We start from the raw sequence: 72,089 nt of genomic DNA, 5'->3' as shown, positions 1-72,089 counted from the left end.
CATTAAAATAATTGATTAGTCTCTCATTAGGTATTACTTAAAGAAATTTATAACTTAGGACCTTAATTATAACTCTTTTACGTGCAAGAGAAACCTACCTGCTGGATGTCGGACTCTCTCAGATGCTGTGCCTCTGCAGTAGCTGCCTCTGCCATCTGTAATGCAGCTCTGAGGCGGTCAATCTCCGCTCTCGCCTCCTCTACCAACTCCTGAGTGAGCCTCTCAGTGGTAGGTGTGGGAACCTACGTGACACAATCAACCATGCTGCTCATGTAAAAATATAGAAAAGTATATATAAACATGTAGATAAATGACCAAAAAAACTTAAGACGTAATATATATGTAAATACCTCGACATCTGTCGTCATCGGTATAGATCGTGAGAACAGGCGCACCACGTGCTGGATGCTCTCCGTGGTACTCCGTATGTCAATGCCGACCTGGGTGCCAAGAGCCTCTACTGTCGACAATGGCACAAATGAAGGATCTGTGGTAGGTGCTACACGAAGGGCTGGTGGAGGCCGCCTACCCTGGTCCTGGAGACGGCCTCGGCCAGCACCACCACCCGGACTGGTGTAATCCACCTCCTCCCCTAAACTCCGCATATAACTGCTTTGCAAAGTATATGGGAATCTGGCGGTTGTTCGGCATCCTCCCATATGCGGCAACATATCGACTATAGATATGTGCCGCCATACGAGGATGCGAACACCGCGAAATAGTAAGGGGCTTGCCCGCCCCAGGCCTCATCCCACGACTATCGAGGAAAAGATCTAGGTAGGCTCCATCTCTAATAGGAGCAAGATCACAGACCTGACGATATGTCAGGCCATGTGACACAGGAGCAGTGCGATGGTGGGCTATCCACTCATCTACATAAACAATATCGTGAAGGCTACGAAGGGATGCAAGCATCGCCTCCAAGTCTGCCACGATATGTAATGTAGACGGTGTGTCTCTAGCACTCCTACGGATAGCCGCTAACTCGCGGTCTATCTCCGCGATGAGGTCCGCAATAGATGAGCGGCCCTCCTCGTGGCCCTCCTCGTGTGACTCCATGCTAAAACCTAAGCCAAATGTGAAGGGTCCAATGTGAAGGGTCTAATGTGAAGGGTCTAATGCTTAGTGCTAAGTAGCACTAATGAAGCTATAAAACAATGCTAATGGGCTCACTAATGCTAATCCAAATCAAGAGAGCAAGGAGAGTGAAAACGACTTGTGACAATGAGGCAAAAAAAAAAGTTTTCCGATTTTATAACCTCGATCGAGGTTCGGTAACATCATGCAATTTAGGGTTTGCAAGATTAACGCTCTGGATATTAGGGTTAGTGCAACATACGGCCAAGATACACACCTAATTTTAGGGTTGGGGAAGGATCGACGGTTGAGATTTGATATTACTATCTCGTTCGAGGTACATGGACGGCCACGATTTAAAGGCATTACCACGACAAGGTATCTTGACGGTCAAGATTCATTATATACCTCGATCGAGATATTTAAACGGCCGAGATCGCATCTTCCAACGTACGTGAATGGACGGTATAGATTGCATTTACGTATCTCGATCGAGATAATTGGACGGTGGATATTGCATCTACGTATCTCGATCGAGATATTTGGACGGTGCAGATTGTATCTCTGTATCTCGATCGAGATATTTGGACGGCTGAGATTTGATCTCAGTATCTCGATCGAGATATGGGGACGGTGGAGATTGTATCCCATTACCTCGAACAATGAATGGTCGCGATTTGATGTTAATTTCTCATTCGAGATACGTGGACGATGGAGATGTGCTAGTCAAATATGCCTAGGGGGATACAGCGTGGCCCTGATGTGGATCCGAGTGGCATAGATATCTCGATTGAGATAAAGTGGTGGCGGTGACATGTATTGGTGACATGGATGACGCCTGGAAACCCGGACCTGCTAGCGTGGCATTAGTTGGCATCTCGATCGAGATATGTCGATTTAGGCTCGGGAGGCACATGTCGTCTTTTAATTCGCGGCACTATCACGATCGAGGTACTCCGCCCGAGATGCATGGATGTCCCAATTTTAGAGAGAGTGAACGAAAGTGAGTACCCTCATCTTGCAACCACCCAGGTAGTCATGATTGTGTATTTCCCTACATGTAAGCACATGCACATATAAAATGGGGAATTTGCTTTCCCATTGATAGAATCCGTGCCTAATACACATGATAATTTCCAATTTTATGACTTCCACTAAAATTTAAACCCATGCAAAGTTGTGTACCGATGCAGCACTTGGACATGTGAAAGTCAGCAACCATTGCATGTTTTTCCTGTCCATATGCATGCGTGTGTAGAAAGTAGGCAACTTTTCTTGGCCACTCACAGAATTGGTGTTAAATACAAATGAAATCTTTTGTAATCCTATGCAAGTCACTTAAACTAATGTCCAATGTCATACCAATGTGACATTTGGACATGTGGAAATTGACCACCCTTGCACATTTTTTTTTCTATGTGTACACACATGCACATAGGGAAACGAGCATATTGTTTTGCCCATACACACAATCAATGTCATATAGACATGAAACTTTGCAAGGACATGCAATTGGCTCAATTTGAGGCCCATATAAATTTTGATTTTAATCCAACACAAACACATGGAATTGAATCACCGAATACAATCTACTATATGTGTATTTTCTTGCATGTATATGTCATAAAAATGAAAGAAAACTTAAATACACACGCCCATCCACATAAATGAGAGGAAAATTTTTGTTACTAGGTGATTTACTCAAGTCAAGATTTGTGAAAGTATGATGGCTAACTAATCATTGTGATAATAATCTACTTAAATGAAAATATGTCAATCCACAATACAATGATTTAAAGTAGAAAGTGGACTTAGAAAAGAAAAAGCAATGCTCAGATCAGTTGAATGATTCCAATCATTACATGGGAGAGGGATTCACCCAAGTCCCCTTAATTAGTAACTGGCCACATGCCCTAGGCACTTACACATGTGGAATTCCATCATCATTGCATGTTTTTGCCATGCATATGCACATTCCCGTGCATAAATGGAGGGATTTTCTTGCTCGCATGCATAATTGGTGTCTAATAAACATAAAGTTTTTCAATAGCATGCAATTAACCAAATTAAGGACCTTGCAAAACCTTGCTTGAATCCTACACATGGATATATGGAAGTCATTCATCATTGCATACTTTTTCTACACATACAAACATGCATGGAAAGAAATGGGGGACTTTGACTTGTCCACACCACAATTGTTGTCTAATACACATGAAACTTTTAAAGGTCAAGGCCTCATTGTCCTATCTTGACTCAAATGGGTTTTTTTCCTAAGCCAGCCTAGTGGTTATATTTTGAATCATGTGCTATCTTTTGTAATAATTTGGTGCACTTCCCATGGTGCTACTTTAGGTCAAATAGTAGTTAAGGTGATTGTCCTAAACCAACTGGCTGGAACAACATTATATTTTGCACTCACGTGCTATGTTTTGTAATAGTTTAGTGCATCATTTCCCATTTCATTGGTTTAGGTCAAATACTAGTGATACTAGTGGAAGACTCACCCACCCATCGTTTGCTTCTCTAAACATGAACTCTTGCATTTATGAGAGTAGGGAAGACTGGGCCAATGCATGGGACTTTCACCACAGCTAGAGTGGCTATGATGGAGGACTCTGCAACCTGACCCTAATGGAGCCATGTATGTTGACCTAGGACATGAAGGGGCTTGCTGTAGACAACTCTCATGTCAATTCAGAAGATACGTTGAGCAAGTGAGATGGTGCTATGCTTGCAAGGCCTTTTTGCATTTCATCCTAGCCCTTGATGGTGTCTCGCAATACACAAGTTTTGTATGTTGCCTTCTTGTAGAGAAGGCAACACTTTTTGTAATCCATTTGATCATAAAGAAACTGTAATTTTTGTAACCCCACTTAAAGAAAAAACGTTTCTACATGTTTGTCTTCAAGAAAAAGCAATTGTGAAATGCAACTGAACCACCCTCACTTCGTGCACCTGCACCTCAACCTCTTTCACTCTTGTTTACTGCCTCAAGCGTATACCCCCCCCAACCTAGAATGTAAAAATGTAACACACAGACATGAAAATGTTAATAATTTATGCTCCCCTTGAAACACACGGGCCGAAAACGAACGAGTACAATGGAATATGATTCAAGGAAAGGTACATATGTGCGACGGAATAGTCATCAAGGAAAATGATGCACGAGAGTGCAAATGCAAAATTGCCAAACCACTATTGACTAAACATTCATGTCTTCCTTGGATGCCAATAGTATATAAGACGTGAATGCAAAGTGCCCCTTTGTCTCTGTCTCTTTTGCATAGCTAGTCGCATCGTAAAGATCGGGATTGAAAAAAGAAATGTAAATTGCTCTCAATGTGCAACTTCTCAAGATGTGTTGTAGATCATAACCTTGGATTTACCCAAGTTGACCTTTAAATCATGTATTTCATAAAACGCTTGAAGTGCATCCAAGTGGCATTGAAAGCCCTCTGTTGAAGAGGAGACAAATACCACATCATTGTTAACCCAATAAAATAGGGTTAAGAATGGTATTGTGGGCCTCACTACACTTTTGACCTTTTCTTTGTATATATGGCAATAGCACATTATCTTTGTAAATAGAGGAATCCATTTAATTAAAGAGAAAGGAAAGTATAGAGCCTTGTATTTTGTTCTTGATACCATTATGAAGAGGTTTCAACCATCAAAGGATCTATAATGGTCGTTTGAACATAATTAGATTGCGTGGTGGAATTATGTTTTATCATTAGCCCGAAAAATGTTATGCATAAAAGCCAAAGTCTTTTGACTTTGGTCTCAGTCTCAGCTACAAGGAGTACAAGCTCTCCATTTCCCTCCAATATCTTATCTTGGAAGTATGATTGCTTGCTTTCCTTCCTAAGAGATGACTATTCTATGTGTAAAATTGTTGACATTAACATTTCTACGTGCAGAGCTAGTCTATGCGTAGAATTGTTGACATTAACGTTTCTTTGTGAGAATTGTTAATTCCACGCGTAGAATTGTATTCTATCATTACTGGTCATCACCTACCCACCTACTCCCAATCAATTGTCAACAATCAATTGTCAAACATAGTCAAATTTTGGACCTAGTTTTCCAAACAATTCAACTCACAACAATTCTACACATTTCCATGTAGAGTTTTAGCCAATTCTATGCATAGAATTGCACAACACCATATGGTAAAAAATGTTTAAATTTTTAATGTCCCTCTCCTTAATTCCATGTATCCAGTATAGAACATATTTTCAAGAAAAATCTAATTCTATTCGTAGAATTGCTGACATACAAACTGGGCACAACTGGAATTTTTATTGCTAACTACAAACTATCATTGCATTCGAAGCCCCATCTGGACAATGTCTTACATGCACTTGAGATCCGAATTGGTACTAGGAATAAACATAGCTTCCGAAGAGTGTGTATCCAACATCATTGCTTCCATCCACACACCCAACTTTATATCACATGCACTTGAGATCCGAATTGGTACTAGGAATAAACATAGCTTCCGAAGAGTGTGTATCCAACATCATTGCTTCCATCCACACACCCAACTTTATATCACATAGGAGCTCGAGTCCTACTTAGGGCATTGCATATTGCATAGTAGCATGAGTCCCACTTAGGGCACTGGCCCTTCAACATCAACAACTCTCATATAGAAGAATCCACAAGCATTGAAACAAGTGACATGGAGGCCCAAGAGCCTATGAGGACTCTAGTGGCTCCATTTTCACCTACTATGTTAGCCAGTGGTGTCCTTGGCCGAGTGACCAACATATTTGGCATAGGTTCAACTCTAGGGCTACGGCATTGTACCCCATAGAGATTACACAATCCCCAAACATCCAACTTGAGGAGTTAGAAAAATAGTGGGTCAAGGAAAGACTCCTAGAAGCTCAAATTTGAGCATCAGGTCAATAATGCGATCCTTAGAACCTTTAAGGCCATGCCTCAGGAGTAGGTCCCCCAAGGTTCTACCTGTGCAAAGAGCATGGGGATTTCAAAAACCATGGTCAAGGAACCTGGAAAGTCAAATTTGAGCATCAAGTCAATGATCCGATCCTTAGAACCGTTAGGATCATGCCTCAAGAGTGGGCCCCCCAAGGTTCTACTACCACCACAACCCTTGTATGATGGAATGGTATGGGAGAAACCATTTAGTTGAAACCTTGAGATATCCATGGCTCAAGTGAATTTCATGGTTCTCTTGTCTAATCCATGGATGATGCACCTGACTCCAATAATGCATCGATTTGAGAGCTCATATGTCACAACATGGTGCCCAATGCCTAATGTTTCAATGATGACAACCTTGGAGATGGTCTAGGAATGAAGTGCCTGACTCATACTCTTACCTCCATGACCTCCTCCAGAAGATATACTAGCCTATTCAATGGAGGGATATCAACTCAATCACCCCCTTCATCTAATCCATCTTAGGGGTGAGAGATCCCGTCCAATCACCACCCATTATCTCGAATGCTCAACGGGTGTAGACACCCTCTGTGGTGCATGTGCCCACTACAACATAAGCACAATTTGGCTACACCAATAAACCCATCAATGGGACCTATGGTCCCACTACCACTACCCAAGAATCCTAATGTGTCATCTCCATGACCATTGCATGCATGATTACCCACCTATTTCAAGACCAACTAGAGGTCAAGGACCTTCATAGATACATTGATTCGAGGCCATACTATGCCCCATTCTAAAGTAGGTCAATGGTTTAGAGCAATGGTTTAGGCCATACTATGCCCCATTCTAAAGTAGGTCAATGGTTTAGAGCAATGGGTCTTGTGGAATGGTCACCTTTACTAGCTTGTGAAAGGATTTTGTACTAGGATTTTGCCCCTAGTGGTCACACATGGAGTCCCATTACTAGGGTGTATAATGTTGGCCAAAACAAGGGAGAGAGCATGCACTTGAATTCTCATTGCAAACCATGGACTTGAATTCTCATTGCAAACCATACGAGAGGTTGAGCAACACACAGTTGTTGCCGTGATTTATATTGGGGGTATCAAGAGCAAGAAGCTGCATGACAACTTGTTCCTGAGTACGTGAGCTATGTTGTAGCCTAGCCATCCATTTAAGTGATTACATAAAGTATAAAGATCTAAGTGAGACATCATCCACAATCACCCCCGCATTCTATACCGTATATGATACTACATCCCAACCAAAAAACCCAAGAGGGGCTAAGAACTCAGTCACAGTGATGGAGCATAATCTACCTCATAAACACCCAACACCCAAAAGATAGCCACACCTCACAAACCACAATCCTTATTGCTACAAAAAGAGAAAACCGCTTGCCAAAAGACTCACCAAACACCTTACTACCTTGTTCTTATTACAACTTATATGAAAAGGTTTTCCACAACATTGAACTCATAATCAAGGGTAATCTTCATACAAAAGACCAAGAGGGCTGAACCATCTCTCTCATAAAAGACCAAGGAAACAAGATACAATGATCCAATAGCAATTTCCCAAATGAAGAGAATAAGGGAAAGAGGTGAACATGGAATCCAATCAAGGCCCTTGCTTGAAGCAACACAACCACATCAAGAGGAAAACCAATTTACAATAGTTTCTCGAGGGATTCCATTCACCAAACAAAGAACAATATGGTTGAAAGAGGAGACTTATCTCCAATCAAGAGATGAACATAATCTTCTTCTACACAAACGTCATCAAGAACATCCTCAATAAGTCTATAACCAAACCAACATAATCTTGTTCCAAGCAATGAGGTCTCTCTCCTCTAAATGTAGACATCTTCTTATATAGCTTGAAGAGAAGATTGAATACTAAGGTGAAGAAAGAAAGATAAGATCCACAACTCCATGCTACCACTGCTTTGTGTAGATCTGAATCATACACAAGGTAAACTGCTTCTTTTCCAAATATGCAAACAACCAAATCCATAGCTTTCATGAAGAACTCACCACCAGATCTTGAAAAGAGAAGAGGAAGAAGACCATGTGTGCATGCTCCAAGCTTTCATGGCTAAGATGAATCTTCTTTCTGCATGCTCGAAGAGGTTTACAAGATCAAGAAAAGGAGGAGGAGGAGAGGAGGAGATAGGTGTCCAAGATCTTCAAGGCCATGCATCCACACAAGATTTGGGGCTGATCCATCACTCTTGCATGAAGAATATGCTTAGAGATAAAAAGGAGAGCTGAGATTTTTGACATTTCTCCTTGCCTTTTGTTTTTGATTAAAAAAATCACAAATTCATGAAGCAAATTCGTGGCTTTTGCTTTCCTCCTCCACTTTTGGCTTAAAATCATGCAAAAAAAGCTTGCTTGTGGCCCAAGCAACCTCTCATTTAATGCTAGTGTACCCTCTTTGGTCCCCCTTGAACCTATCCTTGCACAAACACGTCCATAGTCTTCTAATTGACTCTCATTCTTGCACCCTATTTCCTCTTATTTAATCACAAAAATTCAACATCATATAGTCCTCCCTCAAGTCTGGAACATAGAGTGTGAACAAACCATATAGGGAAAGCCAAAAAACCAAAATAGCACCTGTATTGGTGTCATCCAAAGGGATGCAGAAATTTGTCCACCAAGACACAACATCAAAAATCTGATTATATCTTTTCACCCTTAGGTCGGATTGAAAAACTGAAAAAACAAATTTTTAGCCCACATTCTAAGATTAAGGAGTTTTGAACAACTCAAAGCCAAATTATGCATTTTGAAAGCTAACACATTTGAGTTTGGATGACTACCAAACTTGGTATAGAACTTTAATACATATAAAAGAGTACCTATTACATGCTAAAGCCTAACAATACATGATGTTCAATATCATTTTTACAAAATTACTCAAATGGAGCTCTACTTTCCATCTTATTGGAGACTATATTATGTACAACCGCCAAGATCCAACACAACAAAAAAAGGACTTGCCCAAATGGAAAGTGTTACATCATTCTTACCCATTCATCCTTGAAGAATGAATAGTACCATCAAGATCGGCAAACAAGTATGTGCCATTGTGATATTTTTCCTTCACAAGAAAGGGGCCTTCCCATCGAACTCAGAACTTAGTTTGGAATGTGTTATCCAAACTAGTATCATATCTTAGGACCAACGATTCCCTCTTAATATTCTTGTCTTTGAGTTGGGCATCGAACCATTTGAGTTGATATCTTCTCATAGCATCGAATTGCTTCCTCTGTTGAGAGATCAAGCAAAGGCAAGCGCAAAGTCATAGCAGCCTCCTACTGCAAGTTAGGAGCATCCACATGCTTTTGAAAGAATTGAAAAGAATACATCATTACCTCAAGAGGTAACATGGCTTCCTTACCATAAACCAACTGACAGGGAGAAAATTCTGTGCTTTTTTCTGCCAACTTGCAAGCCCACAAAGCCTTGTCTAGATACTCATCCCAATCCTTTGGATGCACATCCACAAGCTTAAACAAAATCTTTTGACAAGTACCATTAAGTGATTCCACCAACTCGCTACATCTAGGGTAATATGGTGTAACGTACTTATGCTTCACATCCAATAAAGTCTCCAAGTCTCTTAAGAGGTTCTTTTGGAATCCAAGACCTTGATCTGTCACAATTTCAAATGGTACTCCAAAACAACAACACAAATCATTCATAAAAAACCTAGCAACCTCCACTCCCTTTGCACTCTGTGTGGCTATTGCTTCCAGCCACCTCATCTTATAATCTACACCAAAAAGGATGTATTTCTTACCCCTTCATGTGGGAGGAAGAGGCCCAATGAAATCCAAATTCCACTTCTCAAAGGGAGCAAATGCCATGATAGTCTTGGCTAGTTCTGACATCAAGATTCTCTTTCCATATGCTTGACATTGAGGGACAACTTCTATACTAATGTGCCACATCTCTATGCATACTAGGCCATATAAGCCCAGCAAGTAAGATCTTCCTCTTCACTCGATCAGTCCCAAAGTGGCCTCCACAGCCCTCCTCATGAGATGCTGCCAAACAAGCACCAATATTTTCATACTTCAACACCTTCCTCATCACATCATCTGAACACCTCATATACAAATCACCATTAGACATACAAAATCTCTTTGCTTAACTCTCCACTTACCACTGGAGTGATAACCACTGGTGACACCCACTCAGAATCATACATTGGATAAATGAAACCAGCCTCCAAAAGCTTCATAAATTTTGCCTTAAGGACATCCTCTTGAAGAGAACTCATCCTTCTAAAATTTTGAATGATCGGCTTAGCATCAAGATTGAGATCAATATGATGCACAATGCTCTTTGTACCTCTCAAGTAATGGTATTTTATATCAAATAATTTAGGATACTTTTGAAATACCTGAAGATACTATTGCTTCTCTTCTTCACTTAGAGTTGGTCTTCTGAAGCTCAGAAAGAGCAACATTGTGCTAATTGCCCTCTTCGCCATGTGTGAAGGGCTGATCCCCTTCTTGTTCCATTGCTTAAAGGACAATCCAAACAAATCAGCATCTCTTCCAGGAGGTTGGCCTCCCACTCTATATCACCATCATCTACGGTTGATTTTGATGAAGAGGTATATGATTCTTCTTCACTAATTGCTTCTTCTCCTGTTGCACCTTGTATCACCTCACCAGTCTTCATGTTGAAGATCACCCTCTCCTTGGGCAGTCAATATATATAGAGCTCTAGAAGGCCGTTATGCCAATCTTGACTTGTCTTCATACCAATGAGTCAAGGTCAGTCCAATATATTTGGATAGGCTCCAAATTTGGTAGCCATCACATGGAAATCCATTGTTGCTTTTTGTCCACCTACATTCACTTCAAGATCCTCAATGCAACCAAGACTATGTACCTAAGAACTATTGGCCATCATCACCCACAGATAGGATGCCGAATTCATCTTCAAATTAAGTTGCCGCATGGTGTCCTCTATAAGAACACATACCTATGCACCAGCTTGCTTAACAGGACATCCTTGCAACCATACTTCTAAAACAAGGGGTATATCATGTGCATGAGCGATATGGACCGTACCTACGACTACCCTCTTTGGCCGCCTTAGACTCACCACTCCATGCCACTATTGTCGAAGAGAGGAATAGAGTTGAAGTAGCTAGACATATGTCATGTCCACCTTCTTTTGCTTGAGGTTTTCCAAGAGACTGTATGCTGGATAATTTTGACCCAAAGCACAATCTCCCATCTAGATCTTTCTTCTCACGCTCTTTTGTCGCATACTTGATTCAGCCTCCTCTTGTGGTTGACTCTCCATAGGTTCAGGAGCAAATCAATCTTGCTTTCCCCATTTGGCTCGCGTTTGTTGCTCCTCTTATGACTCATGCATCCTCTTGTTGGCTAGAATTTTAGCCTCATCCTCAAAAGTACTTACCCTAATCAATGTAATATTACTTGCCTCAGCAGGCTGCCTATCAAGCTTGTGCCTTGCTGGTTTGACCTCCCTTCGAACTTTGGCTTCCCTTCCTTAAACTTTGCAATCCAGTTGTTGGGGACAAAGTATTGGATACATTTCGCCTCTTCTTCTAGGATGCGGACAATCAGGTGCGATGTGGCCACGCTCATAACAATTGAAACAAGTAGCAACCGCTTGCCATTGGTTTCTTTGTCTTCCTCCACCTCTTGGATAAGGAGTAGGCTCATGCTGCTCCAACATGGCCAAAGACATATTGGTGATACCTTGTGCCAAAGTTCAAATATCCTCCTCAAAAAGACCTTTTGCCGCGCTACTGGTTGCACAGGGCCATTGGGGATAGGAAGAGGCTGATTGAGATGAGGATCCATAGGTGCTGGCAAAGGTTTGGCTGGAATCTCTCTTGGAAAAATAGTTAGGGGTTGATGTTCCATATGCATATTTTGATACTTTTCTTTAGCTATCCGCATGGTTGCCGCATATGTATCAAGGTCTTTCAGCTCCACTTTCTCCTTGAGGGTTGGAGTGAGGAAAGAAATAAATTTATCCTTCTTGAAGAAATTGCGTGGCACTTGACCATCTTGTTCTTGCATCCTCCTCTCCACTGCAATACACTTTTCTTCAAAGACAGCTACAAACTGGGACACATCCTCTTGCTTGTTCATATAAATGTGCGCCAATGCACACCATAACTCTTCCATCGTGGTCTATCTTCCATATCAATGTCAAAAAACATTCACGGCTTGTGGCCATGTATCTTGTCCCTCTTCAGGAATTCCCTCCCACCACAAATGGGCAAATCCTGTCAATAACATGTTCAACATGCATAGGCGGTCTTCACATCGGTGTCTCGGACTTTGTCATAGGCCATCCAATTGATTCTTTGGATCAAGCTGTCAATGTCTTCTCCTTCATAGCCCAAGAAAGTTTGGGAACTCATGGTTTCAAAATGGCTTGAGTGTGCAAGGGACGGATACTGCTCCCCAGCATGACCGATGCACACATAACTGGCCTAAGCTCTCAATGAAAGCACCACTAATGATGGAGGATAATCTACCTCATAAATACCCAGCACCAAAAAGATACCCACACCTCACAAACCACAATCCTTATTGCTACAAAAAGAGAAAAGTGTTTGCCAAAAGACTCACCAAACACCTTATCCTTGAGGTTATCACAACAACTTATATGAAAAGGATGTCCACAACATTCAACTCATAATCAAGGGCAATCTTCATACAAAACGCCGAGAGGGCTAAACCATATCTCTCATAAAAGACCAAGGAAACAAGATACAATGATCTAATAGCAATTTCCCAATATTGAAGAGAATAAGGGAAAGAGGAGAATAGGGATCCAATCAAGGCCCTTGCTTGAAGCAACACAATCACATCAAGATGAAAACGAATTTACAATAGTTTCATGGGGGATTCCATTCACCAAACAAAGAAGAATATGATTTAAAGAGGAGACTATCTCCAATCAAGAGATGAACATAATCTTCTTCTACACAAACATCGTGAAGAACATTCTCCATAAGTCTATAACCAAACCGGTATAATCTTGTTCCGAGCAATGGAATCTCTCTCTTCTCGATGTAGACATCTTCTTATATAGCTTGAAGAGAAGATTCAAGGCCGAGGTGAAGAAAGAAAGACAAGATCCACAACTCCACACTACCGCCCATTTGTGTAGATCTCCATCATGCACAAGGTAAACCGCTTCTTTTCCAAACATGCAAACAACCAAGTCCATAGCTTTAATGAAGAACTCACCACCACTCTTAAAAGGAAACGAGGAAGAAGATAATGTGTGCATGCGCCAAGATTTCATTGCTGAGATAAATCTTCTTTCAGCATGCTCAAAGAGGTCCACAAGATCAAGGAAAAGAGGAGGAGGAGAAGACAGGTGACCAAGATCTTCAAGCCCATGCATCCACACAAGATTTGGGGCTGATCCATCACTCTTGCATAAAGAATATGCGTCGAGATGAAGAGGAGAGCTGAGATTTTTGAAATTGTTCCTTGCCTTTTGCTTTTGATTAAAAAAAAATCATGAATTCATGAAGCAAATTCATGGCTTTTGCTTTCCTCCTCCACTTTTGGCTGAAAATCATGCAAAAAAAGCTTTCTTGTGGCCCAAGCAACCTCTCATTCAATGCTACGTACCCTCTTTGTTCCCCCTTGAACCTATCCTTGCATAAACACATCCATAATCTTCCAATTAACCCTTGTTCTTGCATCCTATTTCCTTTCATTTAATCACCAAAATTCAGCCATCAATGGCTATGACACTTAAGAAATTTGTAACTTTGTCCTAGGAACAATTTAGAGACGAGTGAGGATGCAAGAACCCAAGTAACCCCCATTTGTACCTTGCAAGAGAGTAAGTCTACTGCAAAATATGTAGATGGAACCATACCACATCTGAATGCCCAATGTTTCAATCGAGACTTGTGGTGTATTGCAAGGGTTGCCAATGGTGGAAGAATCATGAGGCCACCTAATGCCACTACTTCTCAAAGGGGGGGGGGGGGGGGAAATCCACCTCCATTTCCTATAAGGTCATGATTGGCGATCATAGGAAAATGGCCCCACAACCGTTTGACACGTGACATATCTTTTGACATGTCTTTGCCAGCCCTTGTCTTGCCTTTATAGCTGCCACCACTTAGAGTGACCCCAATTAATCAAGTTTTGGTAGAGGAGCCCCAAGAGTGGGTGGGGTACCAATCAGATCAGATAGGGAGTGATTACCCTTATCAGCTCATGGATGGACCATCCCCTCTAATGTGTTTCAACATTCAAGAGGAATGTCTTATCCCCGTCTATCAGAGCACCACGAGGAACAAGAGTTAATCATATGCTACACATGTATTGATCCTCACAAAGCGTTTGAGTGCCCTTACTATAACCAAGCAACCCCCATACACTATTATCATTGTTTAGAGAATTGCAACTTGGTGGTTCATTGTCTAGGTTTGGGCCCTTAATGGGTAAGTTGCTTGGGGACTCAAACCTTAAATCTTTTTCCCTTATGTGATGGAAATCAGTCCTTACAGTTGGTTGGTGCTCGACAATGGTATTGGTGTTAACTTTGTTTTGTGGGTGGGGATGCCTTGGATAGGGTGATACACGGATGATCTAGCACTCAACTCTTTTGGCTTTTGTCCCCTCCTTTGGCATAGGCACCTCCTTTCCTTTTTTAGTCTTCTCACATAAGTTCATGACAAATGTTTCCATAAGAAAGCATATGGTGGCAATCCTCTAGTGGATTTGGCAAGAGGTGGACATTATCTATGGCCTTTCTAGTATCACTTACTCTTGTATGTTACCCAAGGATTCACAAAGTACATGCATGGTATTAAGTGCTAATGCACCAGAGTAGCCATATCAATTAAATCTTCCATGCTAGTACTTTGGCCATTAAGTGCAATCATTTGTAAGTGTATAGGATTATGAGGTACTGGTGGAAATGCTTGCAAAATACCTCAAAGAAAAGCATGTCAGGAGGAGAGAGGTGATAAGAGGAAGGAAAGCCAATAAATGTACAAGGACTAGTTCTATCGTACGTGTAGATCTCTCATGCTAAAGGCAACTTGGAATGTTAACTGCAATTAAGGTAGTGTAAGTTACTCAAGGTCAACTTGAAGACAACAGGCTCTAATTAGCAATTGATTAGCAAAGAAGTAAGCATCAATCCATAGTCCCTTATTGGACAAAAAGGTTGTTAAAGATTTTATAAAACCAAAGTTTGGAAAAGTAACATACATACTGTGCCCTCCACCACTTGCAACTTAGTAATAAATGCAAATTTCCTTTCTTTTGCTTCAATGGTTCCATCTTACTTCGTGACTCTGAAAAACTATTAACCTGCACTAACTCCTTTTGATGGCATGCCAAGAATAGAAAACTACTGTTTCCTTTATATTCCATGACAAGAATAGGAATATGATCTGGAGTTTCAATCAAAGTGATGATCCATTATCATGCCCTTCCACACTATCTTGGGCTCGATCAGATTGATACACCTCACCCTCATCTGTCTGACTACCATAGTCATCTTGACTGTGTTGGGATGCTTGGCTATCATTCTCGGCTTCATCATCATCATCATCATCTTCTTCTTCTTCTTCTTGAATTTGGTTTTCTAACACAGCTTGTGCTCTATACTGTGATTCAGGAATGATATGGGTTGGCCTCACCATAGCACCGTCCAAAAACAACCCACCTTTCCATCCCAGCCTGTCAATCTCTCGCATGGAGAATTTCACTTCCACAGCATCTTCCTTGTCCTCCTTCCCTACCGTGAATTCGCCCACATCGCACTCTACCCACTGATTATTATCACATGCCGCATCAATATTGTCGTTTTGATCCCAGCATGCTGGGCGATCGCTTCGGGGGAACCGACGAGTGAACAAGCGGTTTGACTCTACCTGGTCGCCTTTGGACAGATCCTGTAAGCTTAGCTTCACTGGGCATCCGTCCCATCCAAAAGCTGAACGCAGCTGCATCCTGAATGATACCAGGTACTTCCCTGGCCGTAATACTTGACGGAATGTGCCCTCCACGTGAAACCAGCAAACTTCCCGCAGAAGAGCAACCTGAGGAAACCTGCGCACATGTAATCGCATGGTTACAATGGAAGACGTATTAAGCCAAGACAACGAGGGAGTTCACAAGCGAAGATCACGAAGCGTGCTGAAAACTGACCAGGATCCTGAACAAGGTATCCAGTCCCAGTATTGGGGAGTAGTCCCCCAGGCGATAGACATGAGTTTGGCTGAGAGCATGTGGCATTCGCTACCTGTGGCTGGATCTAGCCAGTATCTCTGCAACCAATTTACCATAGATTTCACACTTCCATCTCAGAACACAGAATGAGAAGATAAGACAATGATCAAACAACGTAGTGCAAATGGTGACTTTCTGTCGCATTCCATGATAAACATTCTATTCCCGTTGATGAAACGATCATGCAGGCATGGATGAATGAAACAAGCAACATGCCTGATTGCCGTCACGGATGGTGATGGAACGACACAATCGAAAGTAGAGGTCACGCCTGGAGGAGGCAGAGTGGTCGGCATGGGCAGCAGAGAAAGCGGAGGGAGGCAGGAAATGTGTCCAGACGAGATCTGAGGTGGAGCAAGCATGGAAAGTTTTGTTCAAGAGAGCCAATTTGCAGACAGTGCGAGGATCTGTGCAGGAGAGAACCGTAGAGACAGCCCATTCCTCGTCAAAGAAAGCAGAAGAAAGTGGGAGCGTGGTGTCCATGATAGCACGCACTCAGGCCGATTCCCAATTTGGGCTTCAAGAGCCAATTTGGGTGTCAAAATACGCCTGCAAAGTGTAATCTTTAAATAGAAGCCAAGGTGTCAAATGACACCCTATTTTTGACCCTTAGGGGTCAAGCGTATATAACATATACATATATATAATAATCACATAAATATGTTTATAATACATCCTAAGATTTTCAAACTTCATGCCCATTGGACGGCGGCCGCACAGCCCAAATAGTTTTTTTTTTTAAAGTTTTACCCTATGTCTTCGATTTTCCTGTAAAACTCTTCGCTGCTGTTATTTTCTCGGCCGCATACAGAAAAATATAATATAAAAGTCTTCCGCGATGTAATTTTTTTAAAACCTATATGTATAACGAATTTATTAGTTTTTTTCCGATTTTCCTTAAATAATATATAAAAAGTTTAGCTACTGTAATCGGATATTCTTTATATTTTCCTCCAGTCTTATTTTTTCCCTCTTTGCGAGCGCCTATCAGAGACGGTCGTTGCTTATCCGCTCCAACGCTCGACGCTCGCGGCTCGAGTCCTCTGATTCTGGAATCCCAAAATATATACTCTCGACTCTCGACGCTGCCCACAGGGCCACAGGCTAAAGCCCATTGCTTATCCGCTCGACGCTGCCTCATGTGAAGCATACATCCACCTCAGCGGGCGCTTCTTCGCTCTCATGCGACGCTACCGCCCTCCTCGCGCCAAACATCAGGTAACCACTCTGGCTGGTCCGACCGCCCAGTGCCGCTGGCCCGAATTTGTACAACAGGTAATATAGCTGTGTGGTTGCATGAAACTTTATTTCCTTTACAGATGACATGTTATTGAAATAAATTCAATGCTTGCGGGCTTGTGTATGAGATATGCACAGCGTATTTTGTGTGTAGGGTACTGATCCACAACCTCAGAATATTTTCTTCTCTCTCATTATAAACATGGTTGATTTGGATGCTCATTTACGTTTCTTGAGTGTTTTTACAAGCCATTTGGGCTTGTCTTCGTTGTTGTTGCATGTGGTGACTGATATAATAGAGCGAAAACTACTAACCACCACACGTACACAAAGTCTAGCTGTATAAGATATAATTTATGGCTGGCACTGTTACAAGCTGCTGCTGACTGGTAGCCAAATGTGAATGCATGAAAAGCTTAAACCCCTTTAAAAAATACCAAGGTCTGTATATGGATGCCAAGATCTGCTGGTATTATTGCAGGTTAGCTATCCTCCTCTTATCCATTTCAGGCTCCCCTCCAGGCTCCAGAGACTGCAGCCTGCAGGTTTTCACATTGGCCTATTTGGCATTTGAGGTGTGAAAATTTACATTTGCTATTTATATTTTACACTGTGTATGTGTATGCGTGGAGAGATAGAGAGACAAAGACATTGGAAGCAAATTGATGGCTCATCTTACTTGTTTGCAGTTCCCAATATGTTTGTGTCTACTACTTTTGGTGCACCCTCAACATCCAAGGGCATGGCTAATAGCAGCAAATGTGAAAAGGTAAGTTGACATGCTATTAGTTTTAGTTGACGAGTTGTGTTGATTGATTTTGATATGCTTTTGTGCTAATCATTAGTATTTGGGTTTTAGGTTGGTCATTAATGTACAATGTTAAAATAATTGCAGGTGTTTCAACCTACTCTTGTGCAATTCTTTGGCAACAAGAGAGTGAATAACATTATGAATGTAGAGAGACCGAAAAAGAAAATGAAAACCGAAGAAGTCATGGAGGAGCTATTTGGTTCTAGTGGAGACTCTCAGGATGATGACAAGTATGATGATCCAGAAGTAGAGGAGTTTGAGGATGAGCTTGGTATAGATTTGGAGATTTTGGGAGAAAGCACTCAAGAGGAAGCTCTCAATGCAACTTTGATAGGCACGCAAGAGAGCAAAGCAACACAAACAAAGAAGAAAGGTTCAATACGTAAGTTTCGGCAAGAGTGGACACGTAAGTATGCTTTTCTTAAGCACATAGTCCGTGGTAGACAGGAGTTTATGAAATGCCTTTGGTGTGAGCAGTACAAACTAAAAGGTCCTTGGGGTAGAGGTAATGGCTGCAAGACGATTATGTTGAGTGCAATTAGAAAGCATAGAAAGTCTAAAGAACATGCATGTGCTGCATCACGATTTCGTAGTGAGAGTGGCGTACAATTGCCTGCACACATGGAAGTGATGACATGTAGAAATACCTCTAGAGTAATAATAGTTATGAAACTTGCATACTTCAATGCAAGAGAAGACCTGGCCTTGAGGAAGTATGAGAAACTATGCGACCTTGCTTATGCCTTGGGTTTGGAAAGCATGCCTAAACGAAACGACTACTCTTCTTACACAAATAGAGTAGTCGGAAAAGATTTCATGTTTTGCATTTCTGAATACATAAAAAAACGTCATCTTGCTGAATTGCTACAGAGTCCTTTTTATGGTGTTACACTAGATGAATCAACAGACAGAGGTATGGAGAAACATTTGATTGTATATTTTTGCTTTATACCATTGAGTGGAAAGGGATTGAGCAAAATAGAGTTTGCACGTCTGCTTCCTGTATCTGATGGTTGTGCACAAACCAAGTATGATGAATTGAGTAAAGTGTTGACTGAATTTGGACTTGAGAAGCATCGCATGGTGGGCATTGCTACTGATGGCGATAGCTCCATGCTTGGTTGTAATGAAGGTTTGGTAGCAAAGTTGAAGTGTGATATTCCCCATCTTACAAGCATTCATTGTATTGCACATAGAGAAGCTCTTGCTGTTGCAGATGCAGCAAAACATTTTTGTTGTCTTTCATATATTGATAAGGTTGCTAACAAGGTTTATTCTTGGATAGCTGCTTCTAGCATACGACATTCGGAGTTTCAAGATTTGCTTAAGGAGATGAATCAGCAAGCTCTTGAGGTGCTTCAAATACATGATGTAAGATGGTTAGCAAGAGGTAATGTCATGATTAGATTGACACAGCTGATGCCTGCAATTCTTAGCGTTTGGCAAGAAGGTGCACCTGATTGGTATGCAAAGCTGAAAACATATAAGATTCTTTTTTGCATTCACATGCTTGCCGATGTTTTGCATGACATGAACATGTTGAGCCAGCAATTCCAGGCAGATATTGTTGACATGTCTTCCATTAGTACATGCATTGATGTATGTATAGCTTCATTGAGGAGAAAGTTTTTGCTGCAAGATTTTGGAAAAGGTAGTCTGTACCTCAAGAAGTTCATGTCTGACACCGAAAGTGGAATTTTGCAACATGTAAATGAGGAGGGAAAAATATATGCACATGCGCTTTCTTATGCGAGAATTCCAGGCAAGGATAAAAAAGGGATTCCCTTAGATCCCTTTGCAGGTGATGTAATGACTTGTGTTGATCTTGCGAAGAGTTTTGTGCAAAAGGTCATTGATTGCATAAATGAAAGATTTCCAGATGTATTTTTGTTCAATGCTGTGAAGTTGTTTAGCCCACAATATTATCCTCGTGATGCAAAAAGGCCGCATGATACTTCAGAAAGGGAGGAGAAGGTAACCAAATGGCTTGATGAATTGTTGAACAGATTTGGAAGGTTTCTTGTGGATAAGCAGGCTTGCAAGAATGAGTTATTGTCATTTACAGATGTGTTGTATTATGGTTGTGAGGGTATGAATATGATGGATGCTTGGCGTGTCTTTTCTACCAATATGGAATGGCAAAACACGTATCCAAACATGATGAAGCTCTGGCAAATCATGTTGGTGATACCAGCCTCATCAGTTTCATGTGAGCGAGGATTCTCTAAGCAAAATGTCATTAAGACATATCAACGCCAATGTTTAGATGTCAAGACTCTTGAGGCATTGATGAGAATTTCACTTCTTGGACCAGATGTCAATGATGTGGATTGGGCATGTGTTCATGACATGTGGAAAGATATGAAAGCAAGGAGAGTATGTGATGGATTATGATCATTTTGCATAAGTATGCTGGTCTTTGCAATTCGTATTTTAGTTGTTGATGGTTTGATGATTTGTTGGACAGCATTGAAAACATCTTGGAAAAAGTAATTGCTTTAGCCAATCTGTTGTTCTATACTTCTTGGCTCAGACTCGATATTTTCATAATGAAAAGCTTGGCAAGATTTTCACTAATTTGCTGGATTTCGACACATTTGTTGTTGTTTCTTTTATTGTCAGCATGTTTATGCTTTTGCCTCTTGGCAAGATTATTAATTGTTTTGCGAGCTATTGTACTGATTTGTTTTTGCAAGTTTGAGAGCTGTTGTGCTGGTGTTTTTTGGGCCTATGGACCTATTAGTGATAATGTCGATGGCATCGCGGAAATGGCAGGAATGAGCCACGAAAATCGTGAGCGAACTGATGCCCTGGATGCTGCAGGAAACACAGCAGCTGCTATTGGAAAGGTGTGAAACTGGCTATCTTGTTTGGTGGTAACTGACCTTCTCAACTAATGGCCTTACAACTGCTTCTCTGCTGGTGGCTGGTGCAGCTCAGCTGCCCGACTACCTTATCGTCTTCCTGGATGCATCTCTCCTTGCTCGAGGTTGTTACACGCTCGTGCTAAATTCCTTGTTTCATCTCTGAACAGGTGCGAGATGAAATTTGTATTACTGGAAAATGGTGGCTAAGTTCATCATGGGTTTAAAGGCACAAAACTTTCAAATTCGATGCTTTTGCTCTTGAGCTCTAATACAATTCTGTCCATTGTAGTTGTTATGTTCATGCTTAGGCATCGTTGCTCATAATACCAACACCTTTCCATTCCCCTTTAGCAGGAATGGATGTGCCACATAATGTATGCTACTAAGCAATGAAAGAAATTCAATGCGTGCATTGATATAGTTATCTGCAGTCCATTATTTACATTGTTGGCACATTAATTCAAGGCACGTAGTCTCAAGCATGGCTATCGGGTTTGTTAGCAATTAGAACAGTTAGTGTGTCGAGCATTGAAATATTGTCTTCTCATTTTGGTGGGCTCATAAACAAATCTACCGAGTAGTTCTCTTTACATATTCTTTTTCTGATATCTCAAATTTAGAATCGAGAATTGTGTACGTAATCGAAAGTGACTCGAAGCCCGTCTAGGTTCCCGAAGGCGTCATTTGATGCCTAGTATAGGTTGCTAAGGTGTCATTAAAATTTTTATGATGCCTAGCATAGGGAGTCAAATTTCCGGCCTGCACGCACTTCACCACGAGATATCCCTTTTAATACTTCACAACCAAAAGAAAAAAGTTTTGCGTGATCCCACCAAAAAGTTTTCCGTGTTCCCACCAAAAAAAGTTTTGCTCAAGTTGTCTATAATCACACTCCGATGTCGTCGTCCTCATCATTGGTTGTTGATAAAGAGAGTCACTAACAATGGGTGCTTCGGTCTACAAATAACTTACTTTGGTTTATAAATAACAATGGTTGATAGAGGAGTCCACACCTCTAAGTGAATCACTTCCAAAACTCTGTTGCTTATTTCAGCATTTCATGGAAATGCATGCCTGGCATACTTGCCCATTTGGCATGTTTCATATACCTTTTGCATTCCATCCACTTTGAATTTAGGCAAACGTGTAACAATTCTATGCGTTTGCATAGATTTCAACCTTTATATATTCACGTCCCCAATGCGCTTGTGCCATATTTTCAATATCTACAATGATACATCCTCCATGCGTAAACATAGCAGCTTCAACCTCTTGAAAATTAGCATCCACGGTTAACATTCTACCATTTCTGTTGCCTTTTGCAACCAAGTGGCATTAGTTTTTCAGATCCCTAACAAAGCAGCCATTAGAGTTAAATTTGACTTGCAAACCCTACTCAACCATTTGGCCAACTGAAACCAAGTTCTTGGTGATATTAGAAACATGATGTACGTCTGACAAGTACTTCCTTTTGCCATCCTGTATAGTCAGTGGTACCTTACCAACCTATGCAATTGGATGCGCAGTATCATCACCTATTTCAACATAGCCTGGCTTTTCTAAATATCTGACATCACTAAACCACTCACCATGACTGGTCATGTGGTTAAAGGCACTTGAATCAACAAACCAAATATTTTTGCAATCTGCATCATCTTTTATCACATTGGAGTTAACCATGTGTTGCATCACAAAAAGGTGCTCAATTCTATCATCAACCTCCCTGTTGGATAATGCATAGTTGCTTTGCTGCCACCAAGGGAAAGAGCTCGTAGGCGTGCATGTAGCCACATTTTGTGATTTGTGAATAAAAGTACCAAGTGCATATATATTTGCTTCTATCTGTGTGCGACTAGAGACTTGCGTGTCTAAAATGGAGTATATGTGCTTATAGACGAGCTTATAGATGGGAAAATAGATGGGCTTATAGACACTCTTATAAGTGGCTTATCCATATGAACCTTTATGCATACAAGGAATGCATACGTCATATCCATATTTCCTCAAGGCTTATGCATGCCGCGCTAGTGCCCTTAAGAATTATTCCCTTGGGCCCTTATGCACTTAAGGCTATGCATATGTCCCACTTGCATGCCTTTTAAGTTTTATGCCCATGGGCCCTTGTAATGCCCTTAAAGCTTACACATATATGCTTGCACTTGTATCCCTCCCTCTCCTCCTATTCCCTCTCTCATTTTTATGAGAGGATGGTTTTTGTGCATTCTCTTTTTTTTTTTCATAGTTTTAGGACGTGTCTATAAGCCCATCTATCGTGTCCGGCTATCCATATGCTATGCTATACATAATGCATATGAAGATACAGAAGGGGAAGGGAAGGGAAGGGATGTGAAAGGGAGAGGGAATAGGGAAAGAGAGGAAAGGGAACATGGAAGGGAACAGGAGGGAAGGGAAGGGAAATGGAAAGGAGAGCAAAAGCGAGGTGAAGGGAAGGGAAAGAGAGAAAGTGAAAGAGAAGGGAATGGAAAGAGGGAAGAGGAAAGAGGGGAGGAAAGGGAAGGGAAGAAACAGGGGAAAGGGAAAAGGGAAGGGAACGGAAGAGAAGGGAAAAAATTAAGGGTCCAAGAGCCGGTACATGACGACCTGTAGCCGCACAACTCTAGCTCATTGCTCTCACTGAGCATTTTGGATATGGTCAATGGCACACTTAAAACGTTTGCTCGCTAAAGATGCAGCCAGCACACCGGCCAATACTCCCGAGCTGGACATGAATGTCTCCACACTTGATAAGCAGCTCACAGGACAAGATCAAGTGGTAAGCGCATCCTTCATTGTTCATGACAGCGACCTTAATATTCCACACAACATCAATGACCACACATAATTTTTCACAAGAGTCACAATTGTCTCATGGGTCGAGTTTCTGGTATTCTAGGGATGCTATTGATTCGTCAGGTTTGACGGCAATGATGATGATGCGACTATGGACCACTTCTCCAGCTCTTGGGCGTAGACCACCAAGGATCCCCTCCAATTTTCCATATTGTAGCATTCAGGATTTTTGCGCTTCTTAGCTACACGTCCAGATGCAGCTCTTCATTACAATAGGAGTCGAGAAGTCTTCTTCTATACACAACTTGATAATTTGCAACTGGTATGCCTACATTAACGGGATTTAGAACTGAGGGAGCATATGCAACAACTCACTAGATGTTCTAGCAGCAACAAATTGTCAAGTTAGAGTCTCTGACTTGACTTAACACATTGTGTTCACGACCATTGCATAATTGTGGAGGAGTAAAAGGGAATTGTGGGAATGTAGGATTGAAAGGAAGAAACAACAGAGAACCAAAATGGGTTGCTCTTTGGATGACTCTTCCCTCTTAGTGTTGGAATGTTAGCTACCTAAAGAAACTATGCAATCTCAAATTCAGCGCAATGCCAGATTCTTCAATTATGAGTTGGGGGCGCCAACTCCTTACGTATTGAATTTTAAAAGAAAATAGGCATTTTGTGTGGAAAAAAAAAATGCCACTTGTATTAAGTGATATTGACAGTATGGGAAGGTTCTACTTGTAAAGAGGTTCAAATATACCTCCTAAATGAAGAATTTGTTAAAAGAACTCAAATTTTATTAAATATTACATGAGGTATGGTATTGAAGTTCCTTTGTATATATTTGTTCAATCCCCCTCATCCAAAAGATCGGCCCCTCCCCCCTCACATATTATGACATGTATGTAAGGCATAGTTATGCATAAGTGTTCATGGCAATCCAAATGGCACAACAATAATGGCAATTGATCCATGACATAATCGATACTATCGTATCATCCTTTGTAGTGTTCATCTTGAAATAAGTCACTCTTTCTTGTTAATGCTCCCTTGTGTATTGGACTTAAAAGAGTTGTGTTTTGCATTCCTTACATACCATTGTGATGAAGGCTACTTTATTTTTACTTTTCAGATCTAGTTATATGTCAAATGAGTCTGTTGTGTTGTTGATCCTTTGTTGAATACATCCAATTCAGTTAAACTTCAACCTTGATAAGGATTTAGGGGCATGAGTTTTTAGTGCATGCTTGCAAAAAGTGCAACAATTGCTAAGAGCCTTGTGAACCATCTCACGAACTTCTACCAAAGGGTTAACAAAATCATCAAATAACTGATTTGCACCATGATTACTTGTATGAGCCTTTAATAAGCATGTGAAATTGGAGGGGGACATGGAGAATTTTGAATTATATAAATGACAACCTCCATCATTTGTAAAGATGCCAAATGCAAATGCTCACTACAAAAACTATGACAGACCTTATTCATGCTTTTGGTTTACATGGTTTGTGGTGAAATGCCATAGAAGAGAGATTCATGCCAAGGAAAAGAAAAATAAAAATAGATCACTAGAATTAAGTGGTGAATGTGATGTGTATGTCTCGTGTTTGTCCAGTTCGCGTTGGCATACTACAAAGTTGAATGTGTCCATGTGAAAGATGAGGAATGACGTTGGACTCGAGATCCACCTAGGATGCTGAGGATACCATCATGTCCATCCATGCATTGTTTTCCCCGAGTCGAGTCTCACTCAGCCAATATACATCTTCTCTCACGGTGCATGCGAGAGTTTCATGTTTTTCTTTAAGGCTAAGTGGAAGAATTGCCTGATATTCTCAAGACTTGGAGCCTTTCTGTTATGGAATCCAATGCCAAGATCCACAAGCTCAAGTTGAATGTAGAAAACAAACCCTTGTGGAGAGAACAAGTTGCGGCCCTTGATCAAGACTCCAAGTGACCTCCACCGAGATGTCGATCCTTTTGACAAGCCAAGAATCACTATGTGTTATCATCCACACTTGCATGCATCAGTGTGAGTTGGAAATAGTAGAGAAATCTTGAAGATCCAAAGTTTGAATTCTACTATCGACAAACTATCACAAATCTGCTCCAAGATCTGCCTGTATCTAGCTAGAAGTTGCCCCAAACTATGTGCCTCTAGATGGAGATGATAATTGGAAATTGAATCTGAATATGCTACTAATCAAGGCGCTTATTGGAGAGGAACAATCGAGCGGATATATGGCTATAAGCTAGCTAGAACAAAGTGGGAAAGAGGTCAACTTGGTCTAGCAATTATTGGCCGATACTAGGTGAAAAAGACTTCTCAAGGGAGGGGAGGGGAGGGGAGGGGAGGGAGAGACTTATATAAGCCCCCATCTACCCAAGAAGGGGGTTTGCGGGCCAACTAGCCCCTAAACATTGTCAACCAATCTTGTCTGGCCAACCAAATTTGGTTGGCAAGCTAGGCCTTCGTGGCCATTGCTCCCTTGCCCCTAGCCTCCTTGTGACCATGAATAGACTAACGAAAGCCCTTTACAAGGCCCTATCCTAGGCTGAACTAAAATACCTATTTTGTATAGTGCTCCAAAGGGTACCAAGGAACTGACTCACCGACCCTAAGACTGGGATCTCCTTTTTAGCTCATGCTTGACTCATCCCTGGACTTGAGCTAACAAAAGAGCCATGACATTCTCCTATTTGGGTGCTAATTCATTAGGGGGCATTTGAGCTTAAGAAGGGCCTTTTGCTAATGATGGTAATTAGTAATAGGCCAATAGGATTGAAGGGCTGTGCACTTCTTGTCTCCTTGGAATATACGGGCAAACTCGTACTATTAGGCTATGTTAGTTGTGTCTGTTACCTAAAGGTGTCAGCCCTCTACTCACAATTGTCAATCCTCTACCTACAATTGTCAGTCCTCTACCTACAATTGTCAGCCCTATACCACCTACAATGGTAGACTGGACATGTCCTTCCACCTACAATGGTAGACTGGACATGTCCTTCCACCCGATCATGATGTTGGCTCTCGAAATTTGAACAATTTTGACTCGTTTCCCTCGTGCCTAGCATCTCTTCTTCTCTATTTGCTTCATTTGACCCAGGTGCATATAACTTTTACTCCATTTCTTTAGCTTTTCTAAACCTCACTTTGATAGCAGTGCAACAAAGACTGAGAGATGAGATAGAGGAGATATTGCTTCACAATAGAAGGGATGCTGATAGTGATTGGGTTGGAGAGACATTTCAAAAGGGTGATTGGATTTTTCTACAACTATTTGCAATTGGGCCACATCGAGTATGACAACGAGGTGTGATAGAGCACCATTGGAAGAGTCACTTACAATGATTCAAGAAATGGAGCAATGGAGATCTCATTGCCATCGTGAAACATGTCTACACTCCACAAGATGTCCATCTCTGCCAACAGACTCACTTTCCATGTAATTGTAAGCAGAAAGGAGTATCTAGCTAAATTATTTGCATTTTGTTATATCTCACAAGTATGAGGTTTATCTTGCAGACTTAACTCTTGGCAAACATTGATTGTTTCAGATATATTTCCTTCCAACTTAACGGAGGAGCAACCACTACAAAGCCTTACAAGAAAATTCCCAGCCTTTCAAGCACATATTGGTGAGGCATTGTTTTGTGGTAAAAGTGGTGCAGACCTTATTAGAGATAATGTATTCTTTTACCAACCCTCATATATAGTGCCCAAGCATGATGGTCATCTTGGAAATTTAGAAAGCATAGCCCCCATCCCTTCCATCTGTTGAATGACCAGCTCCAGATAGGTTGACTATCATGCTTATGAAGTCAAAGATGCTTGCTGATATTAAAGGATTTATGAAATATACAAAGCCAACTCGCTCAATAGAGCACTAGTTGGGTATGCCCACTTCATATCTTTGTTGCCATTTTTTATGGATTTACACTTTTGAAAACACCTACATGTTTGTGTGTAAGAAGGTACTAGCAGAGCACATGGTCTCTCTATTTGGAGAGCAATGGAAAATTGTAGAAGGAGAGCACAAAAATGACATATTCAATTGCAATGTTATAGAGTCTACAATTTCATTTAGATATGTGAAGGCTCGTATGACACTATACATTTGTTTTTCTTATGAGCATTGGATGAAGTAGAATAATTCTTGAGTTCCATTGCAAGCTAAAGTACAAACAGTTTTACCTCTTCAAATATGCATTACAGTACCCAATGGTGCTATGGAGATTATGAGTGCAAGTACACATTGAAGTCTCTTAAATGTTAGAGAGCATCTCAACATTGTAGTAGTAGAAGATATCAGCAATGCTAAGTCTAAGATGAAGAAAAAGAAAATTTGATTGCGAATGGTTCCAATGATATTTGCGAATGCCAATTGGAAATTGGAGGGTTTAAGCATGGTTCATTACAATTTGCTTTGCAATGGATTTGCATTACAATCTTGTAAGCTTCTAGCTAGTTTTTCAATATAAAGTTCTCATTTGACCTTTATTGCAATGATGTGGTTTTATAAAGTTCTCATTTGACCTTTATTGCAATGATGTGGTTTTATATAGAATCTTTTAAAATAAGCTACAACAAATTTAGTTCCAATGAATAAAGAGGTTTTGAAAATCATCTCATCATATTTCATACAAGTTTGGGACACGTGGTCAAAAGTTTGGATTAACCATAACTTGAACACCACTAATCCAAAATGAGCGCTTTATAGCTCTTTAGATTCCATTTTTCAAGCGCTTTCCAGCGATAGGTCATATGATAGGGTTTTGAGAAACTTACAAACATGTTATCCATGTCCCCTTTTTTAAGTATTCAAAAATGGGAATTGGGAAATTCCCAAATTCACTAATATGGTGTTAGTGCCTTTCTCCTTCTCCTTCTGCTTAAATGCAAAATGTTTCACAGGTGATATTTTAAGCATTTTCTTCTTCTCGGTAGTTTCAAATATTTCAGTTGTAGGGTCAACTTGAGCCAGTGGGCTATCTAGATTGTTAGGAGTAATTGCATTGTTCAAAATAATGTATATAGCTTTGGCACAAACACTCCACACATTTGTTTCAATAGATCCAAATGCATGCAACCACAATACATTTGTAAGTTTAGAATACCCAAATACTTGCAACTACAAAACATTCAAACCTTCAATATCTCTAATTATAAATATTCTGGTAATTTAACTCACATCAATATCTAAATTCATGTAGTTGCATAATATATATTTCCATGCATTACCTACAACATGCTAGCCACAAGATGTGGCATTTTGTTTAGTTGGAGTAGGTTGATTAAGGAATTTGAATTCCTCACCACTTCTCAACTCAAGATACTTGGAGCCTAGGCAAAAATAAGTCGTTTTGTTGCCCTAAAATACATAAATTCATACAATATGAGTTAAATATTATAAATTACTAATGCTAATAGAAAAGGAAGAGAAAAAACACTTAACAGGTTAACTTGAACATGAATGCCATGCAAACTATCATGAGAATTGCAGTTCTCTTTGGCAAGTCAATAACACAAAGACTCCAATGAGATCTACAAAATCTTCAAGAAGCACATTGTAAATGTCAATAGTTTAAAACATGGAATAGAATAAATAAACATGAAGGAATATGATGCTTCTCCACATGTGTTACGCAACTAGCTTCCTCTATTTTGGGAAAGCATTGTATTATGATTCATTATGCAAACCATTGTATTCTGATTCATCATAGGCCGTGGACCAATAGTGCCAAATAAGGGCTAGAAAGCTAGGCAAGGATTTAGGGTTAAACCTCCCTTCAAAAGGTCTGTGTATAAAAGCCAAGAATGTTGACTTGGTCTTCATTCTTCCTATTGCTTGAGTTGTGGAATAGAGAGCAAGTTTCCTTCATCCTTGTGTTGGTGTCCATTTGCCTCTTTCTTTTACTCTTGTCATTGTTGCTACGACTATGATCGATTCCCCCTTCACCACACCCACATTTCCCTTCTCTTCTTCTCATTCCCCTCCCCCTTACGATCGCCTAGCAACTCGGATTGAATCCAAGGACGCTGTCCATGACAACATCGCACAATCGCATACAAATCAACTCCCACAAGGAAGTTGCTTGGAGGACGAGCTCTCCAAAGCGGCTCAGTTGAAGATCCCCAAGACATGTTAGTCTCTGTTGAAGGCTTAACAAATTTGGCGCCATTGTCGAGGAGGTAAGCAACCTTGCTTGTTTCTATGTTGTTGTTTTCCTTGTCTTTACCCTTCAAAAACCGTTAGTTGGTAAGGAGAGTAGGAGAGAAAAAGTGGCTAGAGGGCTGGAAATTGATGAAAACGTGTTCCTTAGTTGTTGTTTTTGTTATGAAAAGTTTAGATTATTGTTAAGTAGTTCATTCTCATCAAAAACGACCTATCACAGTCAGCTTTTGGGCTAGATTTGACCTGTAAAGTGACTTGTGGGGTCAAAATCCAAGAACTCTCATTTCATTTTCAAAAAGTTGTTGTTTTGTTGTTTTTATGCATCACATAGTCAGTAGAGCACTCACACAACACTGTACATAAATCACAAATTTGAAAAACTCCAAAAAATTGAATGAAAAGGTCAAAACACGAGTCAGCGTTCTTGCACACTGCATTAGCAGTTCTAGGCCGCTGCATTAACTCCAATAGTCACTAACAGGTATCACCAACTCCTGTCAAGAAAATTTAATGCAAAAGCCATCCAGGATTATTAACAGCGCACTGCATTAATCATGTGGCCTGACACTTAGCAAAAATATCTCATCCAAAGAGAGCCAGTTAGTTGACCCTTGAGCAAATTTCAAATTTTGAATATTGCACCGCTTGTTATTGCAGCGCGCTGCATTAACTTATTGCATTAGAGAAGACTGGAATTTGCACATACTGTTCAACAACACTACACAAAGCCAAAAATCAATAACCAGTTCAAGTCCAAGACCAACAACCCAAGGCACTGCATTAGGTTAATGCAACGCGCTGCATTAAATTATTGCATCAGGGATTGTACTCTTCATCAGGAGGACTACACTTTCACCTGGAACCAGTTGACTTGAGCATCAGTGCTGCATTAGCCCAGACCAGTCAGGGCACTGCATTAACATTATTGCAACGTGCTGCAATAATTTCTTGCACCATAGTCAGTGACACTACAAGGCTAAACAGATTGATAGCAGGCCCCATTCACCCTGAACCTTGAAGTTATACATGCACCTTAGGTCCAGACGCATCTTAGGATATGAAGTTGCTCCAGAAGACAGCACATCCAACGTAGACTTAGAGGCCATCTTAGGCCCGAGTTTATCTGCTAGAGAGAGGTCTTCTTTGAATAGTACTTCATCTATACTAGGACCACTCTTCAAATATGAGTCAAGTACAGACGAAACACTAAGCATGGAGGATAATGCACAGAACCAAAATGATATTCACATATCCATTGCTCCAATTTCAGGGACTCAGTCCCCAACACAATTAACATCCAATAGGATCTATGAAGGTATAACCAACTTCTTTGGATAGTTTGACCCACGAGCACAACTTTTCAATAACACAGTCTAAGACATAAACCCGTTTGCTTGTGCCAGCACAGTAACCTCAGGACCACTTATCGTTATGAAACACACGACAAGGGTGATGACACCACCCTCTAAAATCGATCTATGTTCTCATAACCTACATGTTGAAGACGGACCCGTCTTTCAATTTGATGTGGAAGCATGACCATCTGAACCACGGGGGACCCCAATTCCAAGTTAGACCTCAAATCCCACGACCCCCAACCACGACATTGGCTTATCAAGGGCCAACACCTAGGTTCAACCCAGTGTCAATGGGACCAACATTCACTCTGACTCATCCAACGATGAATCCACAGCATGAAGCACCAAGTACATCATATTAAGCGGATCCCAACATGAGACAATATCCAAGACCGGTCCCATCACAACAATCGTATGGCTCCCAACAACCACCAATGCCATATCCACAACCACCTCCTATTCTCATCAGACGGTGTTTTTTGATGAAGCGCTTATGGTGTTAGTGCAGGCTATAGGAAGGGGGCGCCAGTGCCAGCTGCATTCCCTGCAGAGCTAGAGATAATCATTGGTCTAAAAATAGGTCCATAGCCATTGCCAAGTTAATTGCAAAATTCCAAGGAGAGGGTGACCCAATCACCTACGTGGAATGCTTCGAGCAAGTTTGTGCCGCCTTCGAAGATGTCTCCCGATGGTGATAAAATTGGAGCCTTTGGAATTCAATTGGATGGCAAGGTAGGCATGTGGTATCGAGCGCTTAATCCCAAGAAGAAGGATACATGGAATACCTTAAGTGGGTCATTCATCTTGGAGTATTCTCCAAAAGGTCTGATATGGAGCCCTATGAATCAACTATACAGGAAAAATGGGGAAGACTGCCCATGGAGAAGACCTCATTGATAGTCAAGTTGGCTGATGGAACCACTACAAGACCAGTTGGTGTGGTGAAGGACTTAAAGATCACAACCTTTAGCATCACCTACCACATCTAGTTTGTAGTCATGGACTTCAAGAACCCAATTGACTCTTATGACATAATCCTAGGGAGACCATTTCTGAGATCAGCAGGGATAGTGCATGATTGGTCATCAAATATGATATTTCTCAGAAAGGATACTTTAGTGACGAAGGTGGACCTGACGATGTGGGAATCTTGTCCACTAGGTGGCAACTTGTTTGCTGTTGAATCAGAAATGACAACTAGAATAACAATTGTTAATCAGTTTGAAGCTGAGATTGAGAAAATAATGGGAGGAGATGCTGATGAAACATGGTATGCACCTCTACCTAAACTCGAGTATTCACACAATTGGATGCATTTACTTGCAACCATCAATATACTTGAAAAAAGAGGAGCTCATTTGGTTCAAGATGAGTGCTTCGGAGGGTACCATAGTCTCTCAACAAGAAGCAAAAGAAGAGAGGTGAAGGAAAAGTCCAAAAGGATGATCTTGTACAAGGGCACCCTCGTGGATGAAGGCCTAGGGGACGAAGAACCAGAAATTGAACCAGCAAGAATTACCTTAAACCTGAAGATCACCAATGATACAACCTTTGGGTTGGAGGCATTGCTAGATCTAGGTGCGAGCCAATCATTTGAAGCTTGGCAAACCCTACCAAAAGGAAGCATGGTCCCAACCAATGCGACAGTTAGAGTGCTAAATGGCACACGAACGAAACCCATAGGCCATGTGACTCTAGACATAGCCATTACTAAAAATGTGTTGCAGGTACATTTTTATGTGCTGCCTGCAAGATCAATGGAGGAACATGTGGTCCTTGGATGCACGTGGTGCTATTTGACCAACTGTTAGATCGATTGGCATGCACGACAAGCTAGAATGGTGTATAAAGGGCATGCAACCCAGGTACCATTGCTACAGGGAGAGTTACAGATGCCGTCTTCCACACAAAACAATAGTGATATCACTATTGAAAAAGGTAAAGGTAAAACTATCCTACTAAAAAGCCTCTCAATCTCCAAACCTCACACCTACATCCTCGACTACACCACTCCAGACTCCACAACCTCGCCCAAAACCAACACCTTATCCACACAAACTAATGACAAGGTGGGTTCCCACCAAATTGCTACATGCCTAAGGATACTTCCAAGGAGAAAAAAGTGTATGGATACCCTGTGAACCTTGACATCAAAAGCCAACACTTTTGCTCTATCCGAAACCTCGACAATCCAGGGCCAAGAGAGCTCAATGAAGGAAAAGAACACATCAACAATGGGTGCCAGTTATGCTATTGAAAGGCCAAGGTTTTTACCATGGTAATAACCAACTTAAGGTGCCCAAGCAAAGAAAGGCGACTATCACAGAAACATCAAATGTAGTCGCGCCACAACCACAAGCACCACAGAAGACCAAGATGGTATGTGTACGAAAGACAAATGAACCCACAAAAGAACCATGCCCATCACCAACAACAGCTGTACTGCGAAAAAGAGTAGAATAACAACAAGAGGCTATTGAGTCTCGCCGTGTCGATATAATGTTGTGTCAGCATGGGCTGGTGGTACTCGAACTCAGGTTCCTCTTGTGGTTCTTCCTATATGATAGGTTCCTCTTGAACCTTTGCCTTGCCTCTTTCTTTTTCTTTCCCCTTCCTTGCTTCCTCCACAGCCTTCTCTCACCGGTGTTGTTCGATTTCTTTCCACTGCCTAGCTGCCTCTTCTTCCTGTTGTTTCCTTAATTCTTCGGCCGCTTCTACCATGCTTTATTCCTTTCCCTTGCTCCTTGTGGTCATTCTAGCAATGGGGTCCACCCTCAGCTTCTTTGGCTCCGGCTCGGGCGCTAACTCCTATAGTTCCACCTTGCTTTTATCTGCGAACCCAAAATTCTTTTTATCCAACCTCCAGGCTACTAGATGACAGATTAGCGGCATCAACAGCATTGGGTGTTGTGTTGAGCACAAACCTTGTCTAGCTTTTGATAAAAATAATATGCCCAATTCGTCACATGTTGTGCTAGCTTGTGCAATCTTAGTAAGTGATTGGCCAGAATTATGTTGTGGTGATCCGATGGCTCAACCCTTGTGAGTAGGCGTAGAACACGTGCTGCCTTCTGTAGATGTGGAGAAATATCAACAAGCTTTACGCCAGGCTTTCGTAGTTGGCGGCACCTTCAAGCTTGTTGCCTAGCTTTCGTAGGTCCACATAAGGTTACGCAACCACTTCCAGGCCGTAGGCATTCCTTAGGGCGTCCACATTCAGGGTGAGTATCTTCTCCTGCCCATGGTCGGAGATGATCTTCGTTTGTTTGGTGTTTCTATTGTAATTCTTTACAAATTGTACTGCATAATGCATGTCCAGTTTGCAAGGTAGTTTATACCACATTTTGCCTAGACTGCAGGCGTCTAGGTGTGGAACAACCTCTAGGTCTTGAAGGGCCTGGTAACATTCGAAGGTGTGGTAGGTCACCTTGAATCTGGTGGTTGGGTTTAGCATGTCCACTACCATGCCACCCAATTGCTCCACCCATTCCTATCCCAATAGCGAGTGTGTGGTGATTGCGATCCCCCTTTTCGACATGGGGCTAGATGCACTTGTGTCCGAGCTCGCCTTTCTTTTGTGAGGTACTACACTTGCGGTTGATGGTTCCCCTACATCCTGTGGTGCCACTTGTGTGGGTTTGCTCTTTCTCTTCTATCTTTCGGTTGCCTCCTTAGCCGATACTCTGAGGGCCTCTTCAATTTCCCTTGCCTCTTCTTCTGCTGATTGACCAGGAAGGTGGGATTGTGTTTCGGAATGGCCACTAGTGAATTCCGTCTCCTCGTCCTCACTCACGAAGAGAGGTGAAATGATGGAGGATGTAGTCTTCGGTATCGGAAGACATATTGGGAGAGATGTTTTGAGGGGTTGGTGAAGGTTGGGGGTTGATTGTGAGTGTTTGGTGTTCAATTGAAATTTGGCAGCGTACAGTTAGAATCGGTAATTCTTGACTATATAGAATTAATGCAGCGCGCTGCATTAATCGGTTATTGTAGCACCCTGGAAAAAATGGTCCCTGTTGATACTGACAAGTATTCAGTGGTTTCTCTACATCCTTTTGACCATAATCTCTGCTGCAATATCCATACCTTGACCTCCCTTGGACCAATTTGGCACAAGCTGATGCATTAATCCTGTTATTGCAGCGTGGCTGAAATAGATGTATTTTTGACCTACTGTGATGCAACCCAGGGATACTTGTTCTCATACATGCTTATTTGAACATATTTGTGCATGCATATCACTCCCATTGATCAGTTTTCTGTCTATCTCAATCTCCCGATGCATTAATAGGTTAATGCAGCGCCTTGAGTTTTGGCTACACCAATCACCCTTTGCTTCTTGAGTGGTCTCATAGCAATATTAAGAGGCAGTATGTCCATTCTAGATCCTTAGTTGCCCTTCGGTTTGTGGAACTTAGCATGTCAATGCATTAACCAGTAATGCATCAAGATGAACTCACAATGCATACCTGGCTTATATTAGTGATTGGTTGCCTCTTGCATGCTTGATAGATTGGTATGTGACCTGCCTGCCCACTGGATGACATTTGGTAGCAATTTTCATACTCCCAATGCAATGCAGTGTTATTGCAGCGCCCTGAGTTTTGGCTCCTGTTGAGCTGATTTTGGCATTCTGATGCTATAGCCCTTTGATCCCCAATGTGTTTAGTCATCAGAGCAAGTTGTGTTAAAAAATATGGCAAACACCTTCACTAAAATGATGTGTAGGGCACATACCTTGTAACTAGCACTATGCACTAAAGTCATAGATTATGGGCAAATGGATACAAAGGTTATTATGCAATCTTACCATGATGTAAAAGAGTCATTTAGGAGCTCAACATCAGCCAAAGGGGTCGTGATCCCTTGATTAGGTAGCATTGGTGTGATTAGCAAGATTCTAGGGTTGGTGGTCACTTTTAGGTGCTTGAATCTAGGAGGGAAGGTGGAGATGATTTAGATGATGATTAACACCTAATCTTGAGCTTAATCCTCATGTACTTCAGCCTATATAAAGAGGCTCTCATCTATTGAAATCAACACATTTTATTGCCCCTCACTTATGTTGTCATTATGCTCATCATTATGCTAATTGCTTCTTGATTAGTAGCTTAACTTCATCTTCTTCATTTCTATTCAACTATGCAATGGAGCTAGTGTTTGATCCTCCTTAGAATGGTTTTTAACATGGTATCAGAGCTAGGACTAGCCCATGCATTTAGAATCAAGCCCCATCTTATTTGCTTAGCAAGAGATTAGTGAAAATTAGGGTTTCATTAGCTTTTATGGGTTTCCTAGAAAATAGGATCTAGAATAGCAGCTGAGTGGAGGCCTTGGTGCTCACAAACCACGTAACCGTTGCCAAAATCCTTTTTGTGGGCACTTCACCAGCAATATTGCTAAGGGGCATGGCACCTCAATTGCACCATTCATAGCTCCACGTCGCCGGCAACTTCGTTTTCCCCAAAACAGGCACGTTCTTGATAGGCGACCACCAAAAGTATTGTTGCAGCTCACACACATCAAATTGGTCTAATTCCTCTTAGGTGTGGCTTCATTGGAACCTAAACTTACTCCTCCTAAGAGGGTTTTGCAAATGATTGAGTGTGCTTCACACACCAAGCAAAAAACCAGGGTGCTGTCCAGAACTGCCATAGCCAGAAAAGGTACTTTGGTAAATTTGAGATTACTCATTGATTAAGTTGCTTAAGCAAGTTTGTGGGCTCTAAAATCATCTAGACATACTGCTATTCAATGCCCTTGAAGATTTTTAGCTTATTCTTTGTGCAACTCCTTCAAATATTGACTCCAAGTGAGCTCATTTCTCTGCATAGTGAGCAGAATATTCAACTCCACTAATCAATGATTAATCTATCATAATCCTTATCATTTGGTGCAATAAGTGGTTCATACATGTCATTAGGGACTTGCTACATCCCCTTATTATTTGCCCCTTGATTAGGTGTCTCCCTTGCTTCCCACAAATCAATATATTTTCTGGTTTTATCTTTTGGAAAGCATATGCTAAATAACTTGATTTAGCACTATTCTTTGGTCTTAATCTCTCTTGTAAAAGGGTAGACACTGCCTCAATCATCAGAGGTAAGACCCCCTTCATTCCATATCATAATGGCTACCAAGGATTCTCCATCAATGCGCTTTAAAGGTCATGGTTTTCACACATGGCAAACCCGCATCAAGTTAATGCTCATGAAGAAGGGGCTCTTCAACATAGTAAATGGGAATGAGAAGAAGCCAAGGACTCTTGCTGATGTTCCTTGTTGGGAAGTAAGAGATGACAAAGCTCGTGCCATCATCACATTGGAGCTTGATGACACTTACATTCATCATGTGGATGGATGCGAAACTTCCAAGGAAGTTTGGGACCAACTCACAACTCTATTTGGGGCTCGATCTAAAAGTTCAAAGTTTGGTTTGCTCATTGAATTTTTTAAGCTAGAAATGAAGTCTGGCACATCCCTAGCCTCACATTTGAACTACATGAAAGGCCTATTAACACAACATGCAGGAATAGGTCTTAAGATGGATGAAGATGTCTCCATTGGTGTATTACTTAAATCTTTACCTGAAGAATATGACCATGTGGTCACAACCTTGACCAATATGCCAATATCAAAGCTTGTGGACATTGAAGCATCTCTTCTTGAGGAGGAGAGAAAACTAAAGACCAAGCAAATGGAGTCTCCATCGTCATCAACCTTGTCTACTGAAAATGCTTATTATGCAGGATCTAGTAGGTATGGCAAGAACAAAGGCAACTACAACAAGGGCTACAACAACAACAATCTCATTTGTGACTTTTGTCACAAACCTGGCCATGTAGAGAAGAATTGTTTTGCCAAGAAGAAGATGCAACGAGTCTACATCATGGAAGAAGTGCAGCAGGAAGAAGACCAAGAAGAAGAAAAAGATGAAGACAAGGGCCACCATCATGAGGCCCTATCTATGATTAGATCAAATCATTTATTCTAAAGTGCTAAAAGCAAGGGCATGCCCTATACACATGGGTGTCCTCTTCACTCATACATGTAGCCACGTCTTGTCACACTCTTCTAAAGTCGTCCCATACCTCTTTTGTACGCATGACTAAAGCCTCTGAGTTCACATTGGCATAACCTATGTATGGCATTGCTAGTCAGACCACGCTCATGCATGCTATCACTGAGCATTGGGTGGTTAATTAGGCTCATGAGAGTCAGCATGACCAACTGCATCATTGAGTGGATTCAGTGTTTGAGGAGGGGTGTTAAAAAATATGGCAAACACCTTCACTAAAATGATGTGTAGGGCACATACCTTGTAACTAGCACTATGCACTAAAGTCATAGATTATGGGCAAATGGATACAAAGGTTATTATGCAATCTTGTAAAAGAGTCATTTAGGAGCTCAACATCAGCCAAAGGGGTCGTGATCCCTTGATTAGGTAGCATTGGTGTGATTAGCAAGATTCTAGGGTTGGTGGTCACTTTTAGGTGCTTGAATCTAGGAGGGAAGGTGGAGATGATTTAGATGATGATTAACACCTAATCTTGAGCTTAATCCTCATGTACTTCAGCCTATATAAAGAGGCTCTCATCTATTGAAATCAACACATTTTATTGCCCCTCACTTATGTTGTCATTATGCTCATCATTATGCTAATTACTTCTTGATTAGTAGCTTAACTTCATCTTCTTCATTTCTATTCAACTATGCAATGGAGCTAGTGTTTGATTCTCCTTAGAATGGTTTTTAACAAGTTGGAGCTAACTTCGGAGAAGATGGATTATTGCAGCACGCTGCAATAACGTATGTCTTGAAATTCTGCCAACTGGCCTACAGTGATCTTCACAAGTGACTATGGACTTTAGCTGTAGGACTTCCACCCTGTTGACTCAATTAGGGCAGATGTGAGTGCTAGGCGCATGTGGACCCTAGTTAGTGCTTATGCTCTTTGATGAGTGTGCCATGCCCTTAGCACCTATTTTTGTGTACTCACGTTAGCTTGGACTTTGGTTTGACTTCAAAATTGTGAGTGCTTGTGCACGAATGTATCTGCCCTATGTGAGGTATTTTCACTAAGGACCCTAGCGTGTTGGCTGAATTGAATTGTGCCCTAGCTTAAGTTCTGACCTATATCCTATTGATGTTGAGCTAGGCTAGACACTCGGTTAGGGTAAGGTGTTCATGAACCAAGTGGCATACCTTGCGGCGGCTGATTGTTGCAAGTTGGATGGTACCTTTAATTGCGATGTGGTGGCAATCATTGAAGTAGCAAAACTCTTGAACAGAATCGTGGTATCCTTGATGATGTCAGCTTCAGAATGCTCCTCGATTCTTGTATTTTTAGGATGAGGAACATGTTCTTGTGGTTCTACCTCCGTAATGGAAGTAGGTTCTTGTGTGACTGCTCTCGTTCCTGTGCGCCATGTGTTGTTTTTGAGAGGACTGGTTTTACCCATGGTAGGTTCTTGTGTGACTACCTTAGGCCCAATAACCTTTGTGGATTGGTATTCCACTGGCAATAAAGATATAGACATTGATGATGAAGGAATATTGGTGACATCTATCTTCTTTCCCTTGCCTTCATCCCTTGGAGCAGGTTCTTGTGTAGCTACCTTTAAAAGGGTGGGTGATGTGGTCACCTTTCTCCAGGTAGTTTGGCCTCAACTTTAATGCAAATTATGAGGGCAAGGGCTAAAGAGCAGGGCCAAGAGGACAATGCCTTCAAGGCATTAGAAGTTGTGGCGACAACTTTATCTGATAACTACAAGGATGATGCCACATATGAGCAGTACAAAGCTGGACACCCCGATGTGCTTGAACGAGAAAGCAACTTCTTGAAGATCCTTATCCACTTCCAAATGGTGGGGCTGTAGATTTTTGAGAGGAACCAGAATCAGCTGCAACAACTGCAAGCCCGCATCAAAAACCAAGAGGAAGTGGAGAAGGCCTTGGAAGTGTCCTTAACCAAGGAAAGGGTGCTCCAGCATCAAGTACAGGAACTCGACTGACAGCTTAAAGAATCCCAAGAAGAAAGCAAAAGGGCCAAGGAGGCAGATGCGACCACAATATGCAAGCTACAAGAAGAAAAGGAAGAGTTAGTAAGAACCAAGGAGATGATTACCCAAGAGCACATCCAGCAAGCATACCAGATGAATCTATATTTTCACTGCAGAACAAAGGAACTGGAGGGTGCATATCAACAAAAAGAACAACTACTCAAGCAGAAGGAGCAACAAATCCGTGAGTTGGAAGAAGTACCAAAAATTCAAGTCTCACCTGGAGACTAAGCATAGGATGATAATGGCAGCTTCGTCAAACATAGTAAGTTTAGCTCTGGAAAACCAGACGATTGAGCAGATGTTGACTTACTGTTACCATATTATAGTAGTGATGTGTGTGAACACACTTAGGACCGCCGGGGCACTTTTTCCCTCACTAGGAGGTTTTTTCCCCCGTGCATTGTATATACGCCCATTATCTTCTAGGGCTTGTGATCTTTCATTTTTGGCACTCATAATACACTACTGTGTTGTGCTCAAGCTTCCTCATCTTCTTGAAGTTGTGTGTGCATTCCTGCAACCCTAATTCCAACAATTGGTATCAGAGCAGGCTTCCTCCTCCCGGGCAGCATCACCGGCACCTGCCGCTTCATCTACTCCGATTGCGACGAGGTTTCACGAGCGTCTGCAGGTTAGTATATGCCGTGGGATAGCCCGTAGGGCTGGTTCGTTTCAGAATTTTGATCTGAAGTCATTTCGCCCTCCGTTTTTGCATTCCAAGTACTGCGCAGGCAAAATCGTCCTACTGTGCAGATTTTCTGTCAAGATTAAAATCTGCAGGACAGGTGCCCATTCGTCTGTTTTGGGCTGTGCTACATAGCACAGGTCGATTTTATACAGGTTTACCTCTTGCAGACAGCATTTACATCTAGTAGTACAGTCATTGGCCATGGCTGACAACAATGATGTATTCCGCATGTTGGCTGCTGAGGATAAGTTGGATGGCACCAACTATCCATTGTGGGCATATATGATGCGACATGTATTGGTAGCAAAGGGGTTATGGAACATTGTGCAGGGTATTGATGCACGTCCTATTGTGGCTGGGAATGCTGCAAACACATCAGAAACAGGTACTGTTGATGATGGTGCAGGCACAAGTGTTGTAGCAGCTGTTCGAGAACCACCACTTTCAGCAGAGCAGATTCGTTGGGATGGTAGAGATGCGCAGGCTCATGCCTTGATTGCGCTGTCTGTCAAACGTACCATTATCCCACATATTCGCTCCTGCAGGACTTCTAAGGATGCTTGGGATGTACTTGCCACATTGTATCAGGCAAGAAATGAGGCTCGTGTTGCTTACCTCCGAAAACAGTTGGAGAGTGAGCATATGAACGAAGGTGATTCTATGGATAGCTTTTTGACAAAGATCAAGGATTTCAAAGAGCAGCTCATTTCTGCAGATGAAATCCTGTCAGACAGTTCACTTGTGCAGACTGTTTTGAATGGTCTACCAGATTCTTATCAGGGTTTTGCTTCCACTCTTCGCTTGATGATGAAAGGCAATCCCAATGCCTTATCATTTGAGGAGTTAGTTTCTGTTTTGCTGCAAGAAGACCAGTCAAGGCAAAACAGGAATATTATGCGTGTCGCAGATCAAGCTTTCGTTGCTAGTCAGAGAAGCGGGAAAGGTAAAGCTGGCTTTTCTTCTAGTAAGCAGAAATCTGCAAATGCTGCGCAACCAAAGAAGGAAGACAAAGATGAGAAGAAGGGTGACAAACAGAAGACATTTTGCAAGTACTGTAAGGGAAATGATCATGTCATCAAAGCGTGTCCTAAGCTGGCTGCGAAAGAGGCTAAGAAGAAAGAGGCTGGTATGGCTGTTGCAGATGCCTCTCCTTCTAACAATGAATCTGCTAATGTTGTGCTAGATACAGAATGGGCATTCAATGCGCAGTGCAGTTATGACCCATCTTTGCATGACACATGTATGTCTGCAGTAGATTCAGATGTATGGTACTTTGACAGTGGTGCCACTAAGCATATCACCTCGCAGCGCAGTTTATTCACTTTCCTTGAGTCTGCTCCCACAGGGAATACTGTCACTTGTGCCAATAACTCCTCTTATCCCGTTGAAGGAGTTGGACAGATTGTGCTGAATGTTGCAAATGGCAACACCTTTACACTTTTTGATGCATTGTATGTGCCAGGGATCAAAAAGAATCTGCTGTCAGTCTCCGCATTTGCCAAAACAGGTTTGGTTGTAAAATTTGTGGATGACAGATGTACTGTTCATGATCTCTCTTGTGGTGACATCATTGTAGCATCTGGTTCACTATGTCGAGGGCTGTATAAGCTCAATATGGATGGCAAATGTGTAGAGGATTCAGCATGTGCTATTATGGATACGCAGGCTATTTCAGATGCAAAACTGTGGCATGCACGTTTTGGTCATCTGAATTTTGCAAGTTTGCTGCGCCTGCAGAAATCTGAAATGGTGTCTTCTTTGCCTAAGCTTGAGGCACCTGTCAAGCATGTTTGTGAGGGCTGCATATTGGGTAAAATGCAGCGTGCTTCCTTTCCCAAAGATGGATCAGTGAGAGCTGAACGCAGATTGCAGCTTGTTCACAGTGATGTTTGTGGTCCCATGCAAACTCCATCATTTGGAAACTACCTTTACTTCGTGACTTTCATTGATGATTTTACCAGGCATGCATGGGTATATCCTTTGAAGGCAAAGTCCGAAGTGTTTTTGTGCTTCAAACAGTTTTTGGTTATGGCTGAAAATGTGTCAGAAACTAAGATGGGCACCCTCCGTTCAGATCGAGGGGGGGAGTATATGTCTACAGAATTTAATGCATTTCTAGCTGAGCGTGGGATAAAACACCAATGTACAGTGCCGTATACACCACAGCAAAATGGTGTGGCTGAGAGAAAAAACAGGTCTCTCATGGAAATGGCAAGATGTATGGTTAAGAGTCAAAGTCTACCACATGGTTTTTGGCTTGAGGCTGTCATGTGTGCCACTTATGTACTAAACAGGTGTCCCACCAAAGCATTACAGGTTGTCACTCCATATGAGGCTTGGCATAGCCGCAAGCCATCTGTTGGCCATTTACGTGTTTTTGGTTGCCTGGCATATGCATTAGTGCCTGTGCAACATCGCAGAAAATTGGATGACAAAGCTGTCAAATGTATTTTTGTTGGATATAGTGCTGAGAGCAAAGGCTATCGTTTGTATCATCCACAGACAAAGCGCATTTTGGTTAGCCGTGATGTTGTATTTGTGGAAGATGCAGTTCAGCCCTTGGTTTCATGTACTAAGGAGACAGATATCAGCTCACGTGATGTCTATGATACATTGTTGTCTCTTTTCAGTGGTGCACAGTCAAGTGCAATACCTCATGAGGCAGTTTTTCAGCCTATGCAGGTTTTAAATGATGGCACAGATCAGCCTATATCTGATGCAGATGTGCATGATGCAGTTGAGGATGAGAGACAAGAGATTGAGGGCTCTAGGAACATGCCTAGATGGCTGGTGCAGACTTTGCGTGACAGCAAGTTGGATGCCCCTTTGTCTAGTCGCACTCGTTCTGGCTCTCATGGTGCCTCTTATGCGTCAGATTGTTATGCATTGGCTGTTTCTAGTATGTGCGATGAAAGTGAGCCTGTTTCATTTGATGAGGCACAAAGTTCAGAAAATTGGATGGCTGCTATGCAAGCAGAATACGATGCTATTATGAAGAATAGTACATGGTCTTTATGTGACTTGCCCCCTGGCAAGAAGGCCATTGGCACTAAGTGGGTATACAAATTGAAGCGTAAGCCTGATGGCACAGTGGATCGCCATAAGGCTAGGCTTGTTGCAAAAGGTTATGCTCAAGAGAAGGGCATTGATTTTGATGAGACTTTTGCTCCCACATGTCGTATGACCACTGTTCATAGCATCTGTGCATTAGCAGCTCATAATGGTTGGAATGTACATCAGCTGGACATAAAGACTGCGTTCTTAAATGGAGATTTGCATGAGGAGGTGTATGTATCGCAGCCTCGTGGTTTTGTTCAAAGAGGGCAGGAAAACAAAGTGTGCAGGTTAAAAAAGGCTTTATATGGTTTAAAGCAAGCTCCACGAGCTTGGTATGAAAAAATACATGCATATTTGACTGCACATGGGTTTCAGAATAGTCCAACAGAAAGCACTTTGTATGTTAAACGTGTGGATGGTGTACATCTAATCATTGCTCTCTATGTCGATGACATGCTGCTCACAGGACCAAATGAGAGTCATATTGCTGATTTTAAGGCTGATTTGAATGCCTCTTTTGAGATGTCAGATTTGGGGCATTTGCATCATTATTTGGGAATACAATTTAAGCAGTGTGATGGAGGTATTGCTTTGTGTCAGACAAAGTATATTGAAACATTGTTGCGGAGATTTGGCCTTGAAGACTGCAAGCCTATTGCTACTCCAATAAAGACAGGTTTGAAGTTGAGTCTTCATGATGCTGGAGATCACTTTGATGTCACACTCTATCAGACAGCTGTTGGTTGCCTCATTTATGTATGCATTACGAGGCCAGACATTCAGTTTGCAGTCTCACAGGTGAGCAGATTTATGCATAGCCCAGGCATTAAGCATTGGCAGGCAGTGAAGCGTATCTTTCGCTATTTGAGTGGTACTCGGCATCTTGGGTTGTTTTATCCCAAGGGGGGATCATTGCCGCCAGATTTACATGTTTTTTCAGATTCTGACTGGGCTGGTTGTTATGACACACGCGTGTCCACGAGTGGTTTTTGCTTCATGCTTGGAAGCTCATGCATATCATGGTTGAGCAAGAAGCAGCCTACTGTGGCCACTTCTAGTTGTGAAGCTGAGTACAGGGCAGCTTTCACAGCTACGGTTGAGTGTGTGTGGCTCAGACGCCTTATGGCTGATTTGGGTGTTGGGCAGCCATCTGCCACCACCATCTTCACTGACAGTCAGAGCGCATTGGCAGTTGCGCGGAACCCAGTGTTCCATGCTCGTACGAAGCACATTGAGGTGCACTACCATTATGTCAGGGAGAGACTCTCTGCAGGAGAGATCAGTTTGGCTTATGTGCCAACACAGGATAACCTTGCAGACCTTTTCACAAAGGCTCTGCCTCGTGAGAAGTTCGAAGCTTTTCGCAAAGCTTTGGGCTTACTCCCTTTTGTGGATTCGTCCACATAGCTAGACACTTCCCTATACATGAGTGCTAGCTCTTGTTCACCGCATCACTCCAGGGGGGATTTGTTACCATATTATAGTAGTGATGTGTGTGAACACACTTAGGACCGCCGGGGCACTTTTTCCCTCACTAGGAGGTTTTTTCCCCCGTGCATTGTATATACGCCCATTATCTTCTAGGGCTTGTGATCTTTCATTTTTGGCACTCATAATACACTACTGTGTTGTGCTCAAGCTTCCTCATCTTCTTGAAGTTGTGTGTGCATTCCTGCAACCCTAATTCCAACACTTACTACTTCAATACCATTATCACCTCATCTGTACAATATTCTATTGATCTCACTCAGCCCCTTCCCCCTCTCCAATTCACCACCCTACTAGAAAAACACACCTACTACACCCACCCGATTTTTGCCATGTCTTTTTTCCGAGGTGACCTATGCTTCGAGGATCAAACCAAGATCTATCAGCTGCCTATCCACCCCATAGTCCTCAACTTTCATCAATGGTGCCATTGTCTTCAGGAATCCAATGATTTCGCACCCTTTGAACCTGTTATGGAGCTATCCAAGCCTGCTGACTTGCCGGAATACCCTTATCTGCAAGATCAGATTTTTGAAAGTCAACTTTGGATGCAAACACAAGGGTGGATAGAGGCAAGGAGGTGTTACCAGTTTTTGCTCAATTAAGGGGTAACGCAGTACAATCCTATCGGCATTATCATATTGTACAACCGTGTATACGAGTGCCTTAGCACGATGTACACGGATTATACACCAATAAATATGACACCTTGCACATAGCATACAAGTAGGGCCAAACCCTCGAAGTGCAGCAAGTGGAATGGGTAATTTTTGCAGCTCTATAGCCCCGACCCGAGGACCTCAGCACCCTACCTACCCATCAACCCAAGGTAGCACCCGAAGCCCTCCACACATACCTTGTAAAATACATCCCTCCCTACCTCTTCACTACCCTCACCAGTCCCTCAAGTCCAAAACCACCATCACCTCAACAGCCCGACCCAAAAGGCAAGCAAAGGGAGGAGCCAGCAACAAGCTAGGAAGCTCACGATGCAAGGGATATCCACACTCTTGTACAATAGATGTTGAAACCCCTCGTCGATAATGTTGAAGCCGCTCCGGCCCCCGCCACATTATTTCCAGAGCAACCAGTGGAATTCCCTACTGAAGTAGACGAAGATGACACCGCCACTCCGCAGCCACCACCACCGCCGCCAAAAGAGTGGACAGAGTCGGTGAACACCTTCCAAGATGTACAAACTCAAGCTGATCTATGTACATGGATAGGGGAGATGCAAAAGCAAGGGCTGCAGATGATTGACATAATGGATGTCCGGACCCTCACCAAATTCATCAACACCATGATGTGGTGTTGGGCGGATGATCATCCTCGATGCGAGGATGATCATGCGGTGGATACAAAATGCCCCATACTAGCTAGTTCCCACTGACAGAGCAGCAAATGGGTGTCCAACCAAAGTGGCGAGTCCGCTTGCTATAGGAAATCCTTCTTGCATGGAGCTTGTACTGCAATGCTCACAGGTTCAAACGCATCGATCCCACATTCATGCCCATGACAAGAAGGTGGAGCTGGATGACATTCAAGGACTTGCACAAGCAAGATCCTAATGTGGTTTATAACTTCCCAAAATTCAATCTTACACCTATAGCCACGTTAGCAAGCTTAGCCTAGCAATTGCGGGACTGGAACCAAAGGAACCAAAATGTACCAGATCCAGCATTTGTTGCGGCAAGCCATTTCAATAGGCTAATCATACTACTCCTAGACACCATGCCTCAGCAATCACCTACCCTAGAGGAATAGGAGCTGGGACTGCGGCATGAGATCAACTTCAACCCCAACATCGGGCCGGACTTGAAGTAGATCTGCCGCTTGTATATTAGAGTCCACAACTTGCACGCCTGCCATATCTGAACCTTTGAAGATACGGTAGATACTCATTTTTAGCCACCACATCGGTACTTCATGGGACTCTCCAAGAAGTTATTTGCCAGACATGCTTTAATTAAAGCATGTATGACAACTAACGTTCTCAAGCCATCCCAATTTTGATAAATTCCAAGGATGGAATTTAGAGTAGAAAGGGGGGCATGTTACGCAAGTAGCATCCTCTATTTTGGCAAAGCATTGTATTATGATTCATTATGCAAACCATTGTATTCTGATTCATCATAGGCCGTGGGCCAATAGTGCCAAATAAGGGCTAGAAAGCTAGGCAAGGATTTAGGGTTAAACCTCCCTTCAAAAGGTCTATGTATAAAAGCCAAGAATGTTGACTTGGTCTTAATTCTTCCTATTGCTTGAGTTGTGGAATAGAGAGTAAGTTTTCTTCATTCTTGTGTTGGTGTCCATTTGCTTCTTTCTTTTACTCTTGTTATCGTTGCTATGACTATGATCGATTCCCCCTTCACCATGCCCACATTTCCCTTCTCTTCTTCTCATTCCCCTCCCCCTTACGATCGTCTAGCAACTCGGATTGAATCCAAGGACGGTGTCTGTGACAACATCGCACAATCACATACGAATCAGCTCCCACAAGGAAGTTGCTTGGAGGATGAGCTCTCCAAAGCAGCTCGGTTGAAGATCCCCACGACATGTTAGTCTCCATCGAAGGCTTAACAACATGACAAATTGAGTAGTATTTTTAATTTGCTCAAAGTAGTGTAAGATGTCTTTTGACTTGATAGACAAATTTACAAGTTGTAAACTTGTTAATGGGTCAAAAACAAAGCCTCCTCTACTTGGCTAGCTTGCAAATCCTTCAATAATGCCCTGCAAAACCAAATCATCACGTTCAGTACGTGTCCTAAGTGATACATACCTTAAGCTCATGTAAACCACACAATCATTAATTTCTCTTTTCTTAGACCTAAGCATATATATATATATATATATATATATATATATATATATATATATGTATGTATGTATGTATGTATGTATGTATGTATGTATCTTGGGGTGCAATATCGAGGTAGTCCTCTTACTCTACAGATATGGAGAATTATATGGATTGAAATCTCATGACTAGTACGAGATGCTCCAAGTAAGTATATATGAATTTCGATGGTGGCTTTTTCCTTCCAAGATTCAGGATATCTTTGCTCTCATAGCTCAACTAACCACAATTCGCAGTGTTTTGGCATTAGCAGCACAGGAAAGTTAGACCGTGTTTTAGATGGATGTAAAATCCGCCTTTTTGAATGGAGATCTCAAAGAGGAGGTATATGTGGAACAACCACCAGAATTTGTGATCCCTGGTTCAGAAGATAAAGCTTGTAAACTGAAGAAGGCACTTTATGGACTGAAACAGGCCCCACAAGCATGGTACCAGCGGATTGATGCCTACTTTCTATGAAACGGGTTCAGGAGGAGCGCATCTGATGCAAATTTGTATATATACAGAGAACGAGGCAGGTGTATGATCGTGGTCCTTTATGTGGACGACCTTGTCATAACAAGGAACCATGAAGAGAAGATCTCGTAGACAAAGCAGATGCTAGGAAGAGAGTTTGAAATGACAGACCTCGGACTGATGCATTTCTGTTTGGGGATTGAAGTTTGGTAGGAGCCAAAATAGATCTTCATCTCACATTTGAAGTATGCTAGAGATATTGAAGGCATTTGGCATGGCTAAGTGCAAGACAGTTGGCACCCCTATGGAGGTTGACATAAAGCTCTCAAAAGAGGATTCATCACCATTGGTGGATGAAGTGAAGTACAGACGTCTTGTGGGCAATTTGATTTACTTGTGCAACACGCGGCCGGACATCAGTTTTGCAACTGGTGTAATAAGCAGGTTTTCCAATAAGCCCCGGGAGAATCCTTGGAGGGTAGGGATGCGGGTGCTAAAATACATCAAAGGCACACTTGATTATGGCATCACCTATATGAAGGGCAATACCTTGAATGGATTTTGTGAGTTAGATTGGGCAGGAGACGTGGATAGTAGGAGATCAATGATAGGTTACTGTTTCTCACTTGGATCTAGAGTTGTGTCATGGGTCAGCAAGAAGCAGCCTATAATTGCTCTCTCTTCTACCGAGGTTGAGTACGAATCAGCATGTTTTGCTTCTTGTGAGGTAGTGTGGTTGAGGAGGATTTTAGGGGACATGGGTGCAATGCAGAACAAGCCTATGCAGGTATCATGTGACAATCAGAGTTGCATGGCAATTACCAAGAACCTTGTGTTCCATGCGCACAAAACACATTGAGATTCAATATCACTTTTTACGCGAGCTCATCATGGATGGAGGGGTTGACTTGTTGTAATTAGACCGGCCGACCAGAGTTGGATGTGGTAGCACTAGAGGCAAGGGGAGCTAGAGAGGCCGTGGTAGAGTGCAAATAATCAATGATGCAAGTAGCAGTATTGAATGCTATTATTGTGGAAAACCAGGCCATATGAAGGACTATTGTAAAAGGCATAATGATTTGAAAAATGGAAAGTTGCAGCAAGGCAACTATGCATCATCAAGTGATGATAGAAGTGAGCAATTGTTTGTTATGCATCATATGCTCAGTTCAGCTATGACAGGAGAAAGTACTTGTTGAAATAATGTCTGATACGTTGATTCAGGAGCCTCTAACCACATGACTAGCCATGCTGAAAGAAAGAAAGAAAGAAAGTGTATTAAAGTCTTTGGGAGACCGTGAAGGTCTATGAGACTAAAGATAGCTGATACAATGGGCATTACGGCAAGTGTTGCATAGCCTCTGCTGATCCGAGCCTGCATAGCTGGGCGCATTGTGAAGATCGGTCATGAGAAAATAACTCCCAGATATGTGTAGAGCCAACTATCTCAATGGGGTCATCGGCGAAAAAGAACTGCTCTCGGTGCATAGCAAGCCAGGAGGTGTTGAAGATCATTACCTTGATTTCCTAAGGTTGACCTACAAGTTGTGAGTATCACAGAACATCTGAAGTGCATCTAAGCGTTGCTGAAGGCCAGCCGCGGAGGATGATAGTAGCACTACATTGTCTGCATACAAGAGAACCTCGATGACAGCCTCTGCTAGAGAGCAACCTGCACCTCCTAGTGTCCTGATGGTGTCGTCGATGTAGAGGCCAAACAGAGTCGGTGACAAGGGACATCCCTGTTTGATTGCTATTATGCTGGTGATTTAGCCGATCTGGACCCATCACACTCACATACAGAGCTACTACTGCCCAAATAACCTCTGAGTCGTAGCCCAGCTCCTGTAGTCGTCTGATGAGGCAGGCTCGGGGAACTGTGTTGAATGCCTTGCGGAAATCTACAAAGCAACAATATACCCTCTGTCTCCTGTGCCTAGCCTCCTCAATAATACTCCGGAGGGTGAGGATGTGGTCATATGTTGAATGCCTGCCCAGTTGCTCTGAGCCCTCGTGCCTCGACACTGGTGCTGACCTCGCCATCTAAGACTAATGTGTAGATCTTGGACATAACATGCCCAATCATGATGGCTCTGTAGTTTTTGGGGTCCATGGGATCTCGTGCTTTGTCAATGGGTGTAACGGTGTTCAGGATATAGGTCCTGGGAAACCTGTGGCAGATGGCTTCATTGCACAGGGTGGCCAAGGTTTTGATGCCATAGGCAACAAACTCAGTGCATAGGCCCTCATGATCCTTTGCTCGGCCGTTATGAAGCGTCTAGATCCGACTCTTCATGGTCAGACTCCCCCACCACGGTTAGCTCCTAGAGCTCTACCCCTAGAGTTCTAAGCCGGCATCGGTTCCTTTCCTGCCTATCTGGATATCAGTATCTTCTTCCTCCAAAAGGGGGCGGAGGGTAAGGTGTCCGCCCTCTCCCCCCATGACGGTCCTAGCCACTCTTTCACACTTACTAGTGACGGGACAGAGCAGTGGATGGATGAGAGTGTATGAGAGACCATTCGCACTCAGTCCCAGGAGCAGGTTCAGAGTTGAGCAACCAACCTTCTTCGGCAGCAGTGGTAGGAAGGGGACGTCCGTTTGAGATGGCACCGCAGCGCCAAGCGTTTCCGTTTGATGGTCATTATTCGACCACCCTTGGACTGGATCTACTCGGAAGGGGTTCGTCCTTGGAGGACCTCAGAGGTAGCGAGCTTCTACAACATTTCACTGGTAGAGGCTTCGAGTTGGCTAGAGAAAGCCTATCATCATGGGATGAAGGGACTCTCACCTCTGTTGAAGGTTTTAGAGGATGGGATGGATGAGCTGGCCTCTCCCCCTAAACCTTCACAGAAGCCCCTTGATCTGCACACAGGACACCCACCGACGACCTCGACATCGACTGCGAGTAGACAACTGTTTGTGGACCATCGTTCCTCATCATGAGTATACGCATCATTTCTTGGAACATCAATGGGTTCCACTCTTTCGGAACCCGTGGTCAAGGAAGATGATCCTGAGACAGGAGCTTCAGCCAGCGCTGGTGGGGCAAGTGGACGTGCTCCTGCTACAGGAACGCAAGCTTTCGGCCTCACAGACCAGTAGGTGTGGGAAGGTCCTCGCAGGACGCTCACACACCTACTGGGAGTCCTCGATTGGCGAGCAGGGGAGGAGCGGAGGTGTCAGCACCTCCATCGGCTCTCCGCTCCTGCAGCACGTTTGCGGGCATGGCACTTTAGTCCCAAGTCGAGCTCTTTGGGTGGGCTTAGATATTGAGGGATCCGGGATTGGAATTTTCAATATCTACGCCCCGACTGATTTGAGACGGAGAGCCGCTTTTTGGAGCACTTTGACAGGGTCGGTTCTAGAGATGGACTCTTGGATAGTTGGAGGGGGCTTCAACAACCTTGAGGCGCTAGAGGATCAGCAGGGACGGGGCCCAGATTTTGCCGGCATCGCTCATGCGGAGCAGTCGGAGTGGGAGTGCTTTCTCTTTGCGGTAGGAGGGAGGGACAGTTGGAGAGAGCCCTTCTTCGGCAGATGGCCAGGGAGCCTGGACTTCTCATGGGGGTACAGGAGGGAGGGCGGCAGATTCTTGGAGCGGTTGGATCGCTTCTATGTCAGTAATTGGGCGATAGGCAGAGGTGGAGCATCAGGGGTAGTTCCAAGGACGACACTCTCTGATCATGCCTCTGTCATCCTATCATTGGACACAGCTACTCACTCCCTACCCCCCCGCTCTTGCAGGATCCCAGACTCCATCTACGCCAGGGCGGAGGTTCACAGCAGGACAGTGGATGGGGAGTGGGACCCCATGGGGGATCTGGCGGCGCAGGTGTCGCAGGCTCTTGCCGAGTCTAGCAGCATCTGCTAGGAGGCGGCGGTTTGGGTCAGGCAGCAGTGGTGGGCGAAGGAGAGGGGCCTCAGGACAGACCTCGCCTCGATTCAGCGTATGCAGCAGTCCTCTCTAGGTTCAGAGGAGCTCAGGCTTCAGGAGGTTAGGGCTTGTGCCATGCTGGAGGAGATCACGTAGAGACGATCAGAGTTCTCGTTCCACGCTTCCAAGTCCTTTTGGGCTAGGAAAGGTGACCGGATGTGCAGAGAGTTCTTCAGGACTCATGGCCAGAGGTCAGCAGGGGAGCATATCCGCTCTCTCAGGGCGCATGATGGCAACATCAGGACAGGTTCTGAGGAGGTCATGGACTTGGCAACAGACTATTACAGGACGCTTTTCCAGTAGGAACCTCCAGACCCTCGAGCTCGCCACTGCAGGGAGGAGGTGTGGAGACACATACCGACACTTGTGCAGCCCAGCATGAGAGAGGCCCTTCTCGCCCCGTTCACAGTCACAGAGATGCAGGACGCAGTGAGAGACAGAGATGGGCAGAAATGCCCAGGTGAGGACGGGCTGTCCAGAGCATTCTTCACCACATTTTGGGAGCAGGTCCACCAGTCCCTACTTGCAGCATTCCAGTAGATCTTCTTCAGCGGGCAGATGCCAGAGAGCCTCGCGTCAGGACTGATCAGCCTCCTCCCCAAAGGGAGAGACCAACAGGAGATCAGGTAGTGGCGCCCTATCACCCTCCTCCCCACAGCCTACAAAATCCTCGCCAAGATGATTAGTGGCCGCATCCGCCCCCTCTTACCTGATCTGATCCACGATACACAGACTGGATTTGTCCAGGATCGCAGCATTCTGGATAATATCTTCACATTTTCAGAGGCGACAGAGTGGGCTCAGCACAGTGGGCAGCACCTAGCCGTACTCCTTGACTTTGAGAAGGCGTATGATAGGGTAGACTGGTCATTCTTAGAGGGCACGTTGCTATGGCTAGGCTTCCCAGAGGCGTGGATCAGAGGTATTACAGCCCTTTACAGATCAGCCTCTAGCTGGGTCATCATCAGAGGTCGGATGGGGGAGAGGTTCACCCTCGGGCGTTCGGTACGTCAGGGCTGCCCGCTTGCGCCGTACCTTTTCCTTTTCTTCGTGGAGGCCATGGCACACTTCCTATGAGCCCGTACCACCAGATTCCGAGGGATGTGCCTACCTATCAGGGATGATGCAGAACTCCTTGAGTATGCAGACGACACGGCCCTGTATGTTTAGGATGATGTAGAGTCTCTGGAGTGAGTGAGACTGGCTCTAGAGGTGTTCTGCCTGGCAGCAGGTGCGAAAATCAACTGGCAGAAGTCAGTTGGTTTTCTCATGGACCTTGGACCCAGCTCACAGTGGGGCATTTTCCTTGGGTTCCGATGGATCCCTCGAGGTCAGACGACGCGCTACCTAGGATTCCAGGTAGGGTTGGATACCACGCCGGCGCAGCAATTCCTACCTGTCCTAGCTTCCATTCGACGGAAGCTAGCCTTTTGGAGCACAGCACAACTATCTCTGGCAGGCAGGGCCCTCATGGTCAATCAAGTCCTTCTAGCCACCGCATGGTATGTAGCCTCATGCTGGTGCTTCTCGCGTTCATGTGTAGCACAGCTGAGGAGACTGGTGCGGAACTTTCTTTGGTCCGGCTCAGACGGCTCCAGCGCCACTAGAGCCAGGGTAGCGCGTAGCAGACGGTTATTCTCCCCCAGGCAGAGGAAGGTCTCAGCATCATCGATCCAGAGCTTCAAAGTCAGGTCTTGCTAGGCAAGCTGGTCATCCGTGGTCTGACCCCAGGAGGGCAGACATGGAAGCTTCTGCTTCAGCAGGGTCTCAGCGCAGAGAGGGGGAGACTGGCAGCCTTCCACCAAGTGGATCTTTACTTCGGCCCCGCTGACCCAGCCTCGCTCCCCATTCCTCCGCAGTCTCCTTACAGTCTGGAGGAGGTTGAGGCACAGCCAATCTCAGGTACCCCCTAGCTGCAAGGAGGAGATTGACCGACAACCACTGATCTGGAGTAGCCTGGTGACATATTGCACAGGACAACAGCTTGGAGAGCGGTCCCATAGGCGGATTGGGCACGTGGACCAGTGCGTTCGCTCAGGGTTTGGAGGGACATTTTCAGTCAGCTGGACATAGCTGAGTTAGTAGCAGCAGTAGGTACGACGCGTGGGATCTAGGCTCGGAGAGTGGAGATAGACGCTGCCATCCCTGCAGGATGGAGGATTTCCCCAGTCACCAGACAGCGCCTCCCGGGCGACGAGAGGTGTCTAGGGCAGTTTACACTGAGAGGCATTCTGCTGGTAGTCGCTGGTCAGGCCTCCGACTCCTCGATACAGTTCTTCTCAGTCATAGATGGTAGCCGTCTTCAGAGCAATGGTGCCTTGATCGAGCCCCTTCTCCCCTGGCAGCGCATTCGTGTTGTAGGGCTGCACGGGAAAGAATGGCATATAGATCCCCTGATGGAGCAGGCCCAGGACTGGAGACTTTGGATCTAGGAGGGCCGCATCCTGGGAGAGGTGGAGTGGGATCCAGGGGAGTGGCGTTGGCCTCCACTCGACTCATCAGAGAGCCCTTTCTTTTCATACAGCGCGTGCATTGGCAGGCATGTATTGGGAGCTCTGCAGCACAGGCCACCCACCCAGGCGCACAGATGGTATGCTCAGGGGGTCTCACTGGTTTTCCTTCGCGCTTTTTGGAAGACCCTCTGGGCAAGCTGGCAGCCGAGGAAGATATCATACTTCCTCTGGATGGTGGCCCATAAGGGGCTACCGGTGGGGAGCTAGCTGAGACAGATGGGTCAGGATGGGCAGTGTCAGATTTGTCAGTAGGATGAGGAGTCCCTGAAGCACTGCCTATGGGGTTGTCCACATGCCCAGGTAGTGTGGAAGGGAGCCATGGGGATCTTAGCGCGGGCTGCACCTGAGTTAGGACCGATCACTTGGGGGGCCTTTTGTTGGTGCAGCACAGAGATGGGGCACCACCTGGCCTACGAGTTTTCGCCACAGGACCTAGTCTTCCTCATTTCCTAGGGTACTTGGGCACACATGGAGAGCTTCCCGTGGCAGTTGACAGAGACAGATGTAGGAACGATGAACCGGCACCCAATTTGGGAGATCATTGGGAGCATTGTGGGCTGGCACATTTGGACCTCCCGATGCTCACAGATTCTAGGAGACTAGGCATCTTCTGCGATTCAAACCCTAGGTGACACCTAGAGCATGATCATTCACACGCTCAAGGGTCAGTGGGATCAGATTCAAGGAGACTCCTGGGCAGAGAAGGAAAAGAGACGTCGTTTCCTTTGCGACTGGGATCATCAGGAGCTCTTCTTCCAGCGCTCTGCTCAGAGTCTTCAGTGGCGATACTCGCCCCGGCTGTGGCTATTTGTCAGCACACAGCTGATTACGCCCTGAGAGGTTTGTATATCTGTTTTTGAGTTTTTCTCGGGTTGCATCCGCTTTGTGATTGCAGCCCGCCGGCCGTAAGGCCTTCTTGTATTCTCGTCTTCAAGTAATATAATCAGCACTACTTTTTTCCAAAAAAAAAAAAGTGTACATCTGAGATCCGAGAGGGCCCGTCCATAAGTGACGGGGGCTCGAATGTCAGCCGAGGCACAGGGGAAGCCCAAATCCTCTGTGTCGTCTGCATTAGTCCTCCCAAGCTGCCTCCGCATGATGTTGGGCTTGGCACTTGTCCTCCTCATGCTGGTGCTGGTCTACTCTAACAAGGTACCAATGTTCCATGAGCAAGAAATAGTCCATTGTTGTAGCATGCTTGACTAGGAATTTGTTCTATTTCTTGAGTGAGTGCATGAGATTTGCCATGCTGGATGGGTTTATAACAGGTGATTGATAGACCCATTCATTGCTGCAACTACCAAGAGAAAAAAATCATTCATTTTTTGCTTTCATCCCCCTTCTGCACTAATAACAGGCTGCAAGTTCCATGGTTGCTTTGAGCTCATTATTGTTACCGGGACTACCACAAACCTTCTTCAGATTCAAAGGAACCATGCGTTCATACTAATATGTAACATGCAGGAATGCGGGGCTAACTACTGCATTGCTGTGTGGAAGGGTATACTGAATGTGTTTACATGTGTGTGCATAAAGGACACAATATACATGAACACTCGATATCTTCCATGCACTATACAGACAACATGGCTAGTAGATGTGGTTAGTATGGATACTACTGAAGCAGGAGGCTCAAGGAATGATCCTCCATGTGGATGCAGACTGTGTATTGTTCCATGAGTTTCATTACTGCTCCTCCATGGCTGGAAAACTGGCATAAAAGCCGGCTGGAGACTGACATAGGTGGATGCAGTGAGGAAGGTGATTTTGACTGTGGCGTAACTGACCGAATCTTTCAATATATAATGCCACACTGATGATTGCATGAAAACCAAGGAATACTGTGGCTGGACTGCAGATTGGATGTGAATATCTGGGCCAGAAGTGTACATAATTGTGGTACAGCTGATGCTGGAAACTGAGCAGCGATTGGGCCACTTGGAGGAGATGATGTTGAGCTGCTGCTGCTACTGGGCAACACTGAGGAGAATCGGCCTGGAATGAATGCGACTGCAGGCTGGAGTGAAATGGATTATTGCAGCTGAAGATGTGATACCAAATGGAGAATCTGAGGGACAGGTTCTACAGGCCGAAGAGAGTGGTTTCCCGGTTGACAGGTGAGGTGGTCCTATTTGGCTGGCATGGTTGGCCTATCTGGCCACCGTGTTCACATAGGTGGTTGGCCCTTTTTGGAGGCTGATGACTGCCCACAAAGATAAGATTTTTAATTTGCCCTGCTTCAATGCTTATTCGATTTCCATTTATTTCCCTTGTTGAGACTGACACACGACACTTCTTCTGGCAGTCCGATGTGAGCTCACTACAAAAACATATGAAACTCCCTTTTGGAGGCTGTAAATAATGGTGAAGGACAAACTATCTAACTAGCCAGTGTGTCACCATGCGCCTGACATAGGGGTGCACATGCAAGCATTATTTGTGGACTTCCACTAACAAGGGCTTTTTAAAGTACTTATAGTAAGCGGTCACTATCACTTAACTCTGGGTACTTAACCTAAATTCAAAGAGGTTGATATGGGGGACACAGGTCGATGGTTGACCTGCACATATTTAGAGCACCTTACCTTCCTAAACAGAACCTCTTACAGGTAGTGTTTCTACCAGCACACTTTGAAATCATCATTGTAATACACGACATTTAAAAGACTGAAGACCACGTGTGCATTGAACATGTGCTTCAAGCAAGACTTATGGAAGAAGAGACAGGAGTCTATGATAGGCACTATTTGGTGCCTCCACCATGAAAGTCTAGAATATATTCTACTACATTTCACTATCATGTCTATCTCTTATGCTTTTATTGGGAGAGACCAAAAGGAGGGAACTTTATTACTGTCCCTTCACAAGCCATAGTAGCTTGGAGAGATTGTGGAGTATTTTTTGCTTAGCCTTCTATCTAAGTGCTATGCTTCATTGTGTTGAGTTTGCTTTCTCTCTCCAGAGCTTTGATGGAACTCCATATGCAGACCAAATGAATGGAGGCTGCTGCATGTCTTTGAGGGGGGTGCGTGTGATGCAAAGCTGTGCACCCACTATTGGGCGCTGATGGCATTAGTAGGGATGTCATAGTAGCCATCTCCTACTATGTGATGGGGTTTGTGGCTTATTGTCTTGTGGATGACAACCATGTTCCTAGATTCATCTAATTATATATAAAACTAGCGTATGATTGAAGTAACATTGTTGTCTTATAAACATGTCTGTATTTTGTGCTCAAAATCCATCTCATCATGTCAAGCAATTTCATCATCTGACATGTGAAAGAAAAGTAGTACTCTTGCTCAATAGTTTCATTTTTTTCTTACATTGCATCATCGTCCATTTAGTAGATAATATATTCTTGCAAAGCTATTTTCTAAACACACTGACTCTTCAGGTGACTTATCACTCTCGAGTATCACAACTTCATGACAAAGGTATCTATTTTGAAAGGCTGTGAAAAACTTAGGCTTTTGTAGGTTAAGAGAGCGTATTGGCATGTATTCATACTTACTGCATAACTGAAGTTATATTTCAAAGTTTGTACATATGACAAGACTGTCAAGGACTTATCTGTGAGCAGAAAAAGCAGCTGTTGTTGAGATAGAAAGTATTTGCAGAGACAGTGCAAGCAATGAAGTTCTCTCCATGAGCAGGTATTGCCACAATTCGAGAAATCAAAGTACATAATATAAAGTCTGAGTCCTTAAAAGGGAATGTTGCATTTACAATCGTTTAAAATTTCAACTCAATTCTCAAGACTGCATCTTTTCTGTGAAAACGTCACGGGAGATAAAAATGGAATATGGGAACTGCATCAACTGAAACTTTAGTTTGTGAATGTCTTCTGCAATGTACTCTTAGAACATCTGTACCCTGGGGATCCTCACTCAAAGCCTAGGGGGACCCCCCACTGCGATGTAGTGTTTGGGTTTGTGTGAAAACCGATTAACTTATGCGAGTTGATTTTTGCTCTTGCTACACAACAAAAAGTATCCAGGGCCAGCCGCAGCATGATGCCATCTTCCTGTGCATAAAGCGTTGTGTCGTCTGCATACTGTGACTCCCAAGAGCTTGGCCGCATCACGAACTGGTAGGTAGACTCCCTACAGCCATGTAGCTCGAGTATGGAGAAAATAGGCCATAGCCTCCGTGTAGAACATGAAGAGGTAGGGGGTGAGAGGACATCCGTGTTTGATTGAGCACTCTAGGCTGAAACGCTCCCCTAGCCTCCCTCCTATGATGACCTATGATGACCCTGCTGGTGGCGGGCCTTGTAGAGAGCTGAAACCCCAGAGATCCATTGCTCTGGGAAACCCAAGCGCTATAATGTACCCTCTAAGAAGGACCAATCCACTCTGTTGTAAGCCCTCTCAAAATCAAGGACTGCAAGGTGCTGCCGACTGTGCTGCGCCCACTTTGTCGCCTTTGAGAAGGTGAAGGCATTGTCCAGGATGCTCCTATCTTGGACAAAACATGTTTGGATATCGTGGATAATGTCGGGAAGAAGAGGCTGCACCCGAGCGTTGATCATTTTGGTGGAAGACCTTGTAGGTGGTGGGAAGAAGGGTAATGGGCCACCACTAGTGGACCTCCTGCCGGTTCCCCCCTTTGGGGATGAGACAAATGAGCCCTACTGAAAGACCGTTAGGCACGGCGCTGAAGATTTGCTGAAATGCAGCCAAGAGCGGCTGGGGGATCTGGTCCCAAACGATGAGGAAGAAAGCCCGGGAGAAACGATCTTCCCCAAGGCATTTCTACCCATCCTGCTCTGGGCGCGACTAGCGACTAGAGACACTCATCCGAGGTGAAACCATAGTCGAAATGTGGCTCCACACTTACTTCTTGCACCTTGCTGTGCGGGAGTGAAGATGCTCTGCTGAAAAATGAAACTAGTAATCACGAGAAGATGAGTTTTCAATTACAAACGATCCAAGGAGCGAAGACCAAATAAAAATGTGCAATGGAAAGGAAAAGTTTCTTTGTATCCTGCCATATGTTGAGATCTCAAGCTCATCATATGTTCATTCTCGTGAGAGCCTAGATTACTATTGCTCATCTCTGTCACCGACGCTATTGGTGGTGGATAAGCTTGATATACTACCAATTAAACGAGGCACATTGGCTCAATATGTGTAGATCTCCATGCTCTCGCAAAGATAAAGGAAATCTTCCCCTGAATATTCCATGGGTGACTAGTCAATCCTCACCGACTGGCTAGTCCATTCCCACTGACCATTGCCTTCGATGACCTCAAGCTATAAAGAGGCGACCTCCCCAAGCCATTGGTATTAAGTCATCCAATGAATAGCCCTTCATCTAGTATTTGTGTAGATCAATATCTAAGCTCCAGTGCGAGAGCACATGGGTGGCTAGAGCCATCATTTGTACTACTTTGAGTATTGAAAGGAATTTCTATGGGAGCACATGGGTGGACAGATCCATCATCTATACTACGTTGAGTATTGAAAGGAATTTTGCTCTCCCCAATTTGTTGTGTACTCTCTATTCTCTGTTTTGCTGCATCGTGTAATTTTATAGTCCATGAGACTTTCAGAGACTTTTGAGAATAGATTGCTCTTTTGATTATTCGATAGGCAAGGAATGGATGAAACAATAATAATGCCTTCTACTTAGATGCACATGGAGGAAGAGGTGATGGTGCCCAATCAAGTCGATGCTACTGAAAGGAAAGCTAGCTACTACAATCATAAGACCATCAAAGTTATGGATGTGGATGAGGCCACTCTTGAGGAGGGTGAGCTAGAGAGGCCAATGTAGAATGAAAAGCACTTGAACTACCATTCATCTAGCAAGCAAAATGTTGATAGAAATGTGTGGCTATTTGTAATGAAGCACATGCTAAGTTCAGTGATGTTAGGAAAAGATGGAAGTTCTAGTGATGTCTAGTATGTCAAATATAGAGTGCCCAAATTCATGAAAAATTGTGGTGAGTGGTTTAGAGAAATGAAGAATTTTGCAAGATCAAGTGATGTAGAAATAGAGGATGTTATTGTTCATCTATTGTGATATTGGGAAAGTGCCACTATGGATGGAGGATGTAATCGAGTCCCTTCAACGAAAAGAATCTTTAGGTTCATTTTCTACTCCGGGGGGAGGTGGGGTCCGATCATCATTCGTACATACAAAACGAAAGTGCCACTATGTATGGAGGATGTTAAAACAACGTACTAGCAATATGTCTCAATGTTTCAAAGATAATGGAGAATATGGTTTTTGTTGCATAGATGGTTGAGTAGGACATGTAAGTAAGGTTGAATCCTCATATGTGGAGGACTTGAAGAATGACGATCACTGAAACATTGATATTTGGCAAAAATGTAGTTAATATACAATGATTTAAAGAATGCAAGCTCAAAATATTCTTGCAAGATTGCCAAAGTTTACAATGGAAAATATTCATAGAAGTCTATAATGTCAAATGGGAAAACAAGTAAGACAAGAATTTCCACTCAATGTAGAAGTTAGTAAGAATCCTAGAGGTGATTCACTTTGATGATGGACTACTAAAACAACATCATTTGAAGGCTGAAACTATGTCAAATTTATGGATGATCACATGTATTTTATCAAACAAAAGAGTGGAGAGTTAACTCATTTTCTTACTCTCAAACTAATGGTCAAGGAAAAAATGATACATATAAAATGATAGGAGGAAAGTATTTCAAATGATTATTCTTTATCAACAATGATCCTAATTTGCATAAATTCATGGCAAACCTAGTGGTTTGTGGCATTTTCAACATGGTAGAACCATTTCTTGACAAGTATATATGGTCCACATGTTGCTTTGAATGCATTAATTTCACAATATCTCAAGCCTCTTGTACAATTTCCATGAACCATGGCTCTTGTTTATACCAATCTTTTAGGATGATATCTAATGTGTGAGTGCAACACACAGAGACATATAAGTTTGGAGACTCTTTCACCAATAGCATTTCGGACTTCTAGCTTGGAGAGGAATTGGAGTGACTACAAGTTGGTGTCACTACAAGTTCATTCATAGTACATTGTGAAACAAGATTTTAAGATTCGCGCTGAGAAGCTTGTGCACATATATGCTAATCATAAAATGTTGGGTACACTAGGAGATGTGGGATACGAGGAGCACATAACACGATGGACTTATGACATCAACATTGATCCTATCCTAGTCGAAGCTCCTCCGTCATTGCAATGCATAACACTTGGAGAGGACAAGGGAGATCTTGAGAATATGACATCTAAATAGGATATAGATGTAGAGATGGATGAAGATCAAGATGATGCATCTGAAAAGGGATGCCTTGAGCACACCCTTTTCCAAGAAGACAATGACGATGAGCTTAATGATGATAGTGAACCTTCATATTCTTGACGCACCCTCCATCATGAATAATTACTAGACCCCTCCTCATTAGATTCTTCCTCCAAGCTATTTGAATCAGATTCATCACTATCATCACTACCTGCATTACGAGAGACATAAAAATTCAAAAACAGCCGCCGCAGTTACCTCCTTCCCATGATACACGTCAACAAAATCTTGCCACTAAGCAAGTGCAATGTGGCCTAAAAAGCTTCAAAATGTAGATAGGCCAAAGGGTATGCTAATAGATTTCATGTTGTACATTGTGAAATGAAATGACCTTTGACATGCTTATGAGTGACATAGCAAGGAATTACAGGGAAAAAGAAGCAATGGATATTTGTAAATAGTTATGGAGCTATTAACAGATCGTTGCACATGTGAAAATTGCACATTTGCAAATTCTTTGATCTTAGGGTGAATCAAGATACAAATATCACCTTTTAAGACCATGTTGTACTAGCCCCACTAGTGTGGATTCCATTTTTTCAATCCATTTTGATTCAACAAAGCAAAAAAAATTATGGAGTGTGCCCTTGAATGGGTATGAAAAATTTTAGCACAACATTGGAGGTCCCTTAAACCATACGAGATGTTCTCAATTGGATGTGTCCTTTCGTTGTTGAGAAGAAGTGCACATAGTGTACTTTAATATAATTACTTGTTTGCATGTATGTGTAGAGCAAAATTTTGATGTTTTTGCACAAATTGTTCTAACATATGTTGTTTAAAACACATGCCTCACATGCCTCACATGCCACAGAAATTGTAACAATTAATGATGAGATTATAAAATTTTAAATCTGTGTTTTTTTGGTCTCATGTTGAAGATTGGAATGTGTACTAGTGCTTGAAACCAATTTTGTTAGATTTTGTTAAGCAATGCATAAGTTATGGGTCGGGCAAATTACCTACATATAGAAATGCTATGAACCTTAACAAAAATGGCTACACCCAAGCGTGCATTGACCCTCAGTCAAAACCTAAATTGGTTGTCCCAAATCCGCCATCTAAAAGTTTGTTCCCAAAGAGGCTTTTGACCACACTATAGAGAGGTTGCATCAAAAGTCTATATAAGATCATCGAGGGTCCCAAACAAGCCTTGCAGCTTATTAAGATAGGGCTATACCAAGAAATGCTTTGTCTACCCTCACTACTATAAGATATCAAATACATTACCACACTATCATGCATCCTAGTTGGCAATGTGCAAGCCTTCCTTCTCCTTATTCCTTTGGCCATTTTCTCATTTATTCTTTGAACCTCTATGCAACTTATGTCCACTTTTCAAAAGCCCTCATTAGTAATATCATTGCATTGATCCTTTAATCAATATCCATAGTTTGTTTTAACTTTGTCATTTTCTTGTGTTTCTTTTCTTGAATTTTTAGCAGTGCCTTCTTAGAGGCAGTGCTATATTTACAAGTGTAATTATTAAGTTGTGATTTGATTTTTATAGTTGTGATTTGCTTGTGTTGATTTTCTTAACTTTTTATTTGCAATGCCTTCTTAGAGGTAGTGTTGTATTTCCATGTGTAATTATTTTTTACAAGAATTAATCAAATTAGTGTTTCAAGCTTTATTTTATGGATATCATTGAGTCTAAAATTGTCTTTCAATAGCCCAATGTACTTTAAAAATTCTTTCATTTTCTCCTTTTCACCCAAAAGCACCTCGTAGTATACTAGAGATAGACACTCAATTTTATAAGGTAGGTTATGAAACTCTAGTTGTTTTCCTATGGCAGTTCATATGTATGGACTGATTTTTTTGGCCCCGCAAAGGGTATGAAAAAGTTGGATGATTTTGGGCTAAACATGGGCTGCTCTTTCTATTGATTTGTTTCAATCAAGGTGATCATGTGTAACTAGTGGTTTGTTGCTAAGGGTCTTGTTACTGTCAATGACTTGTTAGTATATTGTCTTTATGCGAGATTTTTTAATAGTCTATACCCACACATATTTAATAGTCTATCCCCTCCTCACATGTCTTCTCTCCTCATGCAACTGTGGCACATTGTGTGTATTAAATTGTTTCACAAAGTATAAGCACATCCCGTGACACTTTGAATTTGTTGCTAATTTATAAATTTCAATGTTAGGTATCATCAACTATTTCGGTATCAATCTTGGATATTTCAACTCCTATTCTCATTGAAAGAAAAATGATTTGATCATTTTCTATGATTCTTAACATTTTGAAAATCAATCTATAGTGAAAAACAATATACTTTATGTTAGATACCTGTAACGCCGCTCTACGGGCGTTACCACCCACAGGAGGGGACGGCCTCTGGCTCACCACCCAGCCATAGAGGAAGAATGAGGATTGCCCCTCATCCCCCAGGCTATATAGTGTGTGGCCTGTCGTCCACACTAGCCTGGCCGCCCATGACTCCGCATGGGCGTCCTCTCCCACTGAACCCCGGACATGGCCATCCGGTCTGCCGTCGGTCTCACAAGCCTTACAACCTACGTGACATTACCCCCGCCTTAAGAAGAGTTTTCGTCCTCGAAAACAAACTGGGGAAACCTTTTGGAAATTGCACTACGGCATTCCCAGGTAGCTACCTCCTCATCCCTATCTGTCCATTTAACAAGTACCTCTTGGTACACTTTATGTCGGGTTTGTCTGTCACGATACTGTAGAATCTTTTCAGGTTCATGTGGTATCTTTGGTGGCTCTATCAAGTCCACCAAAATCTCTGGAGAAACTACGTTCTCTAACCCGTGAACTGATTTCTTCAGTTTACTGACATGGAAGACAGGATGGACTTGAGAACTCTCCGATAACTCAAGTTTATATGCTACGTCCCCAATCTTCTTAAGGATTTTAAAAGGACCACAATATCTCGGAGAAAGTTTATCACACTTTCCCGTTTTCATGGTTTCTGACTGCGCAGGAACCTTGAGGAATACAAAGTCACCTTCTGCAAAGTTCACCTTTCTATGTCCTTTATCTGCATAAGTTTTAGCGCGATCCTGAGCGCTACGAATGCTCTCACGTGTGGCTCTGAGCATATCATTCATATCTTCAAGGAAATCCTTGACAGATTGAACCTTCTCCTTTTCTAGGCCTACAGCCATCGGAGATCTTGGTTGGAATTTATACATTAACATGAATGGTGTAAATCCAGTCGCTGAGTGTTTGGAGCTGTTATAGGCAAACTCCAATAAGGGCAAGTACTCTTCCCAATTAGATTGATTCTTACTAACATAAGAACGCAACATATCCTCTAGAATTTGGTTAACTCTTTCAGTTTGACCATTAGACTCCAGATGATCTGCCGTACTCATACTCAGAGTAGTATCCAACTTTTTGAAGACTTCCCTCCAAAAATGACTGTTGAACTTTCTATCTCTATCCGACACTATATCTGCGGGCAGGCCATATAGCTTGTAGAGATGTTCAATAAAGAGTTTTGCCAACTCTGGCGTTTTAACAGTTTTCTTCGTGTGGCAATAAACTTTGCCATTTTAGTTAACCTGTCCACTACCACCCACACCGAGTCATTCCCTCGACTCGTCTTAGGTAAACCAGTAATGAAATCCATGGAAATGCTTTCCCATTTCCCTTGAGGAATCTCCAGCGGATGGAGTAGTCCTCCAACCTTAAGATGTTCATGTTTATTGACCTGGCACTTACTGCATTTCAGCACATAAGTCTGGATGTCCTTAAACAAACTAGGCCAATAAAACTGTCTTTTTACTAGTGCATAGGTCTTCTGAATCCTAGGATGACCCGCACTTGGACTATCATGACTTTCTTTAAGAATTTGGGCTCGAAAGTCACCAATAGTTGGTACACATACTCTACCCTTGTAGAGTAAGTACCCGTCGTCAATGGAGTAATTAGCATATTTCTCCCCCCGACGAAGTTTATCACTTCCCTTTGAAGCCGTGGCAGTCAAAGGTAATGAAGGGGCTACGTCAGAGCTCTCCGGCTCCAAACTATACCCAGAAGACACGGCTAGTCTCTCCGGACTAACTCTCGCTTTCCTTCTCGTTGCACCTTCGACCAGTCTCTCCGGACTAGCAATACGTGCCAACGAGGGAGGTGGTCGTGTCTGTGAAGAAGTGCATACGCGTACAGCGCACCAGACCTCTCTAAAAGATGGATCGTGCTCACATAAACCACGTAGTGACTCCAAGAAATCATTCTTGAAGACTGTGAAACTAAGTTCATTAATCTGTGGCATGCGACTAAGTGCATCTGCCACCACGTTATACTTACCTTTCTGGTAACGTATCTGAAGGTCAAACTCCTGTAGAATCTCCGTCCACCGCGCTTTTCTACCCTTCAGTTCATTTTGACTTGAAAGCCATTTCAGACTTTCATGGTCTATCCAGACCTCAAAAGTAGCACCATATAAATAGTGTCCCCACTTTTTCAGTGCATGAACTATCGCTAGTAACTCTCGCTCATAAGCCGAGTAGTTACGCTGCGCACGATCTAACTTTTTACTCTCAAATGCAATTGGGCGTCCCCTTTGCATAAGTACGGTCCCAATGGCCTCATTACTAGCGTCTGGTTCCAAAACAAACGGCTCATTTGGATCGACAATAGTCAAAACAGGTGCATCTGCTACGGTCACCTTGAGCTTATCAAAGCTCTTCTGTTGGGCTTCCCCCCAACTAATGTTTTTAGTCTTTGACCGTAACTGGTCAGTCAATGGGACTGCGATCTTAGCGTAGTCCTTCACATATTGTCGGTAGAACCCCGACATGCCAAGAAAAATCTGCAGTTCCTCGAGATTCTTTGGCGCTGGCCATTTAAGAATAGCCTCTACTTTTTCTGGCTCCATCCGCGTACCATCGGCGGATATAATATGACCAAGGTAGTGAATTTCTGTTTCAAAAAATTCACATTTGCTCTTCTTTGCAAATAGTTTGTGCTTTATGTAAGTAATTCCGAGCTAGACTAGGGTCCAAGCCATACAGCCACTCCCTGCCTAGATATACGTCTGCTCTGGCTAAGTGCATGACCTGAAAGTCAAGCGGAGCCTCGTAGTCCTGCATAGATAATGGGACGCCCAATACTACGGTATTCCATATCGTTTTGTCATATTCGTTGGCTAGGCCAACAGTATATTCATGATCACTCCGGGTCTCAGTCAACCCCAACTTCTTGAATAACGAGTAGTTCAAGAAGTTGTGGCTAGCTCCATCATCAATAAAAACTATGACTCTACGGCCACCTATGGTGCCATACATGCGCACCATGTCATGCGGACCTACAGTAGGCTGCCACATCGCTGGTGTCACTGAACAAGCGTGATGCTCATCACAATGACACACTGTCACCTCTCTGAACTCTGCGGAACTGAGAGGGAGTCTCTGCACTGTATGCAACTGTCTAGAAGATTTACCATCTTTTTTGGGCTCGTTGCCACTCGTGCTGGCTTTAGGCTTTAGACACTCAGCCTTCGTGTGCCCTACTTCATTGCAATTAAAGCAGTGATTTTCCTTTCGCACTTCAATATACTGCTCTTTCTTTTGGATTTCGCTGTCTCTTTTCTTCTTGGATGGTCGCAGTTTTTTAGACCAATGACCACTCTGTCCTTCTTGGTCCGTCCTATCCCCTTGTTTATCACTGCGGAACCCTTTTCTTTTGAGGCCTGACCTCCTTTTTTCATTACCCTCGGCCCTGCTAGAACCACCACACGCACTACAGCGCTCGATATCATCAAATATCTGCGCATATTTAATTGCCTCTGCTAAGTCTTTAGGCTGTAAGGGTTCTATGTACTCAAGGTAATCATCTTTGAGGCCTCTCTTAAAGCCTCACAATGTCTGGAATGCATCGATTCCCTTTAGCTTGAGTACTATCGATTCCCTTTAGCTTGAGTACTATCTCCCTATAGTCTGAGATGTACTGAGTTAGGGATTTGTTCTCCATCGAGCACTTGTCCCATAACTCCCAGCTAGCCTCTGCCTCATTAACAGGCAAAAATTCTTTTCGAAACATCGTTTCAAACTCCGTCCAAGTGTCAAACTCATCCACCACTTGTATGCTTTGTCGGTTAATGAGAGTCTAGCCTCTACGGGCTGTATCCGGCTAGGCTGCTATCGCAGCGCGTGCAAATCTGACCACTTTGCTAGAAACATATTGATCGAGTCCTTGTTTCTCTCCTTCTCCTCGCCACCAAAACTAGGCGGTTTGAAGTCTTTTAATAACGACGAAGCTGTCGCTAACGGACGGTCCCGTAGGCGCATCGGCCTATACTCTTGTAACCACTGGCGAGGCTACGCTCACCCGTGCCGCAGGAGCTCGGCTACCACGAGGAGTTGGAGTACTAGCCGAGGCGGCTGTCAGTGCATCTAACCGTGTGCAGATGCTCTGTAGCATCGTGACTAAATCAGCCTGGACTTTATCCATATTGTTCAGTTTGGTATTAAGATATTTAAACAGTCCACTAGAGAGCTCCATCTGTGTCAGGACATCGGCAGGGTCCAATAGGTCATAATCATCATCGTCATCGTACTCCAAGAGGTCCTCCTCGGTCCCCTCAACAATGTCGGTGTTCATGTCCTCTGGCTCATCGGCCAGAAAGGGGTCATCTGCTAATGCGGCCGTTGCGGGCTCGTTGGGTCCTAAGGCGGGGTCAATAGACGTGGAGGGCGCTGGCGAATCACGCGTGATCGACGAGCGCACTCCGGACCTGACAACGGTCGGGCATGTACGGCCTGACAATTCGGTCGGGGTCAAACCCGCGACAGAGGACAAGAGACCTGAAAAACCTAGAGAAGTAGAAGACAGTGGGGACACACTACGCCTAGCAGACATCTTTAATTCTTGCAAAAAACAATGCGAGAACTCGGAAATTACTAACAAAAAATGCTAATTAAATGAGCAGTGGTGGAGAGAGAATAGTCACCCCCCTTTACGGTCGCTTGTCGATATGTGTTGCGCTGCGAGCCTCCAGACAGCACCGCTTCTCCAGGATGCTCTGATCCAAGAGAAAAATGCCTGCAATTCGCTTGTTGTGTGTGACAGGGAGAGAGAGAGAGAGAGAGAGAGAGAGAGAGAGAGAGAGAGAGAGAGAGAGAGTTCTTCCCTTCAAAAATCTCTTTCAATTCTAGGCGCTTCTCTCTCCACACACTCCATTGTGGAGATAAGGATGAGGAGATGAATGGTTGAAAACCATTGAGTGGGCTCCGGTCCCTCGGTCACGCGCGAACCCTGACGACCCCATCGAACCATGCTCTGATACCAGTGTTAGATACCTGTAACGCTGCTACGGGTGTTACCACAGGAGGGGACGGCCTCTGGCTCACCACCCAGCCACCATAAAGGAAGAATGAGGATTGCCCCTCATCCCCCAGGCTATATAGTGTGTGGCCTGCCGTCCACACTAGCCTGGTTGCCCATGACTCCGCATGGGCGTCCTCTCCCACTGAACCCCGGACATGGCCATCCGGTTTGCCGTCGGTCAAACAGGCATTACAGCCTACGTGACAATTTAAAAGAGCTTTTGATTTATCATATCCATGAGAAAAGAAGTCTGCAACATCTAACAATGATGTGCTTCTCAAAATCTTGTCAAAAGTTTAGAGAATTAGAGTTTTTATGTACACATCATGACCTAAAATTAAATGAAATCCCAACTTTTCCATAAAGCTCAAGTCAAATTTTGAAATGACAATCATAGTTCATTGTCATTTTTCCTGTTTTGGTGCTATAGAGATTATTCATGTATGCATCCAATATTTGTAAATATGTCAAAGCATTGCACCTGCCGAATTTCAACTAGGTACTATAACAACTCCATTATAACTATAGTCCGTAGTAATGTGCATAACGATAAGCACTGCACGAACCCCATGGCTAAAAGTTTGTTATTAAACACAAGATGGGCCAATTAGATGATTAAGAGGTGCATTAATTAGTGCCTCTAGGAAAATACATCCCTTCGAAACAAGATGGAACGACCATGGGGACAATTGTAATTTGAACTTTATATGGCCGTGCTTAATTGTCTATAAAAATAATCATAGATAGGCTCCCATGAACAATGCTTAGAATGTATATCTAATTTAAAAGAATGTTTTGAATCTTATGATTGTTGTATACAAAAGTGAAAGTTTCATGTGATAGCCCTATCAAAAAGGACAAGTGCATTGAGTTTGTGATAGAGTGGAGGACCACTATTGTCTAAGGAATAGTCAACTTTTTAAATAAGTAATATGTAAAAAAAAAGTGTAGTTCACCAAAGAATGTTGTAGGCTTGAATCATTTATGGTGTTCTTTCCACCACTTATGTGTCGTTATGTAAGAGGCATGACACATAATGATTGGCTAGACCATAGACTCTATACATTGGAACTCCAACAGTGGATTTGAAGTGATATTTCATTATGCAGTTCTAGGATGAGAACAAGTAGCACAATTTGAACATCGGAATTGTCACTATTTAATGTGTTTTCATATGTTAAAAGAAATGCATTTTATATTGATCATTATTACATTGACTTATCATAAGTCAAATTTTATATCTCATGATCATCAATCTATTGTTCCATGATAAGAAACACAGTTTTTTTTTTAATAAAGGAAGAATCTCATGATGTGATCTTGCAAAAAGAACTCTACCTAGAATGTGCCCCCAAGAGGCCCCTTAAAGTCTAGAACATAATTTTTTAATTGCTTAGGGATGAGTGTTCAAATTCTATAAAAGTCCCTTTGTTATGCAGCACGTACGAACTAAAACACATTCTTTAACCTATGAAATACTTTCTATGACCTAAGATCATTAATTGTAACGTCATTATTTAGAGCCCGCATTCTAGATAAGTTGTATACACTAGCACTAGTATGATGATTTGTTTAAAATAAACATTTAATGAGTTTCATCAATACAAGGATTACTAGTAGTAAGGTTTCGATATTGGATGACTTGCTTTGAGCAATGCAGTGAAGACCTCACCATTAGAAGAGATCAATGGAGTACTCGACAGTTTTCTATTCAAAAGTGACTCTATCTCTCTTAAACATGATCAAGACTATGAATTCTTGTCTTCAAAATAGGGGAAAGAAGAAAATGGAAAAAACATAACATAAAAGCAAATCCAGTAGCTATGATTATAAAGATAGTGGTAACAACAAAATCAATTCTTATTTATTAGCC

At 42.9% G+C, this 72,089-nt stretch overlaps 2 protein-coding genes and 1 pseudogene across 2 annotated transcripts; 2 read left to right on the top strand and 1 right to left on the bottom strand.

Moving 5' to 3' along the window:
* Window positions 1-15,199: 15,199 nt before the first annotated feature.
* On the bottom strand, window positions 15,200-16,779 carry LOC147612630 (putative F-box protein PP2-B12). Its single transcript, XM_086782817.1, has 3 exons — window positions 16,499-16,779; window positions 16,202-16,320; window positions 15,200-16,102 (listed from the first exon to the last, which is right to left on the bottom strand). Exons 1-3 carry the CDS (start codon window positions 16,763-16,765, stop codon window positions 15,454-15,456), a joined length of 1,035 nt encoding a protein of 344 aa, XP_086638943.1. The 5' UTR covers window positions 16,766-16,779; the 3' UTR covers window positions 15,200-15,453.
* Window positions 16,780-18,025: 1,246 nt separating this feature from the next.
* LOC147612629 (uncharacterized) lies at window positions 18,026-19,792 on the top strand. Its single transcript, XM_086783552.1, has 3 exons — window positions 18,026-18,290; window positions 18,417-19,685; window positions 19,769-19,792. Exons 1-3 carry the CDS (start codon window positions 18,138-18,140, stop codon window positions 19,790-19,792), a joined length of 1,446 nt encoding a protein of 481 aa, XP_086639678.1. The 5' UTR covers window positions 18,026-18,137.
* Window positions 19,793-49,416: 29,624 nt separating this feature from the next.
* LOC147612628 (secreted RxLR effector protein 161 pseudogene) lies at window positions 49,417-51,384 on the top strand (annotated as a pseudogene).
* The last annotated feature ends 20,705 nt before the right edge of the window (window positions 51,385-72,089 follow it).

The sequence above is a fragment of the Cibotium barometz genome, chromosome 45 (assembly GCF_041138505.1).
Source record: "Cibotium barometz isolate CiBa-2024 chromosome 45, ASM4113850v1, whole genome shotgun sequence".
NCBI classification, from domain to species: Eukaryota; Viridiplantae; Streptophyta; class Polypodiopsida; order Cyatheales; family Cibotiaceae; genus Cibotium; species Cibotium barometz.
This window is presented reverse-complemented; position numbering and strand designations above follow the sequence as displayed.

Excerpts from the sequence above, each read along its gene's own strand:
- LOC147612629 (XM_086783552.1), top strand. The coding sequence starts at position 18,138 with ATGTGTATGCGTGGAGAGATAGAGAGACAAAGACATTGGAAGCAAATT. Across the intron at positions 18,291-18,416 it reads ATAGCAGCAAATGTGAAAAG|GTGTTTCAACCTACTCTTGT; the intron begins GTAAGTTGACAT and ends AAATAATTGCAG. Across the intron at positions 19,686-19,768 it reads TGAATCAGCAAGCTCTTGAG|CGTTTGGCAAGAAGGTGCAC; the intron begins GTGCTTCAAATA and ends TGCAATTCTTAG.
- LOC147612630 (XM_086782817.1), bottom strand. The coding sequence starts at position 16,765 with ATGGACACCACGCTCCCACTTTCTTCTGCTTTCTTTGACGAGGAATGG. Across the intron at positions 16,321-16,498 it reads CCATCCGTGACGGCAATCAG|AGATACTGGCTAGATCCAGC; the intron begins GCATGTTGCTTG and ends AATTGGTTGCAG. Across the intron at positions 16,103-16,201 it reads ATACCTTGTTCAGGATCCTG|GTTTCCTCAGGTTGCTCTTC; the intron begins GTCAGTTTTCAG and ends ACATGTGCGCAG.